The sequence below is a fragment of the Oryctolagus cuniculus genome, chromosome X (assembly GCF_964237555.1).
Source record: "Oryctolagus cuniculus chromosome X, mOryCun1.1, whole genome shotgun sequence".
In the NCBI taxonomy this organism is placed as follows: domain Eukaryota; kingdom Metazoa; phylum Chordata; class Mammalia; order Lagomorpha; family Leporidae; genus Oryctolagus; species Oryctolagus cuniculus.
The window spans coordinates 128,295,364-128,365,211 of record NC_091453.1 but is presented as its reverse complement, the minus strand read 5'-3'; the positions used below and the strand labels follow the sequence as shown (position 1 = coordinate 128,365,211).

The 69,848-nt window shown below is 51.1% G+C and overlaps 3 protein-coding genes across 19 annotated transcripts; 1 reads left to right on the top strand and 2 right to left on the bottom strand.

The window, feature by feature from the left end:
* Window positions 1-1,674: 1,674 nt before the first annotated feature.
* LOC100357686 (melanoma-associated antigen 8) lies at window positions 1,675-6,110 on the bottom strand. 2 transcript variants are annotated; one of them, XM_008273464.3, is made up of 2 exons: window positions 6,019-6,110; window positions 1,675-3,326 (listed from the first exon to the last, which is right to left on the bottom strand). In XM_008273464.3, exon 2 carries the CDS (start codon window positions 3,264-3,266, stop codon window positions 2,259-2,261), a length of 1,008 nt encoding a protein of 335 aa, XP_008271686.2. In that variant the 5' UTR covers window positions 3,267-3,326; window positions 6,019-6,110; the 3' UTR covers window positions 1,675-2,258. The 2 variants fall into 2 exon arrangements, with proteins under 2 accessions (XP_008271686.2, XP_051687572.2); XM_051831612.2 differs by having other exon boundaries at window positions 5,792-6,100.
* A 37,662-nt stretch (window positions 6,111-43,772) lies between these two features.
* LOC138847481 (heat shock transcription factor, X-linked member 3-like) lies at window positions 43,773-45,419 on the top strand. The gene is made up of 2 exons (XM_070066350.1): window positions 43,773-44,381; window positions 44,741-45,419. The coding sequence occupies exons 1-2, from the start codon at window positions 43,893-43,895 to the stop codon at window positions 45,314-45,316; spliced, it is 1,065 nt and encodes a 354-aa protein (XP_069922451.1). The 5' UTR covers window positions 43,773-43,892; the 3' UTR covers window positions 45,317-45,419.
* A 1,733-nt stretch (window positions 45,420-47,152) lies between these two features.
* Window positions 47,153-55,569, bottom strand: EOLA1 (endothelium and lymphocyte associated ASCH domain 1). Of its 16 annotated transcripts, none has more exons than XM_070067384.1 (4): window positions 55,124-55,569; window positions 52,166-52,227; window positions 48,405-48,686; window positions 47,153-47,692 (listed from the first exon to the last, which is right to left on the bottom strand). In XM_070067384.1, exons 3-4 carry the CDS (start codon window positions 48,655-48,657, stop codon window positions 47,397-47,399), a joined length of 549 nt encoding a protein of 182 aa, XP_069923485.1. In that variant the 5' UTR covers window positions 48,658-48,686; window positions 52,166-52,227; window positions 55,124-55,569; the 3' UTR covers window positions 47,153-47,396. The 16 variants fall into 16 exon arrangements, with proteins under 16 accessions (XP_069923485.1, XP_069923481.1, XP_069923490.1 ...); XM_070067380.1 differs by having other exon boundaries at window positions 52,105-52,227; window positions 55,419-55,566; XM_070067389.1 differs by having other exon boundaries at window positions 52,069-52,227; window positions 55,419-55,553.
* Window positions 55,570-69,848: the final 14,279 nt, after the last annotated feature.

Genomic DNA, 69,848 nt, shown 5'->3' with positions numbered 1-69,848 from the left:
TCCGGGAGGGCCAAGGGTGAACTTTGGTGGAACCACGGGACCTCTGCAGGGAGCAGCAATGCTACGTGTCACACGGAGGGCCGGTGATTCTGTGTAGAGTCCACAGTCCCTGGGCAGCAGTGAAGGGCAGGGCAGCAGGCTAGGTTCCACGGCTGGATGCAGGCACTTGGGGGACGACAGGGAATGGACACTAGTGTACCAGCAAGAGCTGAGGCTGCACTCCAACACCCTCACTTGGGCAGAGTCAGCTCTTAAGGATCCAACCACAGGCAATGGCCAAGATGTGCAGACTCAGCTGCATTTGTTTTAACCAGGTTTTAGTACATGGACAGGCTTCAGCAAGCCTGTCAAAAAATTAAAAAAAAAAAAAAAGAGAAAGAACTGGAGTCAGAAGGATGGCCCCAGGCCGGGTGCAGGGTGAAGCGTGGAGGCCCTGTGGAGGCCCCAGATGAATGCAGACCCTGTTACTCCAGCCCTGCCACCAGATCCTGGGGAACTCCTAACGCCTGGGTTCCTCCTGTGTGTGTGGCCTGTCTGATCTCTCCTCGAACAGGGCACTGTACCAAAAGCACTGGGGAAGTTTCTGATGCGTGGTGTCACTTTCGTAGTGGGGAGCTGGCTGTTTTTGTAATAGCACTGGACCCTCCCGGACCTTATCACTCTGACACACCTTTGCTGCTGTATGTTCTCTGGAATGTGCCACAGATCATGCGACATACCAGGACATGGAATAACTAGCCAAACAAGGGCCTTCATGCACTAAATTGGGTCTACACTTCAGCACAGAAGACACCCAACAACATCTGGCAGAGGAGCTGGGTGGAGCTCAGAGTCACCAAAATTGCAGCCAGGAACCAGCTCATTGCCTACCTCCAAGCTGAGTTTGCATCCAAAGAATTATCTGCATTCATTTTGTAGTCATCCAGAAACTGTAGCCCTTGCTTAAACTTGGTCCAATTTCTCTCTCTCTCTCTCTCTCTCTCTCTGTGTGTGTGTGTGTGTGTGTCTCACAAACACCACTAAACCCATCTATACACACACACGCACATGCACACACACATGGAGTAGACACACAATTGTTAGTTTTTTGCTGTGACCTGCCCAGCCAGCAGTGGAGTAGCAGTCAGGGCTTTCAGACCTCACTTCCAGGGAGAGTCACCCTCTACCTCGCAGAGCCTTGCACTTGGGGGGCATCAATCACTTGTTTCTTGCTCTATGCTCACCCTCACTGGCACAAGAGCCCAGGACACGTCCCAGAGCTAGCCCAGGTAGCAGATGTCTTTCTGCCTTACCTCACACCCAGAAGGGCCTGAACAGAGTAACTTTCAACGTCAGGATGCTCTCTGAGCACGAAGACCCACGCCCTGAGGATCTGGTCCCTGACCCAGCTTCAACACATGGAACTGCCACAATAGGAAATGCAGATTCCTTAAGGCCTCAGTTCAGGGCAGTTACTCTCCTCCGCTCTCCACCGGGGCCCCGGCTGCTCAGCCGTCTTTCCCTGGTTCTGTGGGTCTCAGAGGACATCTCTCCATCTTCCTCCTATGAAGGCTGCTGCTGGACTCTACCCTTCTCTGCTAGGGTGGGTGTGGCCTCTCCCTGCATCTCCACTCCCACCACAGGGCCTTCCACAGAGCGGAAGCACAGTGGATGTGGAAAGGATACATGAGCCAGTGAGCACAGGAACTTGTTTATTAACACTTAGTAGCTTTCCATTTCCATATCAGCCTAGCAAATCCAGCTGTGTGCGTACACGCATACTAACTTTACAGGATTGCCCTCATGGGGTAAAGGATGAATGGATGCGTTCTCCTTGTTTGTCTCTGGTCATCCCATCCATTTTGCTGCTAAATTCTTTCCCTTTCCAAAGAAATATCTGCTCCACTGCTATGCTATCTTGAACCAGAACAGAGAGAGATGCATTTTTCAATTTCAAGAGCAAACAGCAAAACTCTTATGCCAAAACTCTACGTTCAGCAATAAGTGTGTAATGATTGAGCAGCACCTACACGGATACAGAATCTAAAGACATCTGCTTAATAGGAAAACCATTTTAAATACCAGAACGGGCGGAAAAAAAAAAAAAGAGTACTTTCTAGATAACTTGCACAGAAGCGGAGCACGAAACCTCGAGACCCCATGACTGTAAAAGGCACGCTGGCCTCCATTAGCCAGAACTCTCACTGCTGCATTCCAGGTACGAATAACGAATAGGCCACCTTTCACAGGGGAGAGAAGCTACCCACCCAAACCCTGGCTCAACCCTGCCGCCCTCCCTCACTCCCACTGGCACCACCTGCACCTGTTGCTGGCATGCCCCCTTCCTCATCTCTCACGGCCTTTCCTTTCACTGCGGGGTGGAATCTGGGATCATTCCTACTGCACTTGGCTAAATACTGCAGGACTCTCATTGCGCTGGTTTCAGCGTGGGCCCTTGGACCCCACAGAAACTCATAGTGAGCACTGCTGCTCTTGGATGCCTGCCTACGGTACTCCAGGTAGCCTGCCTGCACCCAGTCTTTGGTGACGAGCTGCCTGGGCTCCCCGTAGATGCAATGATCTACCCCAACAAACAGCCCCATTACACTCAGAGCTTCCCAGATCTGCCCCTCATGGACACGCCCACCACCGATGAACACGATACCCAGGATGGCTATCAAGAGCCCAGTCTTGGGTATGCACTGATCACCCCCTAGCACATCATGGCAAGTGAGGCCCAGTGCAGGGACAAGCACATACAAATGGCCAGTGGGGTCTGCTTGCTTCATCTCAATGCCAAAGATCAGATGGATGCACTCAAAGGCTTTGCAGAAGATCCCAGGGAAGTAGTCTTCATAATTCTCGGTGACACAACTCAGCATCCCTTCCACGGTGATCGGCTCCCTGCTGAGATACCTGAGGAGCAGCAGCCTCACCAGCTCAGCCATCTTCTCGGCCAGCGCACCTCGGAGCTTAGACTCTGTGTCTTCCAGGTACTGCCAGGTGCTCCGGCCCTCTTCTTCCTGCCAGGTGCAGCTCTCATCAGATTGGCTGTATGCAGAAGATGATTTGGCAGTGCTGGAGGAGGCTCCATGAGGGTTCTCAGGAGGACTAGGGACCCCAGCTGCAGGCTCCTCCTTGTGGGTACCCTGGATCAGAGCAGAGGGGGAGCAGCCGGCAGTAGTGGCCTCCTCTTCTCCGTACGCGGGCAAATGAGCATCCTCTCCCTGGGCCTGAAGGCCTCCCTCAAACTTGCAGAGGCGATGTTTCCGACCACGAGGCATCATAGCTTTCCCGGGGGCAGCTGGCACGAGGGCCGGCAGCGGCTGTGATGGGGACCCTCAGTCCTGGGGGAGAGACAGAGGGCGTGAGTGAGTGCAACTGAGACTCTCAGCCGTGCAAGCTGTGACAAAGGCCCACGTACGAGGTTTCTCTCGGAGTGGTGAACGCAGGCCTCACAGGGCTCCTTTCCTGCCGGCGGGGCTGTCGTCGTAGCAGTGGAAGGAAGAACTGAGAGACATGGTTAGCCTGGGGCAACCAGCTGGCCAGTAGTGCGCAAGGCTTCAGGGCTGAAGTAGAGTAGGTAGGGCCATGAGCCGTGGGTTCCTCACTCCTGTGAGAAGCAGGAGAGGGGGGCCCTACATTCTGCTTTGGTAACTGCACCTAACCCTGATTCTCCGCATAGTGTGTTCTGTGACCTAAGAGCACCGCCTAAGGACTAGCAGTTCACCTGTTGCTTCCCGCAGCTTCTGTTTGAAGAACTCAGGCTTCAGACTACAAGCATTACTCCAGGCCCTCGACCTCACTGGAGAACGGACCAGAATCACTGAGGTTCCCACTCTGCTCATGTAGATGGTCCCCTCTATGCTCACTCATAATTCTCACTTTGTTGGGGAAGGATCTGGAAGCCTCCAACGGCCTACAAGCACATCTGAGAGCTAGAGTATGACTCCCAGAGAGGGAACAAAAAGCAGCTAAGGTCCCACATCTGGCCACGTCTCACCTGGGGTGACAGGCAGAGGGGACCTATTTCAGTGGGTTGGGTGATCCTGGGGTGAGCAGCTGGCTCAGTCCCACTACAATGATTGGCAGGACCTTGGAACCTCCCCCTCCTGACCTGAGTCCAAGCAGCTCTCACCAACAAGTCCTTGAGTTTGCTGAGACCAATGATGCCCAAACAGGACAGGGCACTTTAGCCCGAGACACCTGTGTAGGCATTTGGGTTGGATGCAGGCATTGGTCTCCTCTGTTTAGGGGTGGGGGCTCCCCTTTTCACCCATGCCTTATCTGTCTACATTCCTGCCTGAGCCTGCCCTTCCTCACCCCTGGCCCACTGAGATCAGCTGCTATCAACCATTAGATGAAGACTTCACGTCCCTGACCAATGCCCACCTGCCTGCCCCTGCTGTAAAGTGAACATGCCAAGTAAGGCCCTCCTAACCTGCTCCCTTCACTGATGAGAACAGCGACATCCAGTCCCCACGGGGCCCTTCATTCTGGGCTGGTCGTACCCTCAGTTCTTATGAACGGGCTATACCGTGGGTCAGGTTTGGGGGCTTCTCCCTCCGCTCACACAGTGCAGTTCCCTCTGCTGACAGAGTCCAAGAACCACTTCCAAGAACTGCACCTGTACCACGTGGCAAAATGAGAGGCTCCCACGTCCATCCACCTACCCTGCCCTGAGGATTCCCATCTCTGGCAGTTCCCTACTTTGGGGGTTTGGGTTACTTTCACGCCTTCTTCCTCACTAACATCCCTTACTGTGTGACCTGCCGGATCCTGGACTCCCTCTGCTCCCTGTGTGTGGCTCCCTCCCCTGACTTGATGTCTCCCTCAACCTAATCACAGCTCTCTGACACCTGGCCAGGAAGGGGGAGGTGCAGAACATCTGGTCACACTGCTGAGGTGCCCCCAGGGCCCGAGCATGAGTGAGAGCTCCATTTGTCCTCTGTTGTATAAATTACCCCGGATCCTCCTCCTGTCTCCTACCTGGAATCCTTGCGCTTGCAGAGCTTCTCCCACCCCCCAGTTCTCCTGCCCCCATGATGAGCCACTGCACTTCCCTCACAATGCCCTGAAGGGTTTCAAGGGCAACCTCGCAGTCACAGCAGAGGCTGGGTTGGCTGTTTTCTGCCCTGGTTTCCTGAGTGTCTCGGTCCTCATCGTGACTCTGTGGACGACCTGAATCTCACCCCGTGACCACCGGAGGCGGTGCTGCTGCTTCTCAGCCCCTAAGTGTACCTCAGCAGGGGATGTGGAAGTCGGGATAGACTGGAATCCAGTCTCCATGCCCGGGCTCTGCCCGGGCTTTCAGAAGGGGCCAGGCTTGGGCCCTCTGCCCTGGAGGCCTTGGTCCCCGTCCTCCTGCCTAGGTCCTTCCTCGACTCCAGCCAGGACCTGGGCCCTCCTTCTGCTCACTCGAGGCCCTGCCTCTCTGCTTCTGACAGGCCCCGAAGCTCTCTGAGGTCCAGAGGCAGAAGACGGGAAACACATCTCCGATCGCCCTGCACGGGGCTTAACAGGCGGATGGCAGGCGCAGGCTTCCATGGGGATTCTCTCGCCCCTCCTCCACCCCTGATCTGGAGTCTAAGCCCCTTCCCTCGTCTCTCTCTCCTTCCCTGGGTGCCGCCGGGCCTGGGCGCACGTCCCCTCACTCCAAGTCCCCTCACTCCAAGCCCCTCCCCTCTCTCAGACCGCCAGGGCCGAGTTCAGACGACTGCGCCTGGTCACCATGCGCAAGGCTTTCCAAGTTGGATCACAAGGGCAGGGATGGACACAGTGGGTCCCCGCAGGCTTCCCACAACATCCTCACCTCGGTAATCAGGCAGGGTCTGTGGCCCGGCCCTCGGCCGAGCTGAGTCTTCCCCGTCAAAGCGAGGCTCCGACTGCCAGGGTCCCCGGATGTGGAACGGGCCAGCCGCGTTCAACTCAACACTTGAGCCCCGGGGGGAGCGGGGTCGACGGCAGGGGCGGAGCAGGACACGCCGGGGCCCTCTGTCTGGTGTAAGGCCTTCCCGGGTGGCCCTCTCAGTGTCTCACCTTGACCAGGAACACAGCTTCTTCTCTTCCTCTCTGCGGACGCAAGTGTGTGTCTCAGACGCGCCCCTGCCACCGCAGAACCGGAAGTCCCGGTAGGGCACTTCCGGCTCCCGTGCTCGGGGCCTCCCAGGGCTGAACACAGGGGCGGGATGGAGTTCTCTGGCGGCCACCCTGTGCTCCCTGAGATCCTCCCCTTGTAGCCTGGCACAGCCTGGGCGCCCCCACCCCCTGGAGATTTCAGTCCGCTCCCCACTGCCCAAGTCCCACCGTCCTCGAACAGTGGTTGGGAGGGGGAGAGAAGATGCTGACAGCCGTGCTAAGGCACGCCAGGGCTGACAGCAAGGGTGCGGCAGGATTTTGTGCTACCCATCCATCCTTCCACAGGGTCCTCCCCTTCGTCCCTGCCAGAGCCAGGACACCGGACCTCTGCCGACCTGTATCTGCTCCCCTCAGACCAAGGCGCCACTCCCAGGGTCCCCTGACCTGTTCCTGGGGGGCTTGGGGTGAGTGGTGAAGCTCCCAGAGCAGCCTGTGCTCTCCCAGGGCTGAGAGCAGAAGCTGGGCTCAATCTCCTGGGGTTTCGTCTGTTGTTCTGCGGTTGGGGGTCCCCTCGGTCTTCGTCCTCGAGGGCCCACGTCTTACACCTGCCACCTTAACTACATGGCCCAGCCGCGATGTCTCCCCTCCTTCTCACCTCTGGGCAGCTCTCCGGGAGCACTGTGTGTGGAGAATGCCTGTCGTCCCGAGCAGCTTTCTGGCTGAGGCACTGCAGCACCCATGAGCACAGTGCACTGCGAGGGGAGAGGGGCCTCTCTCATGGGGTCCCCTCAGCAACCAGGCATGGGCTTTGGAAACCTCACCTTCTGAAAGAGTGCTTTTACGCTGAATAGGATGAACTACAGCAGCAGATTGGGGGGTGTGTTGCTGTTTTGGTTCTATCTATCTTTTCATAGTGCAGTGCAGGGGTTTTCACAGTTTACTCCTTATTCATAGTAAGAGATATATCTCACATCTCAACCAACTGTATGTCTAGGTTAGAAAGACAACAGTTGTGATCTGGATTGTACTTATGTTTTTCTATATACAGAAATTCATCTTTGTACACATACAGGTACACATTATACACACATGTTTTATATATATACATACAATTGTATTTTTACATGCATATATAGATTGTGTATACTGGTAGACTCCCATCAGCATCCCCTATTTCGTCATTGGTTATCCGTTATGAGAAAACCCAGTTTCCCTTTCATCATGTGTTTTGCAAGATTAGAGCCCATTGTTCCCTCTCTGGTTTTGGTCATGAGGGTTTGGACATTCTAGCCTGGGCTACCTGCTATCTCATGCAAGCAGCCAGGCTCTGTTTGCCCTAGCTCTTTCTAATCTGGCATTTGTAAGCAAGTAAAACAAGCAATTTTCATTTAAAGATGTAGCACAAGCAGTTTTAGTTCTTTTCATTTTTTTTTCTTGAGGTTTTCTTTCTGTCTTCTCTGCACCCTAGTTCCGTCCTGCCTCATTATGAAATGGAAATACCCTTTAAATATTGCTTTGCTAGATGAGTTTAATTAGAATTCACCAGGAATTTCTTCTGCATGATTTCCTGTACCTCTGGTACGACCAATTTTTTTTTTTCTTTCTTTCTATACCCTCTTGCGGGTAGGGAATTATGACTGGAAGGTTTTCCTAAGGTTAAATGGTGCTTTTCATTTCTTGAATGCCATCCACTAGTCCTTCCAATTCACTGCTATGCTGACTACACCACTGGTTCGTTTTGGAATTTGCTGCTGCAATGGTGAACTGGGATCTAGTCATATGGTCACAGGTGTTGAGAAGATGAAGTCAGTCAGGCTCCCTCGCTGTCATTTGCTAAGCCCAGAAGCTGTTACAGTTCTGCAAGCCAGCCAGTCAAGAAGCTGACACACTTTTGCTACGTTACTGTCTTTTGTAAGGATACAGAAGATCCTGTGGCAAAGTGGAGCACAGTCCTTCTGGGCGTTCTTCTTTGGTGATGCAACAAGTAACTGAAGACTATGTGGGAGTCCTCACCTGCTGCCAAGAAAATAAAGAGGTGTGAATTTTCCGCACAGGCTCTTCAGTTTTCCTCCACCTTTCTGAATCTGGATCTCATCGTCCTGGAGCTGATGTCCTGCATTACATATGAGGCAGCTGGCAGGATTTATCTCAGACCAGTGTGGAGCCTTCTGCCAAACTGGAGGGCGGGATGCCGGGTGGCCAGGCATGAGTAGGTGGTGCTTGCTGGCTACAGCTTTGTCTGCCTGAACACTTCCTCCAGGAGGGGCTGAAGTGAGTGGCCCGTGCACATACAAGAGATTGCCTTGTATGTGTGCAGAGAGACACTAGAGAAGAAAGACGGCCGGGCAGCAACAGGAGCAAAAGCACTGGCGTTTCTAACTGCTTTGCAGACAGAACCTGATCCTAGGTCGCAGGTGGACACTCAAGAATGGCACCTTCATCATGCCCAAGGGAAGGAAAGAGAGAATCGGAAGGCACGGGAAGACAGGGTTTGTGTTATGGAACCCGGGGTTGCCACCCTTCAGCTACCCGACACGGGTGGAACAAATGGTACCTGTAGTGCTTGATTCCTTCAGTGGAAAGCAAGATGCTGAGCCTGCAGTTCTGTTCAAAGCCCTTCCAGTAGCCGCTCAAAATGGAAAGACTCAGCAAGAGAGAGTTCCTCAGGGGCAACCACGGGCATCACTGCCCGCCCCATCCCATGGAGGTAGATCATTCAGTGTTCTACCTGTATACCCAGGCAGGACTAGCAGATGTAGGGTCTCAATTTAGGCAGAAAACTTGGGACTCCGCTGCAGCTTGGCTGCTCTGCTTATGGGATGTAGGGTGGATGGGACTTGCCCTTGGGACTGGAAATGGGAAAACTGGCATCCCTGGCTGGGCGCTGTGCTCTATAGTAGAGGCCTTGCACCCTTCTTCCACAAGGCTATCTACATATCATGGTTTGGAAGTGGCATACCCGTGAGTGCATATGTTCCATTATGTAGATGATGTGATGTCAACTGTGACTATCTAGCAGATTTGGAAGCAGCTATACCCATTGTACTGAGCCATTAAAGGCATCAAAGGTCATTGGCTGGGCAGTTAATGAGTCCAAAATGCAGGGACCAGGATTCTCTGTAGGAGTTGTCTGGTTGGGTAGGAGGAAGTTCATTTCTCAGGCTGTTAGAGTCACACTTCAGTCCTTTTCCACCCCAATGACCATCAAGCAGTTGAAGGACTTTGTATGATTGCTGGCATACAGCAGCGAGTATTTATGCTTCATCTGACACACATTCTTTTTTTTAACATTTATTTAAAGAATATAAATTTCCAAAGTACAGCTTATGGATTACAATGGCTTTCCCCACCCCATAACTTCCCTCCCTCCCGCAACCCTCCCCTCTCCCCTTCCATTCACATACTTACACTGCTTGAAACAAAGGCATGGGGCAGGTATGGGGAGAGCAGAATGCAAATATGCTTCACAGGAGCCAAGCACAATGTGCAGATCCTATAGACCCCCAGTGCGTTTTATCCGATCCCCCACCCCCACCCCCCACCATGTGAGCTTCACGTACATGCCACTGCAGAAGGGTTTGGTTGGGTCCTTTGGCGGTTTTGGATACAATCCCAAAAGCAAAATCTATACAAGCAAATCCAGTAAGTTGGATTTTACAAAAAAACATTTCTCAGTGCTTGCATTCGGGTGCAGTAGGTTAAGCCGCTGCTTTGTGACATGGCATCCCATCAGAGTCCTGGTTTGAGTCCTGGCTACTCTGATTCCAAACCAGAAAGGCAGCAGATGGTGGCTCAAATAATCTGGACCTCACCAGCCACACTGGGACCTGGATAGGGTTCCTGGCTCCTCATTCATCTTGGCATAGTCCTGACCATTGCAGCCATTTGGCAAAGGAACCAGAGGATGAAAGATATTCTCTCTCTCTCTCTCTCTCTCTCTCTCTCTCTCTCTCTCTTCTATTTATTGTAGGAGTTTGTGAAGGATTGATGACAATTCTTTCATAAACATTTGGTGTATTTCAATAGTGAAGCCACTTGGACTTGAAAGTTTATTTTGGGGGGACAATTTAATCTGCAAGTTCCGTTTCAATAATGGTGGTAGGGTGATCTGGATGACGTATTTCTTCTGGTCTGAGCCTCAGTAGTTAATGTATTTCAGGGACTGATCCATTTCATGTAAGTACTTCAAATTTATTGAACACAGCAGACACGGAGAGGGAGGTGACAGGCAAAGAACCACAAGCCCCAACTACAGATATTTATTAAAGAAAAGAGTGCCAGCATCACAATGGAGAGGAAGAGGAAGGCTGCCTCAACCCAGGTACAGGTGCAAAAGGAAGATGAAACGCCCCCCTTATGCTCTGCCTCTTCTTTTCCTTGACTTTCTACCAAGACTCTTGCTTGGCCCTCACCTGACACAAACCTCCACTCATCCCAAACCTTTTCAATGAAGTCCCTGTTCCCACCTCCCTCCATTCCCTATTTCATCAAATAAAGGCCATTCTGTGATCTGTCTGCTGTCCTTCCAGAACCCTAAGAGACACAAGAAGTTAGATGGACCCCTGCAAGGAAGTTTGAGTAAAAGAGTCCCTCCAAAAATCACCACCTCTTCCATGCAATGGAAGAATGGGAGAGGGACAATGCCATTGGGTCCTTATCGCTGTCAGAATGAGAAATTAATAAAAATGAGCCAGACCTGAGAAACTGTAGGGACTGATACAGATAGATCCTGCCTACCCCTTAGCCACCTCCCCTGCTTACAACAACTTATGAAACTCTAGTACAATTAACAGTAAGGAAATTGACATTGGTACCGTCAGAAGACAGAATGGTTCCACCAGCACAAAGGTCCCTCATATTGCCCTTGTATAGGTATAGCCCATTTACTCTCATACCCACCACCTCTTCAAACCAAAGCAACCTCTGATCTGATTTACATTTGTATAATTGCTAAAAATAAAGCTCTATACAGGGCTGGCGCTGTGGTGTGGCAGGTAAAGCTGCTGCCTGCATTGCTGACATCCCACATGGATGCCAGTTCGAGTCCCAGCTGCTCCACTTCTGATCCAGCTCTCTGCTTTGGATGGGAAATCAGGAGCAGATGGCCCAAGTCCTTGGGCCCCTGCACCCACGTGGGAGACCCGGAAGGAGCTCCTGGCTCCTGGGTTTGGATCAGCGCAGCTCCAGCCATTGCGGCCAACTGGGGAGTGAACTAGCGGATGGAAGACCTCTCTCTCTCTCTCTCTGTCTCTCTGTCTCTCTCTCTCTCTCTCTCTCTCTCTCTGCCTCTCCTCCTCTCCTCCTCTCTGTGTGTAACTCTACCTTTCAAATAAATAAATGAATCTTTAAAAAATATAGCTGTAAGAACACTTGTGTACAGGATTCTTTGTGAGTACGAATTGCCTATTCTCTAGGATCAATGCTCTGGAGTGTGATTGCTGGGTTGTATGGCAGTTACAGGTATAGATTTTAAATTAATCGATTTTACTACAAGAACATATCAGATGGAACAGAAATTGAGTAGCATATACAGAATCTCCAAGTACTGAGTCTCTCTCCTCCAAAATCTCCCCATACTGTTAACATCTCGCATTATTGTGCTACACTTGTTGCAATGAATGAGCCGATAACAATACTGATCCATTGTTTTTAACTGAAACCCACACTTTACATTAAGAATCCACCCCCTCTTTGGTCTTGCGTGGTTCTATAGGTTTTATCACATGCAGAATAGTATGCATTCTCCAGTACATTATCACACGGCATGTTTTCCCTGCTCTAAAAGCCTCCTGTGCTTCCCTCACCCATCCCTCCCTTGCTGTCCTCACAACTCTGGCAGCCACAGAGCTTTATGCTGTCTCAACAGTTTTGAGATTTCAGGGTGTCTTCTAGTTGGAACCACACAGGTTGTAGCCCTTGTACCCCCTGGCTATATCTGGCCTGATATGGGTCCCCCCTCTGCCTTTTGTTTCTTGTCCGGGAGGGAACCTCTAGCTCTGAGACTTTGTCTCAGGACATCTGAGGGATGTGGGCTCTGTCAGAAGAAAATGAAGAGTGTAAGTGAGCACAGAGAGGAGCGTCCACACCAATGCAGTCGAAGCAAGATAGATTCTGGCTCACTCTCCAGTAAGATCCAGGGGCCTCGGGTGGTGCTTGCAATGTGAAGCCTCCGGCTCTCCTCAGTTCCTCTCACAGAAGCTCCAGAAACCGGTGCTGAACAGCTTGTCCTTGTGCTCTTAGTTCACAGAACACACAAGGCCCAGGCAGTGCCAAGAATCAAGGTAAAGTGCAGCACCTGAAAGCGGACACAGGAACATACCCACCCCAGAGAGGGAGGGCCCCATGGCTCTGGGCCCTGACAACCCAGCTGTCATCCCTGAAGACTTTCACACTGCTGGCAGGCTGGCTGCACCCTGGGAAGATGTGTCTCACTGTTCCTCCCTTCACCTCTCAGGGGACAGTCCCACCAGCATGACCAGAGCCCCGTGAGGTGCTCTTTCGCCACCCTGGGAGAAGGCTGGTCAGTGAACTTCTGGCACAGCCCCCAAGGGTGCAATTCTCAGCTGCAATCGCTCACACCCCCCTCTCCCCCCCAGGCCTGTGGGTCCCCATCACCCAGAGGCTGCCCTTCTTCATGCCAGCTGCCCACAGGAAAGCCATGATGTCTCATGGTCGGAAGAGTCAGCTCTCCAAGCTTGAGGGAGGCCTTCAGGCCAGAGAAGCTGCTCGGTTGCCCAAGGATGGAGAAGGGGAGGTCACTGCTGCCGGCCCCTCCTCCTCCTCCTCTCCTCTGATCCTGGGTGCTCATAGGAGGAACCAGTGTCTGGGGTACTGAGTCCACCGCAGGGTTCTCAGAGAGGCTCCTCAGCAATTGTAACCTCATCCTTTCCATGCAGCTGATCCGATTGCTGCTCCAACAACCAGAAAGAGGAGGGCCCAAGCACTTGGCAGGCCTTGGCAAGTACAGAGTCCTTGCTACAATGTGCACTGGACGTGAAGATGGCTGACGTGGAGCAACTCTGCTCCTCATTATTACATGAAGGGGCCGGTCACCATGGAAGAAATGCTAAACCACGTCACCGTGTGCATGGGGTGTGAAGATGGCTGACTTGGTGCAACTCTGCTCCTCATTATTACATGAAGGAGCTGGTCACCGTGGAAGAAATGCTGAACCATGTTGCCAAAAATTATGAAGCCTATTTCCCTGGGATCTTCTGCAAAGATTTTGAGTGCATCCATCTGGTCTTTGGCATTGAGATAAACCAGCTGACCCCACTGGCCATTTTTGTGTTCTTGTCCCTGCACTGGGTCTCACCTGCCATGATCAGCTGGCTGATGAACTGACCCTGCTCAAAACCTGTCTCCTCATAGTCATCCTATGGCAAGTACACCCCAGAGGAGGAGGCGTGGGAACACTGAGTGGAGTTGTGTGCTGGGAGGCAGCACTTTATCCATGGGGAGCCCAAGAAGCTCATCACCAAAGATTGGGTGCAGGCAGGCAAGGTACCTGGAGTACCGGCAGGTGACCCACACTGATCCTGCCCCGTTTGAGTTTCTGTGGGGTCCAAGGGCCCATGCTGAAGCCAGTGAGATAAGAGCCCAGCAGTATTTGGCCAAATTCAGCAGCACTGGTCCCAGATTCCACCCATCAGTGAATACAAAAGCTGTGAGAGTTGAGGAAGAGAGTATCCAAGAAGCGAATGCGGTGAGGCCACTGGCAGCAGGGCTGGCAGGGTTGAGCCAGGGCCAGGGCCCGGACCAGTAGCTTCAGCTGACCCCTGTGGAGGCAGACCTGTTCTTTACTCTGTCCTGGAGGACAGCAGTGAGAATTCAGAGGAGGGGAGGGCCAGAGTGGATTTGTGGGAACATTGAGTATCACGGTTTTGTTCTCCATTTCTGTGCCAGCTACTTCAAAATACTCACTTTTCTCCTTTTATGATGTTAAAGGTGGTTTTTTCCCCTTTTCTCCCCAGAAGAGTTTTAAATAGCCTCTGCATCATTGTCGACTCAGGTCTATAGTCACTCACTTATTGCTGAACATGGAGTTCAGGAATAAAAGTTTTGCCAGGGTCTGTTATGGGTGCTTACATCTGTTGTAAGTGTTTCACTCCTGGTGCCCAGGATGGCCAAATACGTGAGGCAACTCATGCTCCCTGGACAAAGGAAACCATTCAGCACTAGCAAGATACCACTCTTGTCTAACATCTTGGATGACAAAGAAGTCCTCACTGACTGAGAGGGCCCAGGAGACTTTCCATCCCATTCCAAATGATCTACAACCATCATCCAGTGGAGCCTTGGGTCACACTAGTAGCTGCAGGTAGTGCGATTGAGTTTCTGACACTAGAGCCACCTACTCTGGCCTCACCAATGCTTTCAAACCCCTCTCCAACCACAACCTCATAGTCTTGGGGTTGAAAGTGAGCCAAGGGTAGGACAATTTACCTTCCCCCTGGCCTGCAAATCTGAGTCTCACCATGAAACACACTCATTTCTCTATCTTCCTGAACTTCCTACTGAACTTCTGGGCACAATCCTATGGAGCAAATTCAGAGCCACTGTCTCCATGGAACGGGACTAGGTCCAGAATGTACGTTAGTAAGCTACCCATCAGTTAATGCTTCTCCGTGCCTAGAGCCCAGTGCCTGCCAACGTTCCCCTGATCATATTAGAAGTCAAGTAGACTCATCTCTATGAGACTTTTCCATACCAAGTCTATCCCAAAGCTGTATACTCTGGTGACTCAACTTGGTCAGTTATAGACCTGATACTCCGGTGCCCTGCATTTAAAGGAAGTATTTTTCATTCTTTTTGTTAATTTCCTTGCACCTAGAGCTCTAATGTCTCTTTGCCTCTGCCCTTGAATGGAAAAATCAAGGTGCTCGGAAAGTCACACAATACACAAGCCTGGGCTCCCTTAGGGCTTCAGAGATAGCCCTCACATGTTTGGAAAAGCCTGAGCAAGAGAGGTTAGAGAACTTTCTGAGAAAATGTAGCCACTTACAACACGTAGATGATCTGCTGTGTGTCAACGCCTCTTGAAAGATTCCAGCTACAATACTATGAGGATTTACAGTTCTCAGCTAGTACAACACGCTAGTCATTAAAGAGAAGGACTGAGGTGGCTATTGGCCTACTTGTGCCTCCAACTGAGTTCATAATAGGGCTAGTGGCCCCTTGGAGGATATCAAACTACCAAAAAGTGATCATCTGAAATTGAACCAAGTCTTTACATATTCTACCAACAAATAATGGTCAAATCCTGAACACCTTGGAAGTATGGCTCAACTCCACGGCCACTGTACTTTTTTTTTTAGACAGTTGCCTTGACCTAGCATGATTTCTTGCTGAAGAGGGATGGGTCTGCACAGTTACTGACATCTCTTGTTCTACCTGAGTGAATACTCTAGGGAGGTGAGAGGGATATCAAGAAAATTTTTCAACAGGCAAGATGGCTTTCTGATTTTGGACAACCAATGACGTGGGCTACCCTACCTGGAAAACTGCAGAAGAGACTATCCCTAGCTGTACTTAGTTCCTATCCGTCACAGAATTAGCTGTTCCTAATTCTTGGCTTCTATCTTTTCATTCTTTTTGTAAATTTTGTTGTTTCTAGGCTTCATCAGCTCCACATCAAGGTAATGCTGGCCAAGAGCTTTCCACAGTTCTTCCTTCAGGAGAGCCAAGTCCTATCATACCTCTAGAACAGACAGAAACTCAAATGAGCTAAAGCCCAATTTTCCTTTGGGGGCTGCTCTAACGCGACTTAAGGTAACGGGTATGAACTTTAACAAATTTTGGTAATTTTCCCGGAAGACTTTAGCTAAGGATTCCTTTAAGTTCTGATTGCGCCTTTCAGTCTTTCTGGAGGACTGGGGTCTCTGGGCAGCATGCAATCTCCAACTGACAACCCAGCCACCACCTTTACAATAGAAAAGGTGACCCATTATCACTTTGCACAGTCTGAGACAGACAAGATCATGGGACAATTCCTCTTTTCAGGCTTTTAATGATTCCTACAAGCTTTGCCGTTACGCAGGGTAAGAAATCTACTCACCCAGTGAAGGAGTCAAATATTTGGAGGCATTTCAACACCCCGCACTAGGGCTGTAGGCATGACTGTGAAGTAGACCTGCCAATCTTCTCCAGACAGGGTATGCTGCATCTGCACAGCTTTGGTTTGCAGAGTTATGGGATGTGGGGCCTGGACCATCTTTTTAAGTCATTAAGCACATTGTTTTGTTTTTCTGTCAACCCATTCCTTCACCGCTTGGGTTTTAATTACCTTAAGTAGGCAGTTATACATTGCCTCAACTATGATGGGTGCAATCATGGGCCTGCTTACCCACCCAGCTGACTCTGGGGTGTCCACACATTTCCCTTTTTGTCTACTATCAACCCCTGAGACAGTGGCCCTCTAAACACGATCTCATTGGACACCCTGCAAGTCTGCCTGGGAATACATGGTCTGCAACATATAAAGGGGAAGGGAAGGTATCAGAGGTCACTGCAGTCTCCTCTCTCATGGTAGTCTGCTTTGGGATCACATCACACAGTGCTTCCCTCTTGTTACTACAGAAGCCTACTTTTCGTGTCCTCTGCAGTGTGCAATGGCTACTGCTTCTTTTTACAGCCTAAGAGCAGCCTGTAAACGTCTTTACCATGTTTAATTTCTTCATTGTTGGCATTTAGGAGCACCTTTTCTTCTCAGATCTTCCTGTGAGCAGGGACCACCATGGAGGCATTCTCAGAGTCGGGAGAGACTGTTGACATCTTTCCTATCCCCTGTTCCAGAGCCCTAGTCAGGGATAACATTTCCACCTCTGGTGTAGGTGTCACTGGAGAGAGGCTGGTGGCTTCAACGGTACCATGTAAAGGTAAAATTGCATGACCTGCTCTCTGTGGACCATTAGCTATTGAAGTGCTACTGTCGACAAACTTGTTTGTTCAGAGTCAGCAAAGGTTCACTTCTGAGAGCTTTCCTGCTTGGTACACCAGCTCTATCACTTCAGAGCAGTCATGCTCTAGGGTGTCCTGAGACACAGGCGGCAGCGCAGCAGACTTCAGAGTCCGACATGTTTCAGAGTGATGTAGGAGAGTCCAGCCAGAAGGCCTGATACCCAGCATTGCACCTCAGATCAACCTACTTTCGTCACTTGTTTTCCCTTGTAACAAGTTATAGAGGGGATTGGCTATTAGACCGAAACTTGGTATCCAAATCCATCGAAAAGCAAGCCATTCCCAAGAATCCAATCCCTGTCCTTGTTTCCTGGTCTTGGGTGGCACCAAGTCACAGAATGCTGATTTGTGGTCTTGGAGCAGGCTCCATTGTTCCTGCCATGTTATAAATCAGAGACACTACACAGTTTCTTTAGAAATGTGTGCCTTTTCTTTTGGTACCTTGTACTCTCACTCTCTGCCAGAATTTCCAGGATTTAATGGTGATGTTATTACAAGTGTCCTCTAAGGGTTAGTGATAAAAATAGCATCCACCTACTGTATGGCTGTTTCCTTCTTTAGTTATAGCTGTGTCAAGTTTCTTTGGAAAATTTCCCCAAAAATTATAGGAGAAAATTTAAATTTTTGTGGTAGAACATTCCAACAGCACTGTAATTCCTGGTGTGTTTGTGAATCATCCCACTCAAAGGTAAACCACTTTTGGGACACTTGGGTACAATGGAATGCAAAACATTACAGTTTTTAAGTCTAGCTCGGAACAATACTTACCATCCCCAGGTAAAGTGGCCAAAGAGCATATGATTGGCTACCAAAGGATGAATGTCTTGAATGGCATCTCTCATGGCACTTGAGTTCTGTAGAAACCTATATTCCTTAGGCCTGGGCATCTTTTTTATTTTCCATTTTTCAAAACTTTTTTTAACTTTTATTTAATGAATATAAATTTCCAGAGTACAGCTTATGGATTACAATGGCCTTCCCCCCCATAACTTCCCTCCCACCCGCAACCCTCCCCTCTCCCGCTACCTCTCCCCTTCCATTCACATCAAGATTCATTTTCAATTCTCTTTATATACAGAAGATCAGTTTAGCATATATTAAGTAAAGATTTCAACGGTTTGTACCCACATACAAACACAAAGTGAAAAATACTGTTTGAGTACTAGTTATAGCATTAAATCACAATGTACAGCACATTAAGGACAGAGATCCTACATGAGGAGTAAGTGCACAGTGACTCCTGTTGTTGACTTAACAAATTGACACTCTTGTTTATGGCATCAGTAATCGCCCTAGGCTCTTGTCATGAGTTGCCAAGTCTATGGAAGCCTTTTGAGTTCAGCGACTCTGATCATATTTAGACAAGGTCGTAGTAAAAGTGGAAGTTCTCTCCTCCCTTCAGAGAAAGGTACCTCCTTCTTTGATGACCTGTTCTTTTCACTGGGATCTCACTCGCGGAGATCTTTCATTTCTGTGGGTTTTTTTTTTTTTTTTTTTTTTTTTTTTTGCCAGAGTGTTTTGGCTTTCCATGCCTGATATACTCTCATGGGCTTTTCAGCCAGATCCGCGTGCCTTAAGGGCTGATTCTGAGGCCAGAGTGCTGTTTAGGACATCTGCCATTCTATGGGTCTGCTGTGTATCTCGCTTCCCATGCTGGATCATTCCCTCCCTTTTTTATTCTATCAGCTAGTATTTGCAGACACTATTCTTGTTTATGTGCTCCCTTTGGCTCTTAGTCCTATCATTATGATCAATTGTGAACAGAAATTGATCACCGGGACTAGTGAGATGGCATTGGTACATGCCACCTTGATGGGATTGAATTGGAATCCCCTGGTATGTTTCTAACTCTACCGTTTGAGGTAAGTCAGCTTGAGCATGTCCCGAATTGCACATCTCTTCCATCTCTTATTCCCACTCTTATATTTAACAGGGATCACTTTTCAGTTAAGTTTCAACACTTGAGAATAACTGTGTATTGATTACAGTATTCAACCAAAAGTATTAAGTAGAACAAACAAACAAAAATTCTAAGAGGGATAACGTATTAAGTTGTTCATCAACAGTCAGGGCAAGGGCTGATCAAGTCACTGTTTCTCATAGTGTTCATTTCACTTCAACAGGTTTCCTTTTTGGTGCTTAGTTAGTTGTCACCGATCAGGGAGAACATATGGTATTTGTCCCTTTGGCACTGGCTTATTTCACTCAGCATAATGCTTTCCAAATTCCTAACAGGGATCACTTTTCAGTTAAAATTTGAACACCTAAGAATAATTGTGTGTTAATTACAGAGTTCAACCAATAGAACTAGAACAAAAAAATGCTAAAATGGATAAAGTATTACATTGTACATCAACAGTCAGGACAAGAGCTGATCAAGTCACTGTTTCTCATAGTGTCCATTTCACTTCAACAAGTTTCCCCTTTGGTGCTCAGTTAGTTGTCGCCAATCAGGGAGAACATATGATATTTGTCCCTTTGGGACTGGCTTAATTCACTCAGCATGATGTTTTCCAGATTCCTCCATCTTGTTGCAAATGACTGGATTTCATTGTTTTTGACTGCTGTATAGTATTCTATAGAGTACATGTCCCATAATTTCTTTATCCAGTCTACTGTTGATGGGCATTTGGGTTGGTTCCAGGTCTTAGCTATTGTGAATTGAGCTGCAACAAACATTAATGTGCAGACAGCTTGTTTGTTTGCCAATTTAATTTCCTTTGGGTAAATTCCAAGGAGTGGGATGGCTGGGTTGAATGGTAGGGTTATATTCAGGTTTCTGAGGAATCTCCAGACTGACTTCCAGAGTGGCTTAACCAGTTTGCATTCCCACCAACAGTGGGTTAGTGTCCCTGTTTCCCCACATCCTCGCCAGCATCTATTGTTGGTAGATTTCTGAATGTGAGCCATTCTAACCGGGGTGAGGTCAAACCTCATTGTGGTTTTGATTTGCATTTCCCTGATTGCTAGCGACCTTGAACATTTTTTCATGTGCCTGTTGGCCATTTGGATTTCCTCTTTTGAAAAATGTCTATTGAGGTCCTTGGCCCATCTCTTAAGTGGGTTGTTTGTTTTGATGTTGTGGACTTTCTTGATTTCTTTGTAGATTCTGGTTATCAACCCTTTATCTGTTGCATAGTTTGCAAATATTTTTTCCCATTCTGTCGGTTGTCTCTTCACTTTCCTGACTGTTTCTTTTGAAGTACAAAAACTTCTTAATTTGATGCAATCCCAAATGTTAATTTTGGCTTTGACTGCCTGTGCTTCTGGGGTCTTTTCCAAGAAGTCTTTGCCGGTACCTATATCTTGCAGGGTTTCTCCAATGCTCTCTAGTAATTTGATGGTGTCGGGTCGTAGATTTAAGTCTTTAATCCATGTTGAGAGAATTTTGTGTAAGGTGAAAGGTAGGGGTCTTGCTTCATGATTCTGCACGTGGAAATCCAGTTTTCCCAGTACCATTTATTGAATAGACGGTCCTTACTCCAGGGATTAGTTTTGTATCCTTGATCAAATATGAGTTGCTTGTAGATGTTTGGATTGATTTCTGGTGTTTCTATTCTGTTCCATTGGTCCATCCATCTGTTTCTGTACCACTACCATGCTGTTTTGATAACAACTGCCCTGTAGTATGTCCTGAAATCTGGTATTGTGATGCCTCCAGCTTTGTTTTTGTTGTACAAGATTGCTTTAGCTATTCGAGGTCTCCTGAGTCTCCATATGAATTTGAGCATCATTTTTTCCAGATCTGAGAAGAAGGTCTTCAGTATCTTGATCGGTATCCCATTGAATCTGTAAATTGCTTTTGGGAGAATGGACATTTTGATGATATTGATTCTTCCAATCCATGAGCATGGAAGATTTTTCCATTTTCTGGTATCCTCTTCTATTTCTTTCCTTAAGGTTTTGTAATTTTCATCGTAGAGATTTTTAACGTCCTTGGTTAAGTTTATTCCAAGGTATTTGATTGTTTTTGTAGCTATTGTGAATGGGATTGATCTTAGAAGTTCTTTCTCAGCCGTGGTACTGCCTGTGTATACAAAGGCTGTTGATTTTTGTGCATTGATTTTATATCCTGCTACTTTGCCAAACTCTTCAATGAGTTCCAATAGTCTCTTAGTAGCGTTCTTTGGGTCCCCTAAGTAAAGAATCATATCATCTGCAAAGAGGGATAGTTTGAGTTCTTCCTTCCCAATTTGTATCCCTTTCATTTCTTTTGCTTGCCTAATAGCTCTGGCTAAAACTTGCAGAACTATATTGAATAGCAGTGGTGAGAGTGGGCATCCCTGTCTGGTACCAGATCTCAGTGGAAATGCTTCCAACTTTTCCCCATTCAATAGGATGTTGGCCGTGGGTTTTTCATAGATTGCTTTGATTGTATTGAGGAATGTTCCTTCTATACCCAATTTGCTTAGAGTTTTCATCATGAAAGGGTGTTGTATTTTATCAAATGCTTTCTCTGCGTCTATTGAGTTAATCATATGGTTTTTCTTCTACAGTCTGTTAATGTGGTGTTATCACATTGATTGATTTGCAAATGTTGAACCATCCCTGCATACCAGGGATAAATCCCTCTTGGTCTGGATGGATGATCTCTGATGTGTTGGTGCATTCTATTGGCCAGAATTTTATTGAGGATTTTTGTATCTATGTTCATCAGGGATATTGGTCTGTAATTCTCTTTCAATGCTGCATCTTTTTCCAGCTTTAGGAATTAAGGTGATGCTAGCTTCATAGAAAGAATTTGGGAGGATTCCCTCTTTTTCGATTGTTCTGAATAGTATGAGAAGAATTGGAGTTAGTTCTTCTTTAAATGTCCGGTAGAATTCAGCAGTGAATCCATCTTGTCCTGGGCTTTTCTTCATTGGGAGAGGCCTGGGCATCTTAATAGGCAGTTTAGGATGCTACAAGGAGCCAATCCTCCTCAATGCTCGACTATGGTCATGCTTAGAATGGGTGACATTCCTGTTGCTGCTTTGGGTGTCAAAAGATATTGCTTAACTCTTGGCCAGTGACCAGACTGCTGCAGTATCGTCTCTACAGGTTGGACGCTGACAGTCCAACTCACCTGACACTGGGCTCTTACTTCTCGTTCATCCTAAGCTAAAATACCTTCACAAATGATTTCAGGATCCTTAGATGCCTCATGGAGAAACGTCAGGACAGCTCTGGCCACTGTGGCCATCTGGGGAGTGAACCAGCAGATGGAAGACCTCTCTCTGTCTTTACCTCTCTCTGCAAGTGTGTCTTTCAAATAAATAAAATAAATCTAAAAAAAAAGAAACATCCCTAGGTTTACAGCTACCGCTGTGCCAGGCAGTGCTGGTCATGCCACCAGGAGAGGGTGGATAGGGTTCTGGACAAGTCATCCCATAGACACAGGACTTTCCTTACAGATCTGAAGAGATCCTATTTCAAGCTAGGTTTCTTCCCTATGAAGGGGCTTCCAGGAGGACTGAAATTTACCTCTCATTCAATTTGTCTCTTCATGATGCGACATACACAGAACTAGATATGGGCACAGAAAACTGTACATCCCTCGCAAATGAGGACAGTACCCCACTGAGGAGTTTGGCAAAGCCCAGCAAGGGTACACCTATGTATTTGAGGGATGAAGGGTTTTGCCAGCTGGGCAGGAGTACGAAACGGGCAATGTCCACAAACCATTAGGGAACAAGGAAGCAAGTTGAGCAGCCTAGGAATCCAGCTCAGAGATCCCTCAGTGCACGACTCCTTTATCCTCAGCCTCCCAGAGCAGACCCTGAGACTTATTTTCTGGCATCTCAGAAAAGCCTGTTCTTTTCTAGTCCCTGATTCTTCCCTGACAGCTCACGTCCTGTCCTAGCATTCACTTTTCTCTCATACATTTATGAGAGTGGGAATTCTAAACTACTCCCTCCTTGCTTCTGCCAGGCCCTGGACAGGAAGGGATTCAGGTGGCCATTTCACATCCTGGTCCCTGACTCAGCAACTCAGGACAGCCAGGCACCAAGGGAAACATTCCAGGCCAACAGGATGGACCATCCATTCCCTGAGAGTGAACGTCCACTGGCAATGTTGCCCTCTGGGTTTCCATCACCCGAATTCAAGGCTAGGGACCATCCCATCTGGGCTCATCACACTTCCTCAAAGACCCAAGAGCTCCATCTGCTTAGGGTGTGGCTGAATAATCAGCGTCAAGCAGGAGTTGCTTAAAGGAAGCTTATTTTCATGTGTCTCTTATTTCACAAAGAGACACAGTGGGAAAGCAGAATTTCACAAAGAATCTATCTGGAGGGGTCGGCATAATGGCATGGGCGGTAAAGCCACCATGTATGAATCCCGCATCCCATGTGGGCTCTGCCTTGTGTCCTCACTGCTCCACTTCTGATGCAGCTCTGAGCTAATGGCCTGAGAATAGCAGCAGCAGATGACAAGTGTATGGGCCCTGCACACATGTGGGAGACCCAGATGAAGATGCTGGTCCTGGTTTTGTCCTAGCTAACCCTGGCTATCACATCCATCTGGGGACTGATCCAGTGGATGGAATATTCTCTCTCTCTTGCCAATGAATATAACATCTCTCTCTCTCTCTCTCTCTCTCTCTCTCTCTCCCTCCCTCCCTCCCTCCCTCCCTCTCCCTAGCCTGAACTTGTAACTAAATACATAAATGTCAAAAAAAAGAATCTGCCTCAGGGCCTGGCATTGAGGAGGAGCTGGTTAAATGGCCACTTGTGATGCCGACATCCCATTTGACACCACTTCAAGTTCCAGACATACAATTTGTGATCCAGCTTCCTGCTCATTCAACAGGGAAAGCAGTGGAAGATGGCCCATGTGCTTGGTCCCTTGCTATGCATGTGGGAGCCTGAGGTGGAAATCCAGGTTTCTGTTTCAGCTGGCCTGTTGTGGCCATTTGGGGAATGAACCAGAAGATGAAACATCTCTCTCCGTCTCTCACTCTCTCTGGAGCACTGCCTCTCAAATAAATACAATAAACCTGTTTCGATAAAAGAACCTGCCTCTAACAAGCAGTTTGGCAGATTTCTATGGTGAGGGTTCAGGGAATGTCCAGCATGTAAACAAATCGGCGTGGGAGGGCCCTTTCCTGTTCAGACACGTGTTGCTTTCTTGCACTTTTGCTTTTCCGTGGTGGTCTGGCGCCCTCTGACCGCAATATTGCAAAATAAACTTCCTGTGAAAAACAAACTCTGATGAGTGAACTGTTTCGGATCGTCTCTCCTGTTCCTGTGCCCCTTCCTCTTGCCTAGACCCTACACACTTGGTTCCACACATCCTCTAGAGTGGAGACCCAGGTCTTGGGGGGCACGGGATTAGGACAGAGCACGTGGGAGAATACTAAGGTGTGAGAAAATACTAGGGTGTTTCAGGACAAGCCCTCTGGAGGCGACAGCAATGGGCTTCTGTTTGTCTTCACAACCCTCCTGTTTGCTCTCAGGCAGCTGAAAAGCCTGAGCCCTGAACAAACAGGGGCTTTTTATATGTGGTTTTGGCCTCTTTGTCCCCCTTGGATGGTTACATGCACCCAGTTCACTGGATAGTCTAATGTTACATGGCAGCCGCAGGATTTGATACAACACTGCTCATGCAAACGTAGTTACTGCTGATGATTTTTCCACACACATACTGAGCTGTCTGCTGTCTGGCAAACGTTAACATCATCGTTCTGCATTAACAAGAAGAACCTGAAAAGGTTACTTATATGCCGATGGGACTACAGTTGAAGCATTCATAGGCAAGCAGGTAACAACAACATTCCAGTCCCAGGACAGATTTCTGTCTTGATTTTGTGACCTCAGGAAGACTTCTACTGCAACTTTAATCATGTCAGTTAGAAACATTCTCCCCGTTGACACTCGGAACCCTTTTGTGTTAGAGAGCATCATTTTGGTCCAAGGAATTACATTTTTGCTAGAAGTGGTTTTCATAAGCAAGGCCACAAGATCAGGAAAGGCAGACAAGCCCCTAACTTTATAATCACAGCACCTATGAGAGATTTGAATATACGAAAAGTTAAACAACCAAACTAAACAAGTCTCCGCAGTTTTAGCCTTTTCACGGCTGGACCGGAACATGGGTGAGGGTTTTACTTCATCAGTAATTTTTTTAATGATTTTATCTTTATCGTCTATTTGCATACAACAATTGCTTACTTTTTTATATACATAATTTTTTTCTTTAACTTTTATTGAATAAATGTAAATTTCCAAAGTACAACTTTTGGATTATAGCGGCTTTCCCACCCCCTCCCCCCATAACCTCCCTCCCGCCCACAAGCAAGTGAATAATTTAGGACTAAGTGATTTTGGTATATGGTATTGTACATTTGAGTAGGTTGTTCGGTCAATATATTGAGAGCTCTCGTAGTTTCATTAGTTATAATCTTGACAACAGCCTGTAACCTGATGATGCAGTTTAACACATAAACAGGAGTACAGAATCATCAGGACCCTTTGAGCCACTTAGGTTGAGGATAGTGAAATTAACCGGGTTATAGGCTCTCAAATGAGTCTGATGTAGCAATGCCATTTTGGGAGGAGTATGGTCTTGTCAAGTGGCCCATGATACACAACCCCAACAAGGACAGTTGGGGGTACAACCTAGGGCCCTTTACACATGTATCTATCACTGAACATGTACTCTTGCTCTCACAACAGGCCTCCACATAGACTGTGGTAGCCAGTCCATACCAGCACACTCTATTTTTGTGCATAAGTGGCGTGACTCATTATACCCCATGACCTCACACATGTCAAAAGGATTGAAACTGGCCATTTGAATTGGCAAAATAGAATTATGGTGACACCCTGGCCTGATCAGGTCATGTGACTACGTGAGCCATGAGATGAAGGGCTCAGGTGTACAAGGGGAGCCAAAATAGAAGCAACTAATGACAAAAAGCCATCTTGTCCACAAGAGGTTAAAAAAAGCTGCTAAGAGAAACCTCTTACCACAGCCCCAACTGACCACAGTGGTTGTCACTTACCACAGCCCCAACTGACCGGAGTGGTTGTCACTAGTCTTATAAACACCTAGAGCTAAAACTATAATAAGAGAGAAAAATAAGGGTTTACCACTGCATTACAAGAGAGAACCCATAAACAGAGGCAAAAGAGAAGGGATCAGTCCATTCATTTTATTGGGAAGCTGATTTCCCAAGCTTCATCTGTGCATAAATCAGTCAGTCCCTGGAGTGCCTGAAGCAGGGTTGTCATTTGCTGGAATTTCTCTATAGCTGTCATCCCTGGCCACCTCGTCAGGGCTGGCTCACTTGCTTTGGATGGTCAGCTTGGATGGTGTTTTTAGATCTGAGCTGTGCTCTCAGTTTTAGGCTGCAGGCCTTGTACAGCTGTGGTGGATCCAGGGAGCTATCTCATCAATCTTGACCATCGTAGGAGTGGATGAAGCAACAGTATTTTATTTTTAAGGGCTTGTTTTATCTATTTGAAGGCCTTTTTACAATAGATCCCCCCCCCCTTTTGTGGCTATGTAAGTCTGGAGGAAAGAGATCTAAAAAATTAAATACAACGAGTTCTAAAACAAAAGACAGAATCATTATTAGAATACCTAGGAAATGGGTTATCTAAAGCAGGAGCAAGTTTTGTGTTTTTTTTTTTTTTTTTAATGGAGAGAGGCATGTAGGCCTGGCCAGCTATATGGGAGGTCCAGACTTCTCTTTTTAGATGTTATACTGGAAGAAACATCATAACCAAGGTGTGAACCTCTTTAGGGGAGATACCCTGTTGACTCTCATCACCTGGCCTGCCTGGGAGAAGAGCTGGCTTGAACAGGACGTTAGTAGAGAATAGGTGGCATACTCAAAAGGAAGATCCCAGTCCTGCCTCTACTGACCCTGGGCCTTTTCCTCCACAGTGGTGGTCATCTTGGAAGCTGTGCGGAGCGAAGGGCTTTTTCAGCTTGGAGTCAGCAGGGTCTGTGGTTCTAACCGGGCATCCCTTCGGCCCAAGGGCAGTTCCAGTTACCCAGCTCCTCGCGGAATTTTGCAGAGGGTGGCTTTTGTCAGGACAGCTGTTTGCCCAGTCTTCTGGCTCTCTACACCGAAACCTGATGCCATTTGGGGTGGACTGGCCTCATTGGGTTTCTTTGATGGCAAAACATTGTGTAAAGCAGCTATTAGTTGGCTTGCTGCCTATCTTTGTTCCTGTTGTCTAGCTAGCTTTTTTTTTTTTCTGGTCTCTGTTAAAGTAGACCACAGAGGCAGCTGCTAGGATGTCACTCAAGGGGGTGTTTAGTTTTATCCTTAATCTGTGGTGGCCTGAGCTAGAAGTCTGTAGTCACAGGCATGTTTTGACAGAACTTTCTGTGAGGCAATTTAATGCCCATGAGGAAACAAGATCAAAACATGATGATCAGTTTACCTAATCTGTTTATAAATTTTGATGTCATTAATAAAATTTGTTTAATCTTTTTATGTTTCTCAACCTATATATTTTCACATTATACCCAAATTTTCCAATAAATTAACTTACTAGATAAGTATGCTTATTATGTTAAGTCATGATTGGTGCCAAAGAACAACTTTAAATTGGACTTTATAGGGAGTAATGACGACTGTAGCATACTTTTACCTATGTTATTTTTAGGTCAATATTCTACCTTTATGAATGCAAATACCTAACTCTAGTGCAACTTGCTTGGCCAGCAAACCCAAACCCAAACCTGTCAATGACTTACAATGTTTTTGAGTTTTTTTACCAACAAATTTAAAACAGCCCATTTATTGAGATTTATTTAAGTCACATGTGTACCACAAAGGTATTTTGTGTCAGTTTAGCAGTTTTCATTTATATGAGTGTTCTTGATGGAACAAAGACATAAGCCTTTGCCATTGTAGCTCCTTGTCTGAAAGTAGATAAAACCAGAATTTATTTCTTATCTCTGCATCCCAGTTCAGTCTCAACTTTTCACTTTTCACTCATACATTTATGAGACCAGGAATTCCGAATTACTCCTTGCTTCTGTCAAGTGCTGTACAGAAAGGGATTCCGGTGGCCAGCTCACATCCTAGTCCCCGAGTCAGCAACTCAGGACGGCCAGGCACCAAGCACAACTTTCCATGCCATTCCCTGAGAGCCAGCCGCCACAGCCAATTGCTCCCTCTGGGTTCCCATTCACCCCAATACTAGGCTAGAGTAGGTCGTATCTGGGTTCATCACATTGGCCAGAATACTCCAGCAGTTCTTCTGCTTGGGGTGTGGCTGAGTATTCAGCCTGGGGCAGGAGTTGCTTAAAGGAAGCTTTATTTACATGTGACAGGTTAAGGAGACAGGGGGAAGGTAGAGTTTCCTAAACAATCTGCCTGGGGATGGCATTGTGGAACACAGGGTTAAGTGGTCCCTGCAATGCTAGCATCCCATTTGAGTGCCAGTTCAAGTCTTGGCTTCTCCACTTCTGATCCAGCCTCCTGCTCATGCACCTGGGAAAGCAGAGGAATATAGCCCATGTACTCAGGGCTCTGCCACCCTTGTGGGAGACCCAGGTGGGATTCTAGGTTCCTGGCTTCAGTCAGCCTGACTGTTGTGACCACTTGGGGAATTTACCAGCAGAAGCAAGATTCTCTCTCTCTCTCTCTCTCTCTCTCTCTCTCTTTCTCTCTGTTACTATCTCTCCCTCTCCCTGTAACTCTGTCTCTCAAATAAATAAATCCGTTTTAATACAAGAACCTGCCTCTCTGACAAGCAGTTTGCCAGGGTTTCCATAGTGAGGATTTCGGAAATGCCAAGGACGTAGACAAGTGCGAGTGGGAGGGATCTTCCTGTTCAAGCAACATAATCTTCACATATAGTATGTTTAAAACTCTGGCACGGGCTGTTTCTCTGCACCTCTCCTTGTCCATGGTAGTCTGGCCCCCCTCTGAGCACAATATTGCAAAATAGCCAGCCCTGTCAAGTGCTGGCTGCTGGCTTTCGCACAAACAGGCAGGAAGACGCCCACGAATTTCTGATGTTTGCTCTGGCTGTCCTGAAGGCAGCAGGTCTGCCTGGGCTCACGGACGGGGTGGGTCCCCAAGAGGACCAATCTCCATCCCAGCAGATAGTGGGGGGACACTGGAGGTCTCAAATCTGAAAAGCAAATTCTGTGGAGTAAAGCGTTTCAGATTGTCTCTCCTGCTCCTGTGCCCCCACCTCTTGCCTAGATACTACACACTTAGTTACATACTTCTACAGAAGAGATCCAGGTCCTGGGGGATACCTGGGATTTAGGACAGAGGACGTGAAGACACACTGGGAAGCTGCAGGTCAGACACTCTGGAGGCTACACTAATGCTCTCCTGGATATGTGCACAACCAGCCTCCTTCTCTCCCAACCATTTAAGGGATCCATGATGATGTCCTGTGGGATAATTCTGCTGTGCTGGCTCCACCAGGCCCTCGGTGGAGCCAACAGGCCAAGCACAGGACCACAGGACACTCAGATTCTCCCTGCACCCATGTGGATGAAAGTGTCTGCAGGGACCTTTAGGTCGATCAGCATAGTGGGCGGTGGACGACCTTGGTTTGCCCCCTGATGTTATCTTGTGTATTTCTCTTGACTGCACACTTTGCATCCTGCTACCAGTCCCTGCTGGCCCTCACAGGCTGGCAAAGTACATTTCACATGGGTGAGGATGGGGCACCTTCTCACCATCTCCTAGGGCGGCTCATCTTCATCACAGCCAATGTCCCTTGAGCTCTCGGAGCCCTCTCATACCCAGATGCTTTCCAATCCCTGCAATGAGCTGTGGGGTTCTAGGGATCGTGCACTGTCCTGATGTCTCCCTTCCATTGTCTGCTACAGTCTGCTCAACTTCCTGTGTGGGGGCCACAGGGTCTTAGGTGGCTCTGTGAGCGGCAGGCAGGACACTCCTACCCACCTCTCTGAATCAAGTGCAGAACACAAAGTAGCGGTTAGATCCAAGATGGCTGAATAGGAAGAAGCTGCACGGACCTCAGATACCGGGAAAAGAAAGGAAGGACCTGATTCCCAGGGGACTGATTGATAGACATTTTCAGGAGAGAATCGACAGAACAGAACAGGAATCCACAGTGAGTGATGGGAGAGGAAGGTCATGCCGATGCCAGCCATTCACAGTCAGGGACGCCTGTGTATACACACCAAGGGTCTTTCTGGGAATCACCAACTCCCCAGGCAAGCTGACAGGAAGCTCCCATAGCCTACAACACCAGTGGCTTTGACTGAAGTACACTTCCATGGTAGGCACTGCCTCCGTGCCTGCCCTGGGGAACTGGCAGGCAGCTGATAAACTGCTGTGCTCTGTGAAGGCAGACTGTGTGGCTGCTCCCAACCCCCGCCAAAGCACCAGACTAAATCTGCTGAGGTGCAGCTGCAGCAGATCTCTGTCACGGTTCAGGGAATGGTGGGCAGCTCGCGGCAGGGGAGGTGCAGCTCAGGGGGTAGGGAGCAGACTCCATGTGCCGTGTGACTATGAGAGTTCTGGGCATGGGTCCCAGAGCTAGGAGGGACATGGGTTGTGGCCGAGTTCCTGTGTACGCATGTTTTCTTCATGCAGAACCTCACAGCTCCCTGTGCACGGGGGACAGATCTCATGGAGGACTCAAGGGACATGCTATGAAGTGAGTCGGTGTTTTGTATGGTGCATGTACCTGGGAAGGTGAGGTGCCCAGGCACAGTAAGTTCACTCCTGGCCATAAAACAGGTGGTTCGTCTTGGCAGAGAGAAAGCCTGGGATTGTGAGCACACTAGCCAACTCCAACGTATCCTCCCCCTACCGACTGTAGCCAGAGGTGCCATACCACACCCAACTTGGACTCTTGCACTTGGACTTGAGACATTCGCACCACCACAAACAGTGGCCAGAGCTCCCTGGACACACCCAACACACACACTGCTGGAATGACAAGCAATCCTGAGGCACTGCATGGAGCCAGAGAAGGACGTTTCCAAGACTAAAGTCCTCAGACCCTGCAGATGCATAAAAATCGAAGTAGAAACACAAGAAACTTGAACGTGGAAGCCACTGACTCCCTAAAAGGAACAAAATGATAGATCAAATTGGACTGTAAAGAGGAGGAGAACAAAATGTCAGAAGGGGAATTCAAAGGAATGATTACAAGGTTACCCAAGAACACAGAGAAACAGCTACATGAGAGAAGGAAGTCTGTACGTGGCATGGATGAGAAATTCAGAAAGAGATAGAGAGATTGAAGAAAATCAGACAGCAAGACTAGAAATGAAGTGTTTAATAAGTCAAGTAAAAACATACAGTGGAGAGCCTTTACAACAGAATTTGGGAAGCAGAAGACATAATGTCTGATCTATAAGAAAGGTCTTTGGAAATCTGTCATAAAATGAAGAAGAAAAAAATTAGACAACACTCAAAAAACAGGGTTCAGGATGTATGGGATACCATCAAATGACCAAATGTATGTGTCCTTAGAAATTCCCGAAAGTATGGGTAAAAAAGAAATAGCCTATGAAACTTACTCAGTTAAAGAATGCCAAAAGTTTCCCCAATTTGGGGAAAGATATACACATCCAAATACAGGAAACATATGTGATCTTGAATAGGCAGAAATCAGAAATGATCCTCACAATGATACATTATACTCGAACTTTCAAAAGTAAATATAAATAGAATACCCAACAATATGCAAGAGAGGGAACACCAAATCACCTTTAAAGAGTGTCCAATCGGATTAACAGCAGATCTCTCCACAGAAACCCTACAAGCCAGGAGAGAAGGGAAAGACACTGTCCAAGGCTGAAAAGGAAAAAAACTTCCAACCCAGAAGACCTTACCCAGTGAACCTCTCATTCACAAATGAGGGTGAAATAAAGACCATCCGAGACAAATGAAAATCAGAAAGGTTTGTCACTACTCAAGTAGCCTTACAAATAATAAGTAAGGATGTACTACACAGCAGTCAAAGACATTCAGCATCATGACGAAATGTGAAGACAGAAAACCTAGTGACAGAGCAAAGGAGATTCAAAACAGACAATAAAATATACACGGAAAAACGGCAAGACCAGGAAATTACTTACTACTAACAAACTTAAATGTAAATGGGCTAAATAATCCCATTAAAAGATATCAGCCTGGCTGAATGGATTAAAAAATAAGACGCAGCTACATGCTGCCTACGAGAAACACACTTCAACAATAGAGATACACACAGATTCGAAGTGGAAGAATAGAAGAGGAGAATCAAAAATGAACAGGAGTAGCTATTCATATGTCAGATAAAATAAAATTTAAGTCAAAAACTGTTAAAAGAGACAAAGAAAGTCATTGTGCGATGATGAAGGGATCCATTCGACAAGAAGATGTAACTATGATAAATGTATATACACCCAGTGCCAGGGCACCTGGTTTTATAAGACAAATATTAATGGATCCAGAGACATAAACTCCAGTGAATGAAAAATATGGGACTTAAGCACCCCACGTTCCTCAATGGACAGACCCATCAGACAAAAAAGTCAATCAAGAAAAAACATGATCTACATACTATATCAAATGGACATCCCACAGCTGCAGAATAGACATTCTTTTCATCAGTGCATGGAACATTGTCTAGTATATACAATATAGCTGGCCATAAAACAAGTCTCAACAAATTTTTTTAAATGAAATAATAGCATGTATCTTTTCTGAACAAAATGGAGTAAAGCTGAAAATTAACAACAAAACAAACTCTAGTATATACACAAACACATGGAGACGGAACAACATGCTACCGAATGAGCGAGCAGTGGGTCGTGGAAGAAACCAAAAACTATGTTGTAATGAATGCAAATGAAAACACAACATAACAATCTTTGGGGGATACAGCAAAAGCTGTGTTAAGAGTTAAATTTACAGGAATAAGTGCCTACATCAAAAAAAATGGAGAATTATCAAATAAGTGATAAAGAAATGGAAATCTCAGGGGCCCAGAAAAACAAGCATAAACGAATCCCTAATTAGTAGAAGGAATGAAATAATACAAATTAGAAAAGAAATAAAAGATACAGAAATCAAAATCCCTTTACAAAAGATCAGTGAAATGAAGAGCTGGTTTTTGAAAACACAAACACAATTGATAAACCAGTGACCCAACTAACCAAAAAAACGAGAAGACCCACATTAATAAGAGATCAAAAATCATGTTACAACAGACACCACAGAATTACAAAGAATAATTAGGAATTCCTGCAAACAGCCATATGCCAAGAAATCGGATGAAATGGAGAGGTTTGGGGACATATATAATTTACCAATACTGAAGCACAAAGGCATAGAAACTCTGAATAGACCAATAACCAAGACGGAGATTGAATCAGTAATAATGGGTCTCCCAAGAAAGCAAGCCTAGGGCTGCATGGTTCCACTGATGAATTCCACCAAACTGTTAAAGAACTAATACCAATTGCTCTTCAACTATTCAACATTGAAAGGGAGGGAACCCTTCTAAACCCATTCTACAAGGGCAGCCTTACTAGAATCTCCAAACCAAGGAAAGATAGAACAAAAAAGGGAACTACAGAGCAATGTAAACGCTGAACATTTACACAAAAATTCACATTTTCCACCCAAGTTTCTTGAAAACACACTGCATGGACTTCAAACGTTGCACACTTCAATGAACCAAGAATGGAGGAAAATATTTGCAAATCATGTATCTGAGAAGGCATAAATGTCCAGGATATTTGAAGCACACTTATGACTGAACAACACAACGTTGAATATCCTCTTTAAAAGTTGGTAAAGATATTACTCAAAGAAGATACACAAGTGGTCAATAAGCACACTAAAAGATGCTCCACATTGCTAATCATTAGGCAAATGCAAATCAAAACCATGATGAGATACCATGTCACATCCATTTGGATGGCTGCTATGAAAAACAGAGGGACGTGTTGGAGAGGAGTTGGAGAAATTGGAGGCCTGGTGTACTGTTAGCATATAAAACGGTACATTTGCCATGGAAAACAATATGGCAGATCAATCCTCAAAACACTTAAAAATAGAATAATGGTATGTTCCAGAGTTCCACGTCGGGATTCGTAGCCAAAAGAATGAGAAGCACAGTGTCAAAGAGATGACTGTATACTCACATTCATACCACTATTACTCACAACAGCCAAAAGGTGAAAGCAAACCAAGGGCCTGTCCATGGGTGAATGGACACACCAATGTCTAATCTCCGTAAAGTTGAATATTATTCAGCCATAAGAAGGAATAAATCGCCTACCCACACTATAGCATGGAAGAGGCCTGAGGACTTTATGCCAGGTGAATAGGCCAGTCACTGAAGGACAAATACAGTATGATTCCAATTATATGAGGTGCCCAGAGGGGTCACATCCTTATAGACAGAGAGCAGAAGGATGATTTTCAGGGGCTTGGTGAAGAAGAGATAGGGAGTGGGTGTTCAATGGGGGACAACATTTCAGTTTGAGAAGACGAAAAAAATTCTGGAGGTGAGTAGAGGTGGTAGTGGTACACCAGTGTGAATATACATAATGCCACTGAACTGGACTTAGAAATGATTAGCAAGTTTTTGTTTTGTATATTTGACCGAATTAAAATTCCAGAAAAATAATACTTTTGGGGGAAAAAGGTAATGTACAATTTGATGACTCTTGGAGACCCATTGTATACAAACGTGTGTACAAACACCGACATAACATAAATACAATTACATACAACCTACAGCTAGTGTTGTCTCCCATTACCTCACCGTGGGAAACCCAGAGAAGCAGGGGAAGATTGACTTCTCAGCAGTTTCAGTTCTGACAAGCCACGGAGACAGGGCTTTGGTATAAGAAAGTTTACTTGGGTACTAGGGGCAGTCTCAGACCCTGACTTTTGTCAATATGAGGGCTAAGCAGGAGCCTCCCCCAGGATATGTGGGCACAGTGCATTTGGCCACCTCTTGCAGTTTCCCCCAGCTGGCATGCCTCGGTGTGAGGCCCACACGTCATATTTTGGTCTCTCTGGAAGTTGAGATCCATCGCCTCAAGCCAGCTGAGGGCTAGAGTGCAGGCCCTGGTGGGACCATGAGGATCCTGATTGAGCAAAGAGGGGACGGAACACCATAGCACAGTGGGGACATCACAGAGTCTGGCCCATCCTTCTGTCAGATCTGGGATTCCCAGAGTGTAGCTTGCAGTCTGCAGCCTGAGGGTCCCCACAAGTCATCTTACAGGAGCTCCAAGAATGCACTGGTGAAAGTCTTGGTGTAAGGCAGTGTCTTCAGGCCACAGAGAAGTCAAGGCCCAGCAAGTAGCAAGAGTCAAGGTGAGGTGCATCCCGTGAAGGTGGACCCAGGACAGAGGTGACCCCAAAGCATGCAACCCCAACCACCCAGCTGTCAGCCTGAGCGACTTGGGCTCTGCCGTCTGGATGGCTGCACCCTCAGGAAGCCGTGTCTCTCACCTCCTCCTTCCACTTCTCAGGGGACAGTCCCGCCAGCAGGACAGCAGACCTGTGAGGACCCTGCTCATCACCCAAAGAGAAGGCCTTTAAGTGGCCCTTCATTCATACCTTCCCTCTCTTTCCCAGACTTCTGGTCCCCATCGTCCAGCTGCTGCCCACCCTCGCGGCAGCTGCCTCTGGGAGAGAGAAGATGCAGCATGGTCAGAGCAGTTGGCTTTATAGCCTTGAGGGAGACCTAAAGGGAGAGGGTTTCTGTAGCTGGGAAACACTAGTCCACCGCCTCTTCCTTCCCTGCTCTGGCCTCCCACTCCCAAAGGGAGCTGCCTGCTGCTGTGGCTCTGATTCCTCCCCAGAGTCTGCCCTAGAGCTTGCATCTCGCTGGCATTGCGTTCACTGAAGGCAATGGATTCCACGAGGGCAAGATGCACCCACATGGGAGACCCAGAAGAAACTCCTGGCTCCTGGCTTTGGATAGGCTCAGCTCCAGCTGTGGCGGCCATCTGGGGAGTGAGCCAGTGGATGGCAGATCTTTCTCTCCGTCTCTCCCCTTCTCTGTAACTCTGTGTTTCAAGTAAATAAAATAACTCTCCACACACACACAAAAGAGAAAAGCTGCAGAGACTGGACAGATTCCTTCTGAAAATGGCTTGGGTGGAGGGTGACACGATCTATCTCAAGTGGTTGTGAGAGGCCTAAGGTCGATAGTTCAAAGCAGGCCCTGAGACCCAGGAAACACTCCAGAGAGCTTGCCCATTGGGATTCTTCTTGGAGTATCCAGCTATGCAACAATGTGGAGTGGGGGATGGAAGGACTGGATAGTTGTGTCAACTTCCCCACTGCTGAGTAAGAGATCCGCAGGGGCCGGCGCTGTGGCACAGTGGGTTAAAGCCCTGGCCTCAGGCACCGGCATCCCATATGGGCGCCGGTTCGAGTCCTGGCTGCTCCTCTTCTGATCCAGCTCTCTGCTATGGCCTGGGAAAGCAGTAGAAGATGGCCCAAGTCCTTGGGCCCCTGCACCCATGTGGGAGACCTGGTAGAGGCTCCTGGCTTCGGATCGGTGCAGCTCCAGCCATTGCGGCCATCTGGGGAGTGAACCAGTGGATGGAAGACCTCTCTCTCTCTCTGTGTAACTGACTTTTGAGTAAATATATATATAAAGAGAGAGAGATCCTCAAACCACTGAATCAGCTTCAGTAGTTCACTAAGAGAACTCACTGACTCACAATGTAGTCACATTCCTGGAGGGTTTATTACAGTGAAAGGACACCGACCACACTCAGCAAAGGGAAAGGGAGCATACGGAGAAGTCCATGAATACAACACACAAGTTTCAGAATCATCTCCCAGGAGGGGCACACAGGATGCATCTAATTCCCCCAGCAACTGCTGGATGGTTGCCAACAGTGGAGCTCCCGAAAGCCTCATGGCCCAGCATTCTTACTAGGGGCGGGACATGTAGGCAGGTCTGCATGGCAGGGATCAAAATTCCAGACTTTGGGAGGAAAGCAGGTGTTCAGCATATCATTTGCTATAACAGTCGAGGTATCATACGCCACTCTTGCCAACTCTAATGGTAGCTTCCACTCCTGAGCCCAAGTCCTAAGAAACCAGCCAAGGGCCCGACTGACGGCAGGCTTGCCTGACGTGAGCAGCAAGTCTGCTGTGCAAATGCACTTCTGCATGGTGTACCCCTTTGGCCCAGGAGTCATTACAGAAAAGGCATGACAGGAGGACCTGGCTCAGCAGCGTGAAATGGGGCTGCAGCACCGGGCTCACTTATGCCCTTCAGGGGTGCTGGACTCCAGCAGTTAGTTACCACGCACCTCATTCGGCATGAAGGGCTATCTTAGAAAATCCAATGGCTTCGTTCTTAAGGAACTAAGGATGAACCTCTCTTGACTTTGCCAGGGACATGATTCCAGGTAAAACACAACTCTGGCCAGTGAAAAAGAGCTGACCTGAAAACCTTCTAGGACATTATGCAGGTGCATAGGAAGTAGGGGAAGGCTCAGCTCCCGGTGCAAACGGCAACTGGTGTGGACAGTCAGACATAAGCCCCGGGCAGTGGGACGTCCCAGAGAGGACAGCCTGGACTGAGCCATCCCGAGTGGGTGGAGCTGTCCAGTCCCCGTGGTGTGTGCTCATATGCCGTGCAGCTTTCTGCACCCAGCACGTGTTAGCCGTTCGGCTCCCGTGAACCAGATACAGTGTCCGCGGGCTCCTCCATTTCAGTTGGTCCCTGCAGACAAGCTCTTCATCAGACATCTGCAAGAGGTGCAGAGGGTCCAAGGCAGCATCCACGTCTTGACAGCTTGAGACCCCAGAGAGGGACACCGTAAATGTGCAACAGTCCCTGAGACACACCTGCTTTCCAATACAGCTCGGCCGTGTCTGAAACAGCCCAGGGCAGGTCGTTTCAGGTTTTCGCTTAGAGTGCAGTCCAGCCTATAGCTATGTGTGAATTCCTGATTCCAAAAAACATCAGCAGGTACTCTGCAGCAGCAGGAAAGCTGAGAGAATGCAAGGGCAGCAGCAGCAGTCCCCGTCCATGTGACGTGCCCAGCTGGTGCATTCTGCTAAGCCCCTTTGGCCTTGTCAGGCTTAGAGTCTAAATAGACACCCTTGAAAACAAGCACACCAGGTCCAACAACCACAGCCTCGAGTTTATGAGAGCTCATTATAAACTGTAGAGGGTTCCAAGGACTGGGGACTGCTCAAGAAACAAGGCTTCACCAGCTAAGGCAGCAACTCACAGGTAGCTTCACTGGGTAGCACTCGGACCGGGAGACCACCCAGAGGCTCACAGATCAGGGGCCCACCGTCAGAAGGGGAGGGAGACAAGGGAACTGCTTGGAGATGAGAACCAGGCTCTTGGGCCTAGGTAATGTTCCCCAGTAGCAGAGTGGAGCAACTTGGAGGTCTCATAAAACTCCATAGATCTACTGTCAGCAGATGTGCAGTGAACCACAGGTGGGTATGAAAAGAGGCAGGCTCTATGACTGACAACCTGCTTGTTTGCACTGGTTTGAAACAGCTGGGTGAGTGAAAAATTCAACTTTGATGCTGTGGGCTCTTGGATCAGCAGGTCTCAATGTGGTGAGGAAAAGCAGGAGAGAAAAGCCACTGGTGCTGCAGGAATACTAAGGTGCTACAAGACAACAGCAATGTTCACACTTGATCTTAGCCAAAAGGCTGAGAAGCAGTAACGGCAATGTTCAAATCCAAGTGGGAAAGCAAGATTTTCCTGCAACCTAGGGGCCAATAGGCCACCTTTGGCAGAGAGAGGTGGCGGAGGGGGTGGGGGTGGGGGGAAGGCTCTTACATCGGCTAGTTCACGTCCCAAATGGATGGCCACAACGGCTGGAGCTGGGCTGATCTGAAGGCAGGGAGCCAGGAGCTTCTTCAGGGTCTCCACATGGGTGCAGAGGCCCAAGCACTTGGGCCTTTTTCTGCTGCTTTCCCAGGCACATGAGCAGGGCGCTGGATCGGATGTGGAGCAGCTAAGACTCAAATCAGCATGAATATGGGATGCCAGCTTACTTGCTACACCACAGTGCCAGCCCCGAGACTAATTTTAACACCGCAGTTATCTTAGATACTGTAGGAAATCAAGCCAATGGAAGGCCCGAGCATTCTGCGGTCCTTGTCTTCAGCAGGGACGGTGGCTGGCGAGTAAGCAACGTGTGCATGTGCCTCCTCTGGAAAGATACATTTCCCCAGTGGCTTCTGTTCAATAAGCTTTATGGGAGAGCAGTGGCTGATTTTGCATGTAAAGATTTATTTATTTACTTACTTGAAACACACACACACACACACACACACAGAGAGAGAGAGAGAGAGAGAGAGAGAGAGAGAGAGAGAGATTGATTGATTCCATGTGCTGGTTCTGCTCCAAATGCCTACAATAGCCAGGGTTAGGCCAGGTTGATGCCAGGAGCCTGGAACTCCATCCTAGTCTCCCACACAGGTGACAGGGGCCCACGTACTAGCACCATCTCCTGCTGCCTTCCCAGGCACATTACCAGGAAGCTGGATCAGCAGCAGAATAGTTGGGGCACTCTGATATAGGATGCCAGCCTTACAAGCAGTAGCTTAACTGGTACCACAGTGCTGGTTCCCAGAGGCCACTCTTTTGGACCAGCCTCTGGCACTAGATCCCAGCAGACCAGACTAAACGAGAATAGAGTCACCTCTGCTAAGTGTCAAGTAATAAGAAGAGAACTTTGAAATGGGACAGTTCAAAAAATTCCAGGAGACTGCAGTCACCCCAGTCCTGCTGGTGTAACCCTATGAGGAAAGTACTTAGAAACAACTAATCTGTGTTTTGTTCGGTTGCTGCTCTCTTCAAAATTTTTCTGTCTATAACACCAATATGGCTGGCTCAGCTCACTGGAATACCCACTGTATTTTATAGGAAGTGTTCTCCGATACTAGAATAGAAAATAAGACAATTAGGCCTTTAAGGCAAATGTGTTTTAATTTTGCTGTGGGACACTTCTGACCCACACTTAGCCCCTGAACACAAGCTTCCACGTTCCTCTTTGCCTTGCACAGCCACACAATGAAACACCACCAGATGAGGAAGACCTCTCTCTTGCTGCTGCCCCTGCAGCACGCAGGGGGCTCCACAGCAGGCAGGCAGGCAGGCAGGCAGGCCGGCAGGCAGAAGGTACCTAGATTCGCCTAGGGAGAGGCCATGGGCCCCAGATCCCACCGTGGGGACCAGTTTGAGCTCCTCTGCTTCCTCACTGTGGAACCTGGCCTTGTCACTCAGCCCTCGACGGCGTCGGTTGGCTCCTGTGCAAGGTAAGAAGCTCATTCACAACACCCACCCGAGGGACCACCCAGCTGAGGAACTGCCACAGCCCCACACGGCATGGGGATCACTACGTCTAGAGCACCCCCTCGCTGCTCCTATCGTCCCTGTGACAATGCAGAGATCCCTTTCCAAGGATGTGAAACCTCACCAGCTCCTGGTGAAACACCTTTGTTCATTCCACAATGGATGTCATGGGGACCGCACTCTCAGCGTGGTCTCAGCTGTCCACAGGGACCTCCTAGGCCTGAGAGGTGACAGCTCAGAATGTCCTGACTTCCCAGGAACCCATGCACATCTTGACTGGCTGTGGAGGGCTGTGCCAAGTCAACCCCAGGGAAGCAGCCTCGCAGGGTGACCTGGAACGTGAGGAGCCCGGTGTACCCGGCTCAGTGAGTGGCTTCTCGGACAGCCGGAGCACGAGCACTGTCACAGGCAAGGGAGCTGCCAGGATGTTCAGAGGAGAGCACCAGGGGCCGAGGGGTGCCCAGCAAGTGAAGGGGCTGAAGGGCGGCCAGTATGGCAGACACCTGAGAGTGTGAGAACAAGCAGCACAGTGGTCACCGCTGCTGGAAGAGGAATGCCCTGGACGTCATGAGGAGTTGGCGCCGGCACAGCTGCAGAGATCTGAGCCACGGTTTAGAAAGACCCCGAAGGCATGGGATGCACCAACCACAGGAACACAGGCCAGGGCCTAGGGGAGACCAGCGAGCAGGAAGCTCCTGCTAGTGAGGGAGTGCCCACGGAGCTGGTCCCACGTCAGACAACAGTGAGTCGTGCCCCATGGCCGGCCCCAGGCCTTGGCAGCACACAGCTGGGTGCTCGGCGCTGATCTGGATCACCGTGTGACCGTGCAGCAGCTGCAGCAAGTCAGGCCTGAACTCACTTTCCTCTGAGGTCACTGGTCCTCCTAACTGGCTCGGCTGTGCGCTGGTCAGGTCATCTGCCTGTGCTGATTTCATTCATCAGGTAGCAACACAGACGGGCCATCTCTGAGATCATGGTGGCAGAGGAGAGAAAACAAACCGTTTCTCGCAAAGGGCTTCTGCATGGCAGGTGCCTGTACTGACGGTCTCAGAGGCTGCCAAAGGTCTCAGAGTTGAACTTGTGAGACTGACAAGGTTTAGCCCAGGGAAGCTGGCTTTCCCATGATGCCTTTCTAGGACTAGAGGGAGTTAGCGATGTGTATATTTCCTCTTCAGGGGAAAAGAGGCACCTGGTGTCTTGGACTCTTAACTCCAGTGGACATTCTGGGATCCCTAAAGCAAAGGAGGGTATTAGCTACAGAAGCCACACTGGATAAGTGCTTCTAAATTGAACTGAAGAAATACTGGCTCTTTGCCAAATGACGGGGATGTAGCTGCTGCAGTCACTTCTGGGACTACCGTTCCCTTCTCACCCAGCAGCTAAATCCCTTTATATCAGTAATCAGCAGACTTCATATGCTAGCAAAGGCCACAAGGCAATTTCATTCCACCTTAAGAATTCCTTTGGGGGTCAGCGTTGTGGTGCAGCAGGTTAAGCCACCTGCAACACCTGCATCCCACGTAGTGCCAGTTTGCGTCCTGGCTGCTCTGCTTCTGATCCAGCTTCCTGCTAATGTGCAGCCTGGGAGGCAGAAGGTCCTTGCCACTCACATGGGAGACCCAGGTTGAGTTCCAGGTTCCTGGCTCCGGCCTGACCCAATCCTGGCTGTTCTGGGCATTCGGGGAGTGAACCAGTAGATGGAAGAGCTCTCTCTCTCCCTCTCTCTCAGTAACTGCCTTTCACGCGTAAATACATACATCTTAGAAACAAAACAGAGAATGAACTTCTTTAAGAAAAACAACTCTGGTATGTCAGTAGAGGATCCCGGTTCTTTAACTGAAAATTCTAGGGGCTTTCTTCGGAGAGCCACCAACAGCCTCCACTTCAGTCCTTGGCCTCTTAAGTGCATGCGCCTACAGGGTAAACTGGGTCCTTGAAGAAATACTTTGTAAACCTCTTAAAACCACGATGGGGGTGTGCATTTGGCATAGTGGTTAACCTGCCACTTGGGACACCCACAGCCCATAGCAGAATGCCCGAGTGAGAACCCTGGCTCCACTCCTAATTCCAGCTTTGAGCTGCCGAGCAGGCAGCATGTGATGGCTCAAGTATTTGGGTCCCTGCCACCCACACAGAGACTTAAATTGGGTTTCCCAGCTCCTACCTTTGGCCTGGCCCAGCCCTGGCAATTGTAGGCACTTGGGGGAGCGAACAAGTGGATGAGAGCTTGCTCTCTTTTCTGCGTCTCTCATCTACCCCACGGAGATGAATGAATGGACGCTCGAAGGTATTTTACAAAAAATCATGACGACCGTGGAGTGAATCTGAATGTAAACATGGGGGCAGCCTTAAGGGTTAGAAAGCCTCTAGACTGAAAGGCATCTAGGGAGACGCTTTCCAACCCTTTGCTCTCCCCTTTTAGAGACAAAGGTGGACCCTCAGAAAAGCAAAAGGATGCTCTTCAGTGGGAGGAGGACCCGGGATCCTATCAGCCCTGGGGGGAAAGCCTTTCCGCTGGACCACTGGATATTCAGGACACAGGTGCCTACAACGCCTAGCTGTCACCTGTCACCGAAACCCCTGTCTTATCCTTTTATCTTTGGTGGAAAATGACTCTTGTTTTCTCCTCCACATCCACACACACAGTTTCTGATTGCAACACCTACACATGGGTCGTGTCGATTACTGCAATCACATCTAGCTAATCAAGTAGGAACTTCTCCTCGGATAGTGCCTGTGTAAAGCAGCCTCAAAGGGGGGCATGTCTTGGGTGATGAGAATGGCATCTATGAGAAGAAATGGGAACTAAAGGTTATCTCGCTGCGATCTGTAGAAGGGCGAGATCTGAGGGCCAGAGGAGCTCAACATGCAACTCCAAAGCACCGCTGAGGATGTGGCCATCGAATCACACAACAGTGCTTTGAGTGACACTGCAAGCGCAGTTAGGGCCACCAGGAGTGCTCCCACTGCACCCAGGCAGAGCCCTCCTCTGGGGACAACTTGAATGAGTGGCAATAGAACACACTCACGTAGGCCCATCCAAGCAGATGCAACCATCAGGAGTCGTTGGAAGATACCAAAGCAGAAAGCCGGGGGTGGGGGGAGGCTGAGGGAGGTTCAGCCAACCCACCTGGCAGGGACCACCATTTTCTGGGAGGGGCCCATCTGACCCGGGCAGTCTTGCTGATACCAAAATGAGAACTAACTGAAGACTGGCCCTGAGAGGGGTCAGCAACAGGCCTCCCCTAGCTTCAAGAGTGTGAGCAGCGATGGTATCACAGTCCTTCTACTTACTCAGGGCCAGGACATATGAACTGATGCACCTGTCACTAGAGAGGAGACTTTGATGGGAACCAGAAAGATAAGTTTCTACATTTTGAGAAAACAGAGAAGTCAAGGGCCCGGCCACTTATCCCCTCCCCCACCCTCTGTGGCCTGGCTGTGCCCCACCCTTGTGACATCACATGGCAAAGAGGAGGGTTTCAGCCACTGGTTGGCCCACCACTCGGATTCTAGAATTTCGTGGGAAGATTATATACTGGATAGCCTTTCTGAGACTAAAGCGCTTTTGACTTGCTAGGAGAGTGATACTGGTCTTGGGTACAGTGTCCCCAATGCTGGTGTAGCTCTATGGCTAGTCAGAGTAGTACAGAAAGCTGTGAGGCCATGCTGGGACCCCCTGCCAGTGGAGAGGCAGCTATTGAGGGCCTGTCCAGTTCTTCACTGGTTCCCAATGTGGATTCAGGGAAGGCTTTGGTTCAGCTCAGTGAGGAGGCAGTGAGCCAGGCTCCTACTCGCAGGCTCCAGGTTCCAGGCTCCCAGGGTCAAGTGGCAGTCAACAAGCAAGGCAGCGATATCCTTTGTGGGCTCTCCTTCCCCAGAAAGCTTTGGATGATAGTGGAGGACCCTGCATTTGAGTCTGTGTGCTGGAACGAAGATGGAGACACTGTGATCATCGAGAATGACCTTTTCCAGAGGGAAGTCCTTCTTCGGGAAGACGGGGACAGGATTTTTGAAACGGACAGCATAAAGACCTTCACCCGTCAGCTTAACCTCTACGGGTTCAGTAAAATACGCTCCAAGAAGTCTGCTCTCTCTCCAGGGAACAAGAAAATGATGGTAAAGTAGAAGGCTTTTCTGTTTCCTATTTCTCTGTTACCCAAACATCTTTGTAGAGCACCAAGATCAAGGACCTACCACACGTGTTTAATTTCTAAGAATCGCTTTTTTATATGTGAGACGTTATTTACAGAAAGGTAAACGTATACACAGGAGAGTATAGACTCTGACAGGACACCACAACCTGCTCAGAGATGGTCTGCAGGTCCGGGCAAAGATTCTCAGAGGCCAGTGAACGTCATCGGACACACCTCTGCCTCACCCTATGAACCGTTTATCTTTAGTGAGCTGATGTTGTAGGGCACGTCCCAGCAACAAACTTCATCCCAGAAGGACTAAAATCTCCCATTCTGTTTCAGATATATCGCAACGTCAATTTTCAGAGAGACAAGCCTGCCCTTCTCGCTAACATTCAAAGAAAAGGAGACCAGAGACGCTTCGGTCGGCAATCCACCTGCGGAGCGAGCCCGAAGAAAAGGAAGCTGGTAGCTGCCAGACGATCCCCACGGACGCAGCCCAACAAGGAAGATGAAGAAGCTGAGAGGAGGGCCCAGAGGGAAGCTGCCAGTGCTCACAGCCCCATCAGCAGCCAGTCACTCATGTTCTCTGGCATCTGGTCTATGAGTAACATCACTGTGAGCCCCCTGAGAATCTATGCTCCCGAGGAGCCGCGTGGCCCAAGTGGGGAGGGCACCTCTTCCAATGTCCTGTTTGCACCTCCGGGTACAGCTGGAATGCAAGGTGCCGGGGAAGCAACCAGCAGCCCCGTAGCCTATCCCGATTACGATTCCATGATATCTTTGTACACCACCTGCTACTCCATCCTGTTAGCTGCCCTCTTCACCATGACTTACAATCAGCCCCTGGAGCAGGAGAGTCCCTCCAATTCCAGGTGTATCTTCTGTGAACGGGTCAGGGAAAATCCACCTCCATGAACTCGCAGGGCACTGAAAATTGATAAAGATCACCATTTCCTAACAACAAGCCTGTCTTGGTCTTCTTAGAATCACAAGTCTGTGTTCTTTCCAACTGTCCATACCGCATTAAATTGTTTTTCATGACCACAGTCAAACACCTGAGGCAGAATAACTTTATGCAGAGGTTTGGTGTGCTCACAGAGTTGGAGGTTCAAAGCCCAGGAATGAGTGGCCCCCACCAACTGGGCCTCTGGCAGGAGTGAGCGGGGGTGGGGGGGGGCTGACGGCAGGTGGTATCACAGCGGGAGCTCATGCAGGAGCAAGAGCTCACATTGCACAGCAGGGAGCCAGAGAGACTGGAGTCCACCAGTCCCTTTGAAGGGCACATATCCGGGACCTCAGGACCTCTCCCAGGCTGCACTTTAGAGGTCCACCACTGGGGCTGCCGCTGTGGTGTGGCAGGTTAAGCTGCCACCGTCCTATATCGGCGCAGGTTTGAGTTTTGGGTGCTCCACTTCCGATCCAGCTCTCTGCTGATGCACCTGGGGAAGCAGTGGAAGATGGCCCAAATGCTTGGGCCCCTGGACCCACGTAGGAGACTCGGGTGAAGCTCCTGGTTCCTGGCTTCAGCCTGGCCTAGTCCTGGCCGTGGCAGGCATTTGGAGAGTGAACCAATGGATGGAAGGTGTATCTCCCTCTCCTCTCCCCGCTCTCTAACTCCTTCAAATAAATAAATCTTTAAAAATATTAAAAAAGATACACCTCTGCCCATTTCTGCCACCCTTGGGAACCACACTTCCAACACATGAAACTTTAGGGGACAAGTCACATCGAAACTGTGGACTAGAATATATACATATATATATATATATATATATATATATATATATAGATAGATAGATATAGATATATGTGTGTGTATTTATATCTATATATTTATATTATATATAATAATATCCATATTATATGGATCTGTATTTATATATTTATGTATATATAAAATTTAACTGGCATAAGCCCAAGGAAGCAGAAAACTCTGTCCAGGACATGCTTTGCTCCCTGCTGCCTTCTTTCTATTGAAACATTTTCACATACTTAGCCAAGGATCTTGCCAGGAAATGCTGAGGGCAAGCCCAAGGAGATCCAGTACCCTGGGACTTGCCTGCTGGTCAGGAGACAGAACAGTCTGGCTCCTGGCCTTCGGGGTATCACCTTACACTACTCGGGGATCTTGAAATGAGATTCTTTCCTCAAGGCCCCCTGAATATTTCCAAGAAGTTTCAGATTGGCAGCTGAGCATACCTACCCAGCATCCAAGCCCCACAAAGGGGCCCAGCTAAAGTCAGGGCCCACACCTGCCATTGCATTCAGTGACTGGGGAGGAGGGGCACAATCCTCACAGAGAACCCCCACTCAGAAACGCTGCTAAGACCTCTCTCTCTCTCTCACACACACACACACTCACACTCACACACACTCTCTCACACACACATACAGGCTTGCTATAAAATGAACACCGCTCCATCACTTTTCAAAGTCGACCTCCCTCTATGAGGCCTGTATCTAAGGTCCTCTTGACTAGGAAGCAGCTGTGTGACACGTAACACACATACTACATGAATGCCAGATACTACGGCAACGAAGCGAGAGTGCTCTGAAAGGACAGACAGCTGCTCTGTGTCTGACCCCTCTTCCCCCTGCATATCATGACTGGCCGGTCACTGCCAGGCAAACGTGCAGTGCCGGCCCCAGAGGCCCCACGACATCCCCTGGATGCTGCTCGGACATCTGGTGAGTTTTATCTGGAACAAAGAGGAGGGAAAAACACATGATAGAGCTCCAAACACTAAACAGTTACCTTCAACGCATTTATTCGTACCATTCAGAAAGTAGCAGGACCAAAACTAGCACCATGCCAAGGCATTTCCTTTTTTCTAAAGGTCAGAGTGCTTGAGACATGGTCAATGAGCTCGGCGCATCACGCAAGGCAGAGTTCACCCCTCTTTCCCTTCATCCAAGCAAAGAAATCCACGTATGTGAACCTCCCCTGGTGTGTAGCAGCAGTCTTCGCGGCAACGGTAACTCCAGCTTGACCTGATTAATATAGATCTACCTGCACATGATGGTGAGCTGAGGTGTCAGCTATGTTCCCCGCAGGGATGCATACTCTGCAGACCTCACGTTCCAGAGGGATCAGGTGCTCTGGGAGGTCTACCTGGAACACATCCTTTCCGCCTTGACAGGGCACAGGCTCCAGTAACCACCTGGGGTTTGAAATCACAGTCAGGTACTTCTGCTTCAGGTCGGTCAGAACGGCTTGACTTTCCAGTTCCACAATCTCCACGGGAGCCAAGTTTTCAGGGCACTGCCACGTTTCCCCAATGTCAACGAGCCCTGTGCAGAGAGAGAAACACGCAACTGACTCCCTTCCAGGAACCAGGGCCTGCTTGTGCAACATGGCTATTGGAAGCGACGAGCGCTGCAGACTAAGGTGATGTCACCACAAAGACACACAGTGAGCTGAGACCTTCTTATTGAGCGTGGATGACACACCCAACTCTGTCCGGGGAGTCCTGGGCGAGGCAGTCAGAAGGCTACAGAAATGAGGAGGAGATGACTCGGTCTTCAGTGAAGGCACACAAGGAAAGTGTGTGTCCCAGCAACAGCTCTGAGGCGCGGGACAGGGAGCCGACCCAGTAGCGGGACCCAACTGCTGACAGGGAGCCGGCGGGCAACAAGATGCCCAAGGAGGTCACCGGGGGACAGATGTCAGTGTGAGACCTCAAGCACTGAGAAGCTAGTTCGAGGAATCGCCCGTGATGCTGAGCGCAGTGGGGGCGGGCCAGGCACATGACGCCAGGCAAGGAGCCTGCCTCTGGAGGTTGCCAGACGCTCTGTGCTAGGCTGCCTCCCGTGGCCTCTGTTGCAGCACAAGCTCGCACAGGCACAGCTGCCACACGCAGACACGGACCTACGCCCGCCCGTCAGACCCCAAGGGGCAACCGAGGCCCCCGACTGCCCCTCTGAAGGCATGCTGCGTGAGGAATCTGCACAAACACACCCACTGGTTCCCAGGGAAACAGCTCCCGAGTAGCTGCTCACTTACCGGCTATCACTCCTCGCCCAAACTTTTCCCCTGCCTGAAGCAAGGCCTGAATCTGAGTGGGAGTCATTCCAAGCCTTTCCACCAGCAGCTCCTGCCAGGTGACGTCTTCCCAGTCCCGGCGAGCAATGTGGATGGCGATGGTACGGTCCTGGTGGCTGCTAAGCAGGGGACGCCAGCGCGTCTCCAAAGTCTTGACTCCATTTAAGACAAAACCCGCATAAGGCTGCCGGAAGGAGAGGCAGCCAAACTTCATCTCCTGCCAGCTCCTCGGGCCTCGGCGGCCTGTGGAAACACAGAGGAATATCACACACTGGCCCTCCACGTTCACGGCCAGTGAGTCTCACCGCTCCTCAACGTCTCCCCGGTGCCCTGAAAGCCCACTCATCTCAACGGCTCGCTGCCTTCTACCAGGCACCACGTAGTCACTGAGGGCCGGCACCACGGCTGGCGCCACAGAAGAGCCTCGGATGATGCAGCTCCACCAGATGGGGCCCCTGAGGAGCTCATGGGACAGGACAGGACAGCTAGAAAAAGGCACAGGCGGGACAGCATCTGCTCAACGCTATGACCGAGGTCAAAGAGTCCTAGGGGACCACAGAGGAGGGAAGGCACAGAGTTGGGGCTGCACAGCCAACAGGCGCAGCTCTAGCCTGTTTCTGCAGAGGGACCACCCTGGGTGCTGCTTCTCTTCCTGCTCCCCACTGCCCCCTCGCCAATGCTTTCAGCTCCCAGGGCCTGCTGCGCCAACACATGGTAGGCCTGCTTCTGCTCAGCTCCCTCCCCACGGCTGCTGAGTGCAAATCCTTGGTAGCCGGCCCTGGACACCTGAGGATGCCAGACGGCCCCCACCGGGTGTGCCTCCTGACCCCTCCAACCCTCCCTCAAGTCCCTGCCCCCTCCCCACCTCAGAAAGAGGTAACGAGAGGGAAAACAAAGGGCCCCAGTGTGCACACCCCTTCTACGGCCAGGTCCTGAGCCTGGGATCACCGAATGTAATGCTCACCTGACACAGCAGGGCCGTGCTGCACTGAGGACCCTTGTGGATGAGCAGTGACAGGCACAACACTCGGGCCCTGACCTCACACACGCGTGTCTCGGCCCTTGCCTCTTCTGTGTGTCCCTTGGGAGAGTGTCGCCTGTCTCCCCCGCCCCCCCTCCCCCATGGAAAACAGCACCGCGCTGGGAGCAGCACAGCCCCTAGGTCCAGAGAGCCGCAGGCTGGAAGCCCAAACCTCAGCTTAGTCATGGTATCTTTCGCAGCCTGAGTTTCCACCTGGCTGGAAGGACAGGAGACAAGGCACTGAGGGCACACAGCCAGCACCTGGCCCCTGACCAGCCACACAAGGTGGCTACTCATCTTCATCACTGCCATCTTCTTCTGCGCTGGGCCGGAGGCCCCATCCCTGGCTCTGCACTCCACCCACGAGCCACCACCCTCCACTCTGGTTCCTGCCTCCCCGTCCTTTCTCTGAGGACAAGATCTTACCCGTACGTGTGTCCTGTGGTTCTAAGAAAATAGACCCACCCTCAGGACACAAGGCCCTGTCAGGACGGAAGCTGCCTGGCATTCGCACCCTTCCCCGCAGGCTGCCCTGCTGGCCTCTCTGCCCCGTCATCCGCCTTCCTCCTGCTCCTCTGGGGGAGCTGCCCCAGACCCTGCCCCTCTGGCTCACTGCAGGCCTGGGTCCTGCCACTGCTCTCAATCTGCATCACTGCTTCCCACTCCCACGCGCGCACGCTTGTTTTCAGAGGACGACGCCTGCACCCGTCGTTACCAGTCGACAAACACCCCTCTGAGGCCACGTGTGCCTCCTGGTCCAACAACAGCCTTTCTCTAAACCACTGCACAGTGGAGACCTCTGAGCAGTGCTGGTCCATAGGCTCCCTCTGACTCCTGTCCCTCCCCTCCACCAGTAAGTGTGTCCGCTCAGGCGCCAACGACTGGTCTCCGTTGCTTCTGCAGTCCCAACATGGCTCAGTGTGCCACTCACCAGGCTCCCAGGCTTCCTGCTGGCTTGCTCTGCCTCCCTGGGCGCAGCACACACCTTTTCAGTCTCAGCACAGACTTGGGGCCCCACCCACCACCACCCCAAATCCACCACCTTCTACCTCTGTAAGAGGCGTCACCACCTACCAAGGGCTCCTGCCCCAAACCTAACAGTTCTCCAGCCTCCCTTTCCTTCCAGTATCCACTACTCATGTCACGTGGCACTACCTCCAAAACCTACCCTGGATCCCAGCCCTTTCCATCGACTCTCCATGGTCACAATCTCGCTGCGTACCTCTCCACCGGGGCGGCCTTCTTGGTGTCCTGGCCTGTTGGCCCACTGCCTTGGCACTTTCCCACTGTACTCTACTGTCCAAGACCCAGGGAGAGGCCAGAGCACTGGGGCATGCAGATTCTGTCACTCCTCTGCTGGAACCTACAAAGGGCTTCGTGCACCAACCGGTACAGATGCTGCCACTTCTCCCGAGGGCCCACGAGCTCCCTCGTGGTCTGGTTCCCCGCCCTGGCTTCCTGCACCCCTCTCCCCTGTATTCGCCACAGGCCTCACGTCCACCCCAGGAACATACCAACTCTGTTCCTACCCTAGGGCCTGTATAGGTCACGATGGGTTCCCCTGCATCCCAGAAAACGCGTGGGTTGACGTGCCAACCCTGAGCACCTCAGAACGTGACCACATACGGAAAGACAGGGTCTTTGCAGAGGCAATCAAGTAAGAACGACATCATTCGCATGGACCCACACCCAACGCAATCGGTATCCCCAGAAACGGGAAACTGGAAGAGAAACACACACACACAGGGAAGATGCCATGATGAGGTGAAGGCAGGGCCCCGGGGAGATGCTTCTGTCAGCCAAGCAAGGCCAACACGTGTCAGTCCAGCGCCAGTGGCTAAGAGACAGGGATAGGACAGGTTCTCACCGCCCACGGAAGAAACAGACCTAGCCAACACCTTGCTCTCGGGCTTCTGGTCCCCAGCACTGTGGCACAGCTCCCGCCGCTGCAAAGCCAGCCTTTTTGTCCCGCCCCCTTGGCAAATCAACGCACAGGTTTGAGACGTTCCTTCCACATCACCTCAGGGCAGGGCACGGTTTCTCCATTTAGCCACACATCAAGCACATCCTCTGTGCATCTCCATTTCCCTTAGTTTTCACTGCCTGCGTGTTACCCCCCTGCTCTCTGTCTCGGCATTTACCTGACTACTCCTCTACCGATGGAGACCGACTGACAAGCCGCGTCCCGTTTTCTGCCACAGGAGACGACATCACCCCTAACGTTCACTGAAGACCCGTTTCAGAGGTTGCCCGGGTGCAGGCACCCACATCTAGGACGCTACTACATGCCGGCCAACGGCCTTCCGCAACGCCTCAGCAGTGTGCACACCAGCACCCAAGGGTGGCTCACACACAAGGGTTCCTCACACACTTGTCGGGCCTCAGCGACAGCACGCTGCTGACAGGTGACAAAGGCTCACCCCGTTCCTTGATTCTGGATTACCTCCGAGGAGAGCTGAATGCAGCCCAGGGCGCCTGGCCATTTCTACTACCTCTACTGAGATCCGGCACTAGGATGAGGATCTGTCCAGTCTCTCCCTCCCGGTTTTCTAGCCAACCCCTTTCTCAGCAACGTCACAGGAATCATAGCAATCAGACACGCACTGTGTGGGGGGAATCCTCGGTGAGAAGTGCCCTAACCTGAAAGGCACCAAGGGTGCAGAGGAACTCCCCTCGCGCGGCCTGGTGCTGCAGATGGTACCTGCTTCGCCCGAGGAGGGAGCGCTCTTCTGCCTGCCTGCCTGCTTGCCTTGGCTCCTTCACCTGCAGAGAGAAAAGGAGACGAGGGAAGAGGTCGTCAGAAGACAGAATGCAGGCTAGCAGCACAGGCAGGCCTGGTACCCAGCACACAACGCAGACCAACAACAGGCAGCAGGTGGACTCGGGGACGACACCCACCCCAGCGCGTGGCACTCCGGGCTGGTTCAGCTAACTTGGCGAGGGAGAGCCCGCGTGGCTCAAGGGCCAGGAGAAGTGCCAGCGCTGGTTCGGCTCACATGGCGGGGGAGAGCGCGCGTGGATAAGGGCCACATGAAGCGCCAGCGCTGGTTTGGCTCACATGGCGAGGGAGAGCACGCGTGGATAAGGGCCAGGAGAAGTGCCAGCGCCGGTTCGGCTCACATGGCGAGGGAGAGCGCGCGTGGCTCGAGGGCCAGATGAATTGCCAGCGCTGGTTCGGCTCACATGGCGAGGGAGAGCGCGCGTGGCTCAAGGGCCAGGAGAAGTGCCAGCGCTGGTTCGGCTCACATGGCGGGGGAGAGCGCGCGTGGCTCAAGGGCCACATGAAGCGCCAGCGCCGGTTCGGCTCACATGGCGAGGGAGAGCGCGCGTGGCTCAAGGGCCACATGAAGCGCCAGCGCCGGTTCGGCTCACATGGCGGGGGAGAGCGCGCGTGGCTCAAGGGCCACATGAAGCGCCAGCGCCGGTTCGGCTCACATGGCGGGGGAGAGCGCGCGTGGCTCAAGGGCCACATGAAGCGCCAGCGCCGGTTCGGCTCACATGGCGGGGGAGAGCGCGCGTGGCTCAAGGGCCACATGAAGCGCCAGCGCCGGTTCGGCTCACATGGCGGGGGAGAGCGCGCGTGGCTCGAGGGCCAGGAGAAGTGCCAGCGCTGGTTCGGCTCACATGGCGAGGGAGAGCGCGCGTGGCTCAAGGGCCAGGAGAAGTGCCAGCGCTGGTTCGGCTCACATGGCGGGGGAGAGTGCGCGTGGATAAGGGCCACATGAAGCGCCAGCGCTGGTTTGGCTCACATGGCGAGGGAGAGCACGCGTGGATAAGGGCCAGGAGAAGTGCCAGCGCCGGTTCGGCTCACATGGCGAGGGAGAGCGCGCGTGGCTCGAGGGCCAGGAGAAGTGCCAGCGCTGGTTCGGCTCACATGGCGAGGGAGAGCACGCGTGGATAAGGGCCAGGAGAAGTGCCAGTGCCGGTTCGGCTCACATGGCGAGGGAGAGCGCGCGTGGCTCGAGGGCCAGATGAATTGCCAGCGCTGGTTCGGCTCACATGGCGAGGGAGAGCGCGCGTGGCTCAAGGGCCAGGAGAAGTGCCAGCGCTGGTTCGGCTCACATGGCGGGGGAGAGCGCGCGTGGCTCAAGGGCCACATGAAGCGCCAGCGCCGGTTCGGCTCACATGGCGAGGGAGAGCGCGCGTGGCTCAAGGGCCACATGAAGCGCCAGCGCCGGTTCGGCTCACATGGCGAGGGAGAGCGCGCGTGGCTCGAGGGCCAGGAGAAGTGCCAGCGCTGGTTCGGCTCACATGGCGAGGGAGAGCGCGCGTGGATAAGGGCCACATGAAGCGCCAGCGCCGGTTCGGCTCACATGGCGAGGGAGAGCGCGCGTGGCTCGAGGGCGACGTGAAGCGCCAGTGCCGGTTGGGCTCACATGGCGAGGGAGAGCGCGCGTGGCTCGAGGGCCACATGAAGCGCCAGCGCCGGTTCGGCTCACATGGCGAGGGAGAGCGCGCGTGGCTCAAGGGCCAGGAGAAGTGCCAGCGCCGGTTCGGCTCACATGGCGGGGGAGAGCGCGCGTGGCTCAAGGGCCAGGAGAAGTGCCAGCGCCGGTTCGGCTCACATGGCGGGGGAGAGCGCGCGTGGCTCAAGGGCCAGGAGAAGTGCCAGCGCTGGTTCGGCTCACATGGCTGGGGAGAGCACGCGAGGCTCAAGGGCCACATGAAGCGCCAGCGCTGGTTCGGCTCACATGGCGAGGGAGAGTGCGCGTGGCTCGAGGGCCAGATGAATTGCCAGCGCTGGTTCGGCTCACATGGCGGGGGAGAGCGCGCGAGGCTCAAGGGCCACATGAAGCGCCAGCGGGCAGGCAGAAACCCGTCTTGGTGAGGGGGCCGCGTTCTTAGGTCGAGCAAGCAGGAGCTAAGAGAGGAAAAATGACACTGGCCCCCACAGAGTCACCAGGCAGAGGTCTGGGGGCCCAGGTCCCTCAGTCTAACTCTGGGGAGGGCGGGCAGGGCATGGGGTCCCACAGGACCCATGGAGCTGGGCCCCTCCCAGTCTCTGGGTCAAGGTGGGGCCTGGGTGTGTGGAGCAGAGCACTGGCTCGCCACACCCAGGGGCACATCCTTGGGACACAGGCTGAGAAGTAGCCAGGGTGCAAGATGCTGGCTGGAGGAGGAGACAGGCTCGGGGGCTTCGGGACGTCCCACACGGGGTTCCGGCCCACAGGTACCATTCGCCCAAGTGCAGCCACCCAAGCCCTGGCGCATCAGGTCCAGGCTCCCTCCAGCCGCTTCCGGGCTCACTGCCACCGCACCTACGGGGTCCTCCGAGTCCAAGGCCAGCTGGGCCGACTCCGGCCTTTGGCCACACGCCAGGACAGCTCTATCGCCGCTGGGCTCGGCCCAGCAAGGCCGCCAGCCCCAGGACTACCAGCTTCCAGGCCCGGCCGAGGAGACGTCGCGGGCCACAGGGAGAGAAGAGAGCGCCCGGCCGGCCACAGTCGGGACACCACGGTCGTCCCCGAGAACGCCGCCGCTGGGACTCCGGCAGACGACAGCGTGAGCCACTCCCATGGTCTACGCCGGGCCCTCACTGGCCCTTTAAGGGGACGCACTTCCGCCCTTACGGACACGTCACGCACTACGCAACACACGTACGTGCGTACCGGCACGTACTCGGCCGCTCAACAGGGCAGTTCCATAGCCACGCACTTACGTGATCACGCACTGACGCACACACTCACTGGGCACTAGGCGATGGACCCTTTAGGGTCGTGAGGCGAGCACCCGGAGGTCGGGCGACGACGCGGGAGGGCTCGGCGAGACCCTAGGCCCAGAGAGGGGACGCCACTCAGACAGAGGGCCTCGGGGCAGGAAGCGGAAGGGGCGGGAAGAGGTCCGCCAGCGAGCCTGCTGGGGATGGGGCTTAGCAACGGAGGCGGAGCTGCCGGAGGGGGCCGTGCGCAGGGGCCGGGGTGGAGCTGGGGCTGGAGGGGGGCTGGGTGTTTTACCCTGCTGGGGGCGGCGCTGTGGCCAGAGTAGGGCTCCGGTGCGGGAACCTGCTGCAGGAGGATGTGTGGAGGCCACAGCCCAGGACCCCAGTGGAGCAGGGCAGCGCTGGAAAGGAGCGGGCGGGGGCGGGGGCGGGGGCGGGGGCGGGATGAGAGGCTGGCGAGAGCTTGGAGGCGGAGGTGTGGAGGGACGGGGCGGGACTTGGGAAGGGGCGGTGCTGTGAGAACTGCGGGGGCGGAGTCGGAGGCGGGGCTAGGACTTGGGCCAGCCGGGCAGTGACTGGTCGCGGGCAGTGTCGAAGGCGGGTCTTAGGAGGGGAGGGGCGTGGCTGGAGAACGTGCTGGTGAGGCATCCGGAGGGGGGCTGTGGGAGGAGCAGGGCGGAGCTACAGGAGATTCCGAGGAAGCGATTGGCAGAAGAGAAGGGCAGGAAAGGGCAGTGCCCTGACAAGCATGCTGGAGAGGAGTGGGGGCTTGGCTGTTGGAGGGAAAGGACGGACTAGTGAGGCCGTGTGGGCGAGGGGTAGCGGGTAGGGCTGCGGGAGGAAAGGGGGAGCTGTGCAGAACTTCCGGGGAAGGAGTTGGGGCGGGGCCCTGAGAAGGTTCTGGGTCAGGGGCGGGTCTGAGGCGTGGGGGCGTGGCGGGAAACGTGCAAGGGCCTATCCGCGGGGTGGGACTGTGGGAGGGGCGGGGCGGGGCCATGCGGGACTTCCGGGGACGCCCTTGGGGCGGAGTTGAGAGCGGGAGAGGCGGGGCAGAGACGTGTAGGGGCGGTGCCGGGGTGGGGCTGCGAGAGCCTGTGGAGGGAGGGAGGGAGGGAGGGAGGGATGGGGCGGAACTTGGGATGCCTGGGCGGGAATGGAGGGCAGGCTGCGGGTGGGGAAGCAGCAGCTGTGACTAGGTCCTGGGTTGGAGTCTGGGGCTAGGCTGGGGCTGGGGTGGGTGAGGGGAGAGGGAGCAAGGCTCTGAGGAAGTGCTGGAGGAGTGGCTGGGGCCGGGCCGTGGCTGTGGCAGATGGGAGCCAAGGTTTCTGAGAGTGCTGGCGGAGGAGGAGCTGAGCTAGAGCTGAGCTCTGTTTGACGGGTAGAAAGAGGTGGAGCTGTCGCCGGAGGACCTTGGCTAGGCTGTGGCTAAGAGCTCGCTCGCAAAGGAGCAGGAGTTGCAGCAGGCCAGAGGGGTAGGCAGAGCTGCACTGAGGAGGTCGGTGGCTCTGGGAGCAGAGGTGGAAGAGGGGCTTAGGCGGAGCCCTGGTGAAGAGTTGGGGGAGCTGCTGGGTGTGCAAGAGCCCTGTAAAGAGGAGCAGGGGCAGAGCTGCAGGAAGCCTCGGGGAGAAGCTGGTGTACAAGAGGGGGGGCAGCTGCACGGGACTGTTGGAGATGACTTGCAGGGGGCAGCGGGGCTGCGGGATGGAGCCCAGCGAGTGGGGAGCCAGCTGGGCGGGGAGCCAGCATAGTACCCTGGAGGAGGAGCTGGGGCTGAAGTGCCCCGTGGAGGGAGGCATCCTTCACCCCCTGGAGGAGCAGGGGCCCTGCTGGGCAGCTGTGAGAAAGCTGGAGGCGGGGCAGAGAGCGGGGCAGAGCCCTGGACAAGCAGGGAGGCTTGTGTGCTCAGCCCCTAGGCAGGAGTCAAGAGTGGCAGCCCGCGGGTCCTCAGGACATAAGCCAGCTCCCAGCGTGTGTGCCAGAGGGTGTCGGCGGCCAGAGGGGCAGGCAGCCTTGCCTGAGGTCTGTGACGCTCTAGGCTGAGCTGTGCCCTCTCTCCCAGGGTGGGGTGGGGGGCTGAGCATCCCTGCGGGGATCTCCTCTGAATTAGTCCCTCTGGGTGAGCAGTTGGGAGTGGGGGCGGGTGGAGAGATCTGACTTTCAGGCCTGGGTTGCAAGTGAGGAGAAAAGTTTGCACCTTCGGCGGCCTCCCTCACTTACCCAGCCCTGGACGTTGGGTTGAGAGCCAAGGTCTCCATCCCTACCTCTGAGAGAGCTGTAGGGAGAATGCTGCACCTGCTGCTGCTCCCTGAGTTCAGGCCCGAGTGTCCCTACCTGTGCTGTTCCACCTGACGCCTGACTGGCTTGGGGGCCCTCTGTCCTCCCTGCCTCCAGTCAGTCCTCCACGCCCCAGCAGTTTCGCTTCTGAGTCACAAACCTGTCCCCATCAGTCCCCTACTGAAACTCGGCCAAGCCTTCTCCTGTTCCTTCTGCTGTTTCAGTCCAGGCACCCCAGGACGTCGGCCCCAGGCCTTTGCACCCTTAGGGCCTACCACTTGGGCTCACGCCATGCTGTGTGGCTGCTGGTCCTGGCCCAGCTGGCTCCACCAGGACTCCTTGCTTGGTACGGCCTGGGATTCTGCCGCCTCTTGTGCTGGCAATCCCAGTTCTGCTTCCAGACACAACTGTAAAGTCACCTTGGTTCTCCCCCAAGCATCAGGTGCTTTTCCCTCTGAGTTCTGCTAGCGTTTTGACTCTTGTTCCTCCCTGCCTCCCTCCCTCCTTTAGGCTCTTGGAAGCCAGGCCTGTAATTGCTCTGAAGGGCCTGTTCCTGCCACTGTTCTTCGCAGGCAAAGCCGGTCCTGACTCTTTTCCATAAGTGTGCCTGGGACCATGGTAGCTGCTTGGTAGATGGGGAATTGACAAAACACTGCACTCTCTCTTCTTTTCTAGGGGGAGGCACCTACTCTTCTGGAGGGAAGCTTGAGCAACAAGAATGCTGCAGGGGAGGGGAGGGCCAGAGGGTACCTTCTTCCTGGAAGGTAAGCCTCAGGGCTGCAAGGGTCCTGAGAGGTCTCCAACCCCGACTGCCGGCCATGCACGTCCACAGCCTTGGTTATTTGCCTTTCAGATCCCTCCTTCTCTCCAGCCCTTCTTTCCCCCTCCCCTCTCCTTCCCCTTCCCCCCTCCCCGGGGCACTCGTTTCATCCTCTCTTTGCAGGGCTGCTCTGGACGCAGTGTGGACCCAGGTGCTCTGAATTGTAAGTAACCCTGAAGGTCCTGGAATGGCCCACTGTTGCTCCCTCTGCAGGCTGTGAAACCCATCCCCTCCCCCTGGCCGGCTGGCGGCCGCAGACTCCTTGCAGCTGGAAGGAGCCTTGCTTGGGCGTCACGTGTCCAGCACTCTGCCCTTTAGCTAGGGGGCCCTTCCTGGCTCTCCCTTCATTCGTTCACAGTTTAGCTTTCATTCGGTGCCTGGACTCATACAGTCTTGTGACACACAGGAAGCTGGGACGCCCGTGCAGCTGTGTGAAGACAGCAGGTTGGTCTTCTGCCCTGCGACTCCCCTTTTGTCCCCAGATCGGGAGTCCAGCCAGTTGCCCAGACCCCTTCCTTCCCTCTCTCTCCTGGGCAGCTCGGGTGTGGTACAGCGCTCTCGACGTGGCCCACGGCATGTGGCACCACCCTGAGAATTGCAGTGACTTCCACTTCTGTCTCAGCACCACTCGAGTGGATGGGAAGGAGCTGCCCCCCGTTAACTGTAGACCCGGGTGGGCCACTTGGGCTCCATGGGGTAGGTGTGGTGGCTGGCACACAGACTGCGAGGGGCGGGGCCCGAACCTTCTGAGTTCCTGTGAGCTTCTGGTGCCTGCCCTGCTCCCACTTGCATTCACCTTGTGGGCCAGTAGCTCAGTGCCGCTTTCAGGCTGGGGCCAGAACACGTTCCGGTCCACGTTTCCGTGGCTCCGAGCTCTTTGGTCGGCTTGCATTTTCTTCCTTCCTCCCGTCTCCAGATACTTCAGCCTTTGTGACCCACGTGCCAGGCCCTGTAAAGCTGGAGGGAGGGTTCCGAGCCCTGGGCCGCAGCCACATGAGCATGTGGTACGGCTTTTTCTGTTCACCTGATTGAGCGCAGGGGCTAGAGGACAGGTTGCCAGCCTGTGCCCGTGGTTACGAGGCCTGAGTTGTCCTGGTCCCGTGCTCTGTGAGAAGGCCCATCTGGCTGACCGCTGATGCCCACACGTGCACTGTGGCAACCGTGCAAAGGATGGAAAAGTGTATGGGGATCAGGCACAGAGAACTGCCCGAAGGCCACTTCCCAGAGGCCTGCGTGCTTGTCGTTTGGTGTGCGTTCCCCAGTTCTTTGCCCATACCTTTCTGTCTGTCCTTTCAAGCTCGTGCTGTGTTACAGTGATGGTAAGTATCAGTCCTTTGGGTATACCGTAAGTATCCCGAAAGTTTCCTCGGAAAATTAATCCACTATCTCCTGGCTCTGCAGCTCACTGTGGAGCCTGGTGGGTTCCAGCCTCTCCCCACTTGAGCCCCACACACAAATCCTCATACTTTGAACCCAGGGGTATTTTTTGTCCTGCAGCGTGAGCGTGGGACGTCTTCCTGAAGGCACCCTGCCCGTGGAGTTGATTGGCCTCTGGTATCACTGCAAGCCAGGCACCGTCCAGCAGCCCTCGGACTGTCTGGGTATTCTCGTTTCCCCAGTGGTTAGTCACCCAGGACGTGGCCGTAGGTCCCTGTGTGAAAGGCTGGGGGATCCTTCCATCTCCTGCTTGCTGAGGCGCTGTGGCATCCTTCCCCCTGGGGTCCCAGCCACCACTCTGGTCACCGTGCTCTAGCTCTAGCAACTGGCACGGTGACAGACACTGGGCCGTGGATCCTGACTTGTTGGTTGTGGTGCCTGCCCTTAGCCTGCTGCGCATTCACCCTCGCTCTCTTTGTCCGTTTTGAGCTGTATCTGTGTGGACTACACATTCACTGAAGGCCCTGCCCCCATCACTCGGCATTCTCGGCCATGTGATCGTCCTAGCCCCCTGCTTCTGACCGCTTGGTCCTGCTTAGTGCTAACCCCTGAGCTCTGCTGCCGCTCCTGCTGCCGGGGAGGTGGAGGGGACAACCCATCAGGCCCTGTTCTCGGTGAGCCTCGCTCTGTGAAAGGCTCTCCTGTGATTGGACCTGGCTTGCGGAAGAGATAGGAAAGAGCAGGAGGAGGAGGGACAAGAGGGCAGGCAGGAGCAGCAGTGGCCCTTTCACAGGCCGTGTTCTCAGTGACCAAATCCTGTGACAGGCTCTCCTGAGGTCAGCCCCGATGGGCAGAGGAGCCCCTCCTCCCCCAGGCCCCGAGCTGCCCGATGGTGCCAGTGCCCTCTCTCCAGTCCATGCGTGATGATGGCCTTGGAGCTCTCCGGAACAGAATTCTCCAGGGGTGGTTTTGCCTGCACTTCCCTGTCCAGTCCCCCACAGGCCCACTTCTCTCAGGCTTTGAAGCCCTTCGGTTACCATCTGCCATGGCCACGGAGGCCTTTCAGGATCACTCAGCAGGGACCACGGCCGTTTCCAGGCTTCCAGGTCCCGTGCCTACATGGAGAGTGCCCCCTCCTAGCATTAGGTTTGGACCCTCTCCTGGGGGCCCTGCGGCCCACTAAGATCTGTTGCCCAGTGGGTAGCCTCCTGTCCTTCATGTCATCTTAGACTGCAGCCCCTCATCAGGTAGCTCCGAGTCTCACCCTGCAGAGACACCATGGCACTGCCGGCTGCTGCAGGTGCGTGCTGTTCTCGTAGCTTTTCTGGGGTGACCCTTCCCTCTGTCAGCAGGATCTTCCCCTTCACAAACTGGCCATGCCAGCAAATTGTTCCAGCACCGAAGGCCTGGCTGCCGCCTTGTGCCTGGGGCTGTGTATACACCCCCTTTCCCCTGGGTGGGCTCCTCATTACCAGATGAGCAGGTGCAGTCGGAGGATCCTGTACCAACGCCCATCTTTCCACCTGCTTTCCTGGACCACTCTGCAGCCAGCTGTCCCAGACGGGGCCCTTCAGGAGGCCGACTGGGAGAGGACATGAGCGGACCCCAAGGCTTACTGGTACTATCACGAGAGGGGCAGGAAGGAAGCAGGGTTGGGAAGCAGGTTGGACGTGCCCTGGCATTCTCGTCTGACCCAGCAGGGAGATGTGGAGCAAGGATTGCCCACTAGAGGGGCCCGCCTGGGGCACAGAGCCGCAGGTCTTCCTAGTGCCTGGCACATGGTAGGCCACGTAGCCCACGCTGGCTGACTAGATGAAGTAACGTCCAGAACGGAGGCCCCGGGGAGACGTGTGCTGAGCAGCACGGGGAAGGACCCAGCGGCTGCCCTCGCAGAGGCAGAACTGTTCAGCCCTGCAGCTGGCTGCCTGGGTTGTGAAGGGATGTGCTTCCAGGGCGCTTGCTCACAGGGCAGCTCGTGATCTGTCAGCAGTAGTGTGGGCAGCGCCTGATGGGAGAGGGCAGATCTGAGTACTAAGGTGGCACAAAGCAAAGCGGATGGAAGTTGGCAGACACCACTCCCGCAAGAGCCCCTCAGAGGCGCACGCTCCCTGCTCTGGTATTCGGGGGGCTGCTGGGGGCCACCTTCTGGGCAGGCCTTTGGACCATGGAGCAGGAGGAGGTGTCAGTGTGAAGAGGAGTCTGCTAGCTGGGTGTGGGGTTGTGGAGGGCTTCACATAGGAGGGGCCTTCCAGATGTGTTGTAGTCAAAGGGCTTGTGTTTGGTGGGAAATGGGGGGGGGCAGTGGGGGTGGGCAGCCTGGAAGGGTTAGAATGATCCTGAGATCTGAGAGAAAGTTCCTGGCCAGAGCAGAGCCCTTTGTGATACGAGATCTCGGGAGAGGAGGCCAGGAAACTGAGTGGGGTCTGACTCCACAGGAGTCTGGGCCGCACCTCCCCCGGGTTCACGGTGAGCATTTGGAAAGGTAGGCTGTGGGTCCTCTTCCTAAGAAAAACCTCACTGATGGCCCATGTGTCTGGCCAGTGGCTTGACAAACCCTTGTGTGCCTGTCTCGGGTCGGGAGTGTGCGTGCCTTGGGGGCACCAGATGAGAAGATGCAGGTGTGTGTGGCTGAGGAGCAGCCTCCACCAAGTAACACTTGTCCCACTGAACTATGGCTCTTTGCCTTGAGACTCACCCGGAGGTCACTCGTTCTGGCTTGCAGTGAGGTTTCCGATTCTTGTTCCTGACTGAACAGTGGTGTTGGGAAAGATGGTATTAGGTCTCTAAGGTCTGAGGATTATTGTGGAGAGGGCAGGGGAGAAGGGTGTTGGGACCAGATCCCTCCAGGCCCCCACCTGAATGTCAACTTTTGCCCTATGTGACATCCTCATCTGGGATGCTGGACAACAGTGGCTGTTGCTGAAGACCTACAGAAAGGACAAGCAGGACTCAGGCCCTAAACCAGGTCAACTCAGATAGCTGTATATCCCACCCAATCAAATCCCAGCAGGTCTGTGAAATGTTATTTGGCACCATCCACAGTTTTCCCTTGAGGCAATGGGATGAACATATAGCTGCAATTAAGAAGACCTCTGGTAGATGTGCATGTATTAAACCCTGAAATCTGCCTGTGAAGTCTCGTGTTAGCATGTACTGCATCCTGTGTGATCTCCCAGTACAGTCACAGAAAGTCTGGGCCCACCCTCACACTTCTGTGGCATTGTGTGATTTAAGAGTCCCTAATTTGAGGATATAGGGATGACACAGGAAGCTTGGCAGCATCGGCTCACCGAGTCACTCCTGACATGCTCTTCACAAGCGATGAATGAGAGACGCAACCGGAGGAGACAAACTGAAAGGGTGCTGTCCTGCAGAATGTTCTAAATGTCTCTGCTGTCCTGTGGGATGAATTTTGTACAGAAGGATGTTATCTGAAAAGCAGCAACAAAGTGTCATTGCATTTTCTATCTGACTTTGGGCCTCACCATGGGCTGGTGATGGTGGAGCAAGTGCTAATGCCACCCTGCTTCCATCCTGCTATTGCATCCCTCTGGGAGGTGATTCTTTTTTTAAACAATTCTTTAAAAATACTTATTTGATGGAGTTACAGGGAGGGAGGGAGCTTCCATCCACTGGTTCAGTCCCCAGATATCCACAATGGCTGGGGTTATGCCAAGCTGAAGCCAGGAGCTGGAAACTTGTGGGTCCCCCACATGGGTGCAGGGGCCCAAGCACTTGGACCATCCTCTGTTGCTTTCCCAGGCACATTAGCAGGGAGCTGGGTCAGAAGTGGAATAATTGGGACTCAAACTGATGTCATTATGGGGTGCTTGCATTGCGGTGCCAGCTTAATATGCTACACCACACCACCAGCCCCTAGGAACTGATTGTGTAAGCAGATGGTTGTTAATGTAGAAAACAAGTTATGCTGCAAATAGGAAACCAGAATTGCCTTGATCATAGTGGCCATGGAAAGGACCCTCCAGAAGATGTCCCATGGTACACTAGGACCAGTCTAGGTCCCAAAGAGCTGGTTAGGCATCACGGAACGTAGGTTGAAGACCTATGTCACAGGCTGCAGCGTCATAACTGAAAATACTGCACTTGCCCAGGTGGTATCTCTGAAGTTCAGAAAGTCATGGTGTGGGGCTCAGGAGAGTCAGCAATTGCTGCAGCTGTGCCCAGCTGTGCTGAACCTAGAGTAGACTGGAAAGGATAGACTCTAACTTCACAGGCTAGTTGGCCAGGCAGGCAGAACCTGATACCCAAAGCCCCTGTTTGTTGAGTGCCTACTAGAGGCTGGGGTGGGTCCCTAGGCCAGCAGACTGTAGGAGTCACGATTTTGCTGATGATGCCCGGATAAATTTATCAGGGATCCAGGGTCACACAGGGGAGCTAGGATTGAAAACTGATTGCCGAACTTAAGTTCATTAGACATCCCCCATCAGTGAGAAAGGTGAGGGCTGGGCAGCAAAATGAGAGCAGGCTGTGGGTTTCTGTTCTGGGGTAAAAGCTTAGAGCTAGGATTCTGGGCTTCAAGGCTTTGTTCTTATGTAGGATTCAATGGAGTAAAATCCCATATGTAGGCTTTGAAGACTGAATACTGGGTTTTATATATGAATACATGTACATTTTACCAAAGGTTTTCTCTGATATGCCTTCCTCCCCTGAGGGTTTTATTGGTTTCTTAGAGACTTTTAGAGAAGTTTTTCACATTGATAGGCTTTTAAGATGTCAGATTTATTTACTTATTTATTTGGAAAGTAGAAAGAGGAAGAGGTCTTCCATCTACTAGGTCACTCCCCAAATGGCCTCAACAACTAGGAGTAGGCCAGGCTGAAGCCAGGAACCTGGAACTCCATCCAAATCTCCCAGGTGCGTGTCAAGGGCCTGGATATTTGAGCCATCTTCCGTTACCTTTCCTGGTACATTTAGCAGGCAGCTGGATTGGAATCACAGCAGCTGGGACTGAAACCAGTACTCCATATGGGATGCTAGAATCACAAGCAGTGGCTTAACCTGCTGTGTCACAATGCCAAACCCTGATAGATGTTTTAATAGTTTCACAAAAATATGTCACCCTGGTTCCACAAGGGGTGACATCTGCTGCTGCTTAAATACTGTATTTCTTTTTTCTTTCTTTCTTTTTTTTTCTTTTTTTTTTTTTTTTTTTTGACAGGGAGAGTGGACAGTGAGAGAGAGAGACAGAGAGAAAGGTCTTCCCTTTGCCGTTGGTTCACCCTCCAATGGCCTCCGTGGCCGGCACATCGCGCTGATCCGAAGCCAGGAGCCAGGTGCTTCTCCTGGTCTCCCCTGTGGGTGCAGGGTCCAAAGACTTGGGCCATCCTCCACTGCACTTCCGGGCCATAGCAGAGAGCTGGCCTGGAAGAGGGGCAACCGGGACAGAATCCGGTGCCCCAACCGGGACTAGAACCCGGTGTGCCGGCACTGCAAGGTGGAGGATTAGCCTAGTGAGCCGCGGCGCTGGCCTAAATACTGTATTTCTTCAAGTAAAAAGCAGATGTGAGTGTGGAGTACATAGAGAACTCATTTCTGGGTAAAGTCAGCATTGAAATTTTTGGCAAAACATGTCAACCCTTTCAGTAATGGGTTTCATATCATAGGGAAGGGGGTTGATTTTCTTTGCCCAGCAGCAAGATTGTTCTTGCTACATATTTTGATACAAAGTACTGACTTCTTAAGGATACTGGTCTGATGAGGTACATGGTGATCTGTTGGGGCTTCAAAGATCTCTTCCACTTCTGTCCCCCTCCCTAAGAAAGTGTCATATTTCAGGCTGTCTTTAGCTGTTCATTCTTTTGAGACATCCACACTTGAGGTATGTCTCTAGCACACCAATGACAGTAGGTGTTTCAGGAACATCACCAAAAGTTGAGGATCAAAGCCCTAGCAGTCTTTCCTATTCTGTCTTATCATCTGTCTTTTCCTCCAGAAGTAACTCTCCTGCCTTGCTGGAAAGAGAGAATGGGTATTTCCCTAGTATTCCTGCTGTGGGCTCCCCTAAAGAGAAGTAATCTGCTTGTCAGAGCCTGAAAGTTCAGGTGTGCAATGACTAAGGCCCCCAGGGTTATGGTATAAGCACTGCTTTATGACCGGCAGGCCTGTGGTACCAGAAGCCCCTTGCCTTCACTCAAGCCTCTATGGCAACACCCTCATGTGAGGTCCCCCCATTATTCCTAGATAGCCACCCACTCCCTTCTGTGAAGTGCATTGTGCAGATATATCTTGGAGAATAAGCCAAAATCATAGATCAGAGCAAACTAGGAGAAAGGGGGTGTCTGAATATATCCCATTATTTAGATAAATGCAATGCGAATGGAAAACAGACATTCTGTATCGCTCTCATGGTTCAGTACTTCCAAATATCTGATTAGGCATTTCTGTTTTATTTTATTTTATTTTATTTTATTTTATTTTATTTTATTTTATTGACAGAGTTAGACAGAGAGAGAGAGAAAGGTCTTCCTTCCGTTGGTTCCCCCCCCCCCCCAAATGACCGCTACGGCCGGCGCTGCACCGATCTGAAGCCAGGAACCAGGTGCTTCCTCCTGGTCTCCCATGTGGGTGCAGGGCCCAAGCACTTGGGCCATCCTCCACTGCCTTCCTGGGCCACAGCAGAGAGCTGGACTGGAAGAGGAGCAGCTGGGACAGAACTGGCACCCCAACCGGGACTAGAACCTGGGGTGCCGGCCCCGCAGGTGGAGGATTAGCCTAGTGAGCCATGGCGCCGGCCTTACTTACTTTGTTTTTAAGCTTAACATTATGATATAACATTGTTTTGAGGAAATGAATTGCTTCCAAAGCAGTGTTCATAAGACACCAGAGCTTAGGCGACCCATGGTGGAGGCTTTTAGAAGTCCTTTGCTTTCTGGCTCTGACAAACTAGGTTACCTCCTCTAAGCCCTGGTTATCCATCCACTCGGAGATGAACTGAGTTAATGAATAGTATGGGAAAAAAAAGTTTGTGCTTTGAAAGAAAAGAAAAAAAAGAGAAATGAGAGGAGGAGGATGAAGAGGGGAAGGGGAAAGGAGAAGAGAGGGAAAGGAGGAGTAGAAAGGAAGGGAGGGAAAGATTGTTCAGAGGATTATACAAGATGTCCAGAGGGAAATGGGACTATGGTACTTCATTAATGAGCCAATCATCTCATAAAGTACTTGGCACGGTGTATGACCCAGGGCAGGAGCTCAGCAAATGTCAAGGCTGTCCTGCTGCTTCCCAGCCTGTGTCTGCCATCTCTGGCTTCCTAGAGCTTTACCTCTACTTGGGAAAGAAGACAGAATCCAATTCTGGTTGTGATGCAATTCACTTTCACTCCTCTGCTCTTCCAGGGAGTCCAGATATGGCTGCAACTGCTGTGCATCTAACTTTGGGTAGCAGGTGTGGCTCCATCCATCTGCACTGCCCAGAAAGCTTGAGAACAGTCCCAGAGCTGTGTGGTGCATCTGCAGACAGCTGCCCGTGCAATCAGTGACCTCAGTATCCAGCACATTTGGTAGCTGTCGCAAACCATGTTTGGCTTCTCAAGATACCACTTCACATGCCCAGAGAGGCCAGGGTTCTGCCTGTCATTATGCCTAGTTAAGAGTAAGCATGGACACTCTTCTTTCTCACCCAGAAGATTATCATTATGGCGCTAGCCCTGTGAATGGAAGGAGTGGAGCCTGACCTTAAGGGGTGTCCATCCAAGGATCCTTGATTCTTGAATGAGAAAGAAATCTTTTTAAGGTGTATTTATTTGAAAGAGAAACAGAAAAAGAGACAGGGAGATCTTCCATCTGCTGGTTCACTCCCCAAATGGTCTCAACAGTCATTGCTGTGCCAGGCTGAAGCCAGGAGCCTGAAACTCCATCTGGATCTCCCATAAGGGTGGCAGGAGCACAAGCACTTGGGCCATCTTTCGCTTCTTTCTCAGGTGCATTAGCAGGGTACTGAATCAGAGGTGGAGCAACTGGGACTTTAGCCAGTGCTCATATGGGATGCCACTGTTGCAGGCGATACTTTAACCCATTGTGCCACAGTGCTGATCTGTGAAACATTTCTGCTCTCCTAACCCCTACAGGTAGGGTCAAAGTTGGCAGTGAAGTACAAGTCTGAGACCAAGGAGACTTGTATTCCCTTGCTGGGTGGTACCCTGGAAAGTACACGGAGTCTAGATCTCTCCTCATACCAAAAAACATAATTCAGTGGCAGAAGTGTCTGAAGCATCCTATGATACTAAGTGGCATGGAAAAGCAGGTGAATTTTCCTGTGCTCCAAAGAGAAGCATGACATGAAGAGATACTGTGGGAATGTTGCCAACAATAAGAACCAGATTTATATTCATTCCCTCCCCTCCCTTCCCCTCTTCCTTTCCCTTTTCAGATCCTCTTAGCTTCCCTTCCCTTCCCTCCTCTCCCCTCCTTTCCTTGCCTTTTCTCTACAGATACCATGATGGAATTTAAGAGCCTTACAGGATGTAGGTGATGTCTTGGGACAAAGGAGGAGAAAATCCTGAACTGTGTGATAATAATTGATAATGAGTAAGGAAATGCTAACGAGAAAATAAACTGAAGTATTTTAACTCATTAAGTCCCAAGTTTTCAATTCTGCAAATAATTCAATTATATTTCAAATTTGCCCTAATCAATGTTTATTGCTCAGTTTCAGTCTTTTTATTTATATAAATTTATATTTTAGTTTTAAAATTTAGCAATTTTTTAATTTTACCACATGTACTTCATATATAAGTATTATACACATATGCTATTTTTCCTTGTAAATGGAATATTAATATTACAAAATGAGAGATTCATTATAATATAGCATAGGGAAAGAATGGAATATTGTGATGCACATGGATCAATGAGGTGATATATTTATAACTATATACCAAATGATATGATAGCCTCACATTTTTTATACTCACACTATATTAACTTCCAAAATAAGAGAAAACTTGATATTTGTTTTTCTGGAACTGGCTTATTTCACTTAGCATAGTAGTTTCTAGGTCCATCCAATTTGTTACAAATGTCAGGATTTCATTGTTTTTATGGCTCAGTAATATTCCATCATGGGTGTGTGTGTGTCTGTGTGTATCACATCTTCTTTATGCAATCATTAGTTGATGGACATCTAGATTCATTCCATATTTTTGCTATTGTGAATTGGGCTGCTATGAACATGAGTGTGCAGATTTCTCTTTGATATGCTGATTTAACTTCCTTTGTGTTTTTTTTAAAGATTTATTTATTTGAACGAGTTAGAGGGAGAGACAGATCTCCCTCTGCTTGTTCACTCCACAGATGGCCACAACAACCAAGCCAAAGTCTAACCAGGAAATTCTTCCAGGTCTACCACAAGGGTGGCAAGGGCTCAAGGACTTGGGCTACCTTCTGCTGCTTTCCCAGGACCTTAGCAGGGAGATGATCAGAAGTGGAACACCTGGGACACAAACTGGCTCACATATATGATGCCAGCATTGCAGGCTGCGGCTTTCCCTGGTACACCACAATGCAGGCCCCAATTTCCTTTTGATATGTTACCAGGAGGGGGATAGTTGGGTCATATGGTAAATCCATTTGTAGTTTTCTGAGGAATCTCCATTATGTCTTCCATAGTGGTAGTACTAATTGCATCCCCACCTACTGTGTATATGGGTAACTGTTTCTCCACATCCTCACCAGCATTTGTTATTTTTTGATTTCTGGATAATGATCATTCTAAGTGGAATGAAATGATACCTCATTGTGATTTTATTTGCATTTCCCTGATGGCTAGTGACCCTGAGCGCTTTTTTGTGTGTCTGTTGGCAATTTATATTTCTTCCTGTTCAAATCCTTTGCCCATTTTTAAAAAAGATTTATTTATTTATTTGAAAAGCAAAATTACAGAGAGGCAGAGGCAGACAGACAAGTCTTCCATCCACTGATTCATCCCCCCAATGACTGCAATGGCAGGAGCTGGGCCAATCCGATGCCAGAAGCCAGGAGCTTCTTCCAGATCTCCCACGTGAGCGGCAGGGACCCAAGCACTTGGGCCATCTTCTGCTGCTTTCCCAGGAAGATTAGCAGGGAGCTGGATGGAAAATGGAGCAGCTGGGACTCCATCTGGCACCCACATGGAATGCCAAGACCTCATGTGGTAGCTTTTCTGGCTACACCACAACACTGGCCCCTATGCTAATATCTTCCAGGATTTTCCATATGTTTTCCTGTAGTAGTTTGGCAGTTTTATGGCTTACATTCAGATCC

What these genes read in the sequence shown, in the direction of transcription:
- LOC100357686 (XM_008273464.3), bottom strand. Translation starts at nt 3,266, where the DNA reads ATGATGCCTCGTGGTCGGAAACATCGCCTCTGCAAGTTTGAGGGAGGC.
- LOC138847481 (XM_070066350.1), top strand. Translation starts at nt 43,893, where the DNA reads ATGGCTAGTCAGAGTAGTACAGAAAGCTGTGAGGCCATGCTGGGACCC. An exon ending in CAGGGAACAAGAAAATGATG is followed by an intron (nt 44,382 to 44,740) that starts GTAAAGTAGAAG and finishes ATTCTGTTTCAG; the next exon opens with ATATATCGCAACGTCAATTT.
- EOLA1 (XM_070067377.1), bottom strand. Translation starts at nt 54,675, where the DNA reads ATGCGCCAGGGCTTGGGTGGCTGCACTTGGGCGAATG. An exon ending in TGGCTGCACTTGGGCGAATG is followed by an intron (nt 52,228 to 54,638) that starts GTACCTGTGGGC and finishes TTCTCTCTGCAG; the next exon opens with GTGAAGGAGCCAAGGCAAGC. An exon ending in GCACCCTTGGTGCCTTTCAG is followed by an intron (nt 48,687 to 52,104) that starts GTTAGGGCACTT and finishes GTGTTTCCACAG; the next exon opens with GCCGCCGAGGCCCGAGGAGC.